The sequence below is a fragment of the Pan paniscus genome, chromosome Y (assembly GCF_029289425.2).
Source record: "Pan paniscus chromosome Y, NHGRI_mPanPan1-v2.0_pri, whole genome shotgun sequence".
Lineage (NCBI taxonomy): Eukaryota > Metazoa > Chordata > Mammalia > Primates > Hominidae > Pan > Pan paniscus.
In genome coordinates this window covers 20816669-20880363 of record NC_073273.2, presented here as the reverse complement: position 1 = coordinate 20880363, position 63695 = coordinate 20816669, and the positions used below count along the sequence as shown (strand labels likewise).

The window sequence follows — 63695 nt, the reverse complement described above, 5'->3', positions numbered from 1 at the left end:
TCCAAATGAAAAATGTAAGTTGGCGTAAAGAACACTTTAAAAGTTCTGATTCTTTCTGGTGAGAGCAAGGAGCTCAGAAACCATGAGAAAGTCCTTCAAAGCTGCATGTTGGATTTGCAGGTCAGGATGGAAAGCCTGGGTCTGGGGGAGGGTGCTACGGTCCTGGTCTGGTTGAGGTCCTTCTGGGGCTCAGGTGTGTCTCAGCGGGAAAGCTGGGAAGGGGAAACGCATGCTTCACCCCGGCTAGAATGCCACCTCAGCCCACCTAGATGAAATTGCCCCGTCACAGCCCTGTTTCTCCTTCTTGGACAGGCAGGTGGAGGAACTCGGCCACCCTGAATACAAGTGGTAGGAAGAAGTTTGCCTTTCATCACAACATTTACTTCGGAAACAAAGTGATGACTAAGGAGTATTGCATTGGCATCCTCCATGAGGAGTAGAGGGGGTAGTACCTCGGAAGCTGGGCCTGGCGTGAGCCTTCCTGACTCGTCTCCCTCCAGGATACAGGGCGACTGGCTCCACTGCAGTCCAGTGGTTCCAGGGTCATGCAAGTGAAAGCCCGAGTTTCCCGCAGGTCACTGCCTGAGCTTCTTCAGCTGGTTGTCTGACTGTGACGGCCCAGGTTATGGCACGATTGCTGAGGTGGGGCAGCTATGGGGCATCATCGCAAAGGACCTTCTTCGACATTCCTTGGCATCGGAGGAATTGGCTTTGAACCAGAACCTGACCTGTCACGGCCAATTTGCCCAGTCCACCAGATCATCAGCCAGGGCCTGTGGCTCTATATTCTGCAGCACTACCCAAGGGAGTTAGGCCCTCAGAGAGGGAACAGAGAAGAGGCTAGGGAAGCAGCCCAGGGCTGGGGGTTGAGAGGCCTGTGGGTCCTGGAGGTAGGACACACATAGAGAAGCCAAGGCTCAGGGAGGAGACTGCAGTAAGGAAACTCAGGCCATCATGGGCTGGTGGAGAAATGCCCATCAGGGAACTGTGGTACCCACATTTCACGATGGGGGAACCGTAATCTGCTTAATAGGCATAAGCAGCTAAGGTCAATGGGTGGGAAGCCAGGATCAAGGGATAGCTGCCTCATCATCCCTTGCTAGCTACTTCCCTGTCCTGAGGCTTGCTTCTACCTGGGGTTCAGTTTGGGCTCAACCAGGGATCTCTCACCCTCCACACAGATGCCCACCTGAGGCCTGTCTAGGTCTGCGTCCTCCCAGAATGACTCTCCCAGGCCTGCTAAGTACCGTTTGGATGACACCACGCTCCACTGACATGCTTGCTTCCCTCCGCCATCCTCATTCACCCACCAACTCCCCACCCCAAAAAAGGCAGGCCACCGCACAGGGAATCTGGAGGACCACACAGGGCTCACAGGGGAGGAAATGTGAAGAGACGGCAAAACAGAACAGGACATTCTGTGTGTTTCCAGAAGGCAATCTGCCTGGATATTAAGGCCCACCTCAGTATTGGTGAGGACACCCAGTGTCTCTTGGCCCTGAGCATGTGCACACAAACACGCACATTGTCTAAACGGCATTGACATCACTACTACCTGAGGCATCCTCAGATTCTATACAACCCCTGTAAAAATATCAATGACACAATCTTCTTAGAAAAACAATCTGGGAATCCCAAATTTGCTATGAAATGGCAGAAGATCCTGAAAACCCAGAGCAATCCAGTAAAAAGCACAAAGCTGGAGCCACCACACTACCTAACTTCATGATATACTACTACAAAACTTTTTGTACCAAAATACAATAGCACTGGCAGAAAAGCAGAGACTAGAGCTCAGGAAAAACAACAGGAGCCCAGAACTAAGTCACTGCATTTGCATCTCACCGCCTTTACCCAAAGAAGCAAGAACGCCCAATGCAAAATCAAGTATCTTCTATAAACTAGGTTGGGGAAATGTGAATAGCCACACAAAGGATTTTACAAGTGGATTATTTATCACCAAACTCCAGTGTCAGATCTGAAACGATAAAAATAGCAGAAGAGATCACAAGGAAGAAGCTCCATGGCGTCCGTGTGTGCAATGATGGTCTCAAAGTGACTGCCAGAACACAGTAAACACCATCAAAAACAGAGAATGGAATCATAGCAAACTAAAGTGCTTCACCACACCATAGAAAACTCAACATACAGAAGGGACATCCTACAGGATGGGAGCAATGATTGAATAGTCACAGTACAGAAGGAACTCCCAACAACTCAATAGCATGAAAACAAATGGGCGAAGGCTGCGAAGACTCATTTGTGAAACTGAGACATACAGTTGCCCAGAAGACACACTAAAAGGTCCTCAGTATCCCCAATCCATCACGAAAATGCAAATCAAAAACACAATGAGATTTCTTCTCACTTCAGTCAGAATGCATATTATCCGAAAGTCAAACAAAAAAGAAAGAAAAGAAAACCCTAATCTCTGGTGAGGATGCAGAGAAAACGAATTCCCTGCTCACTTTTGGGGAGAATGTAAATTAGTGCTGGCATTAAAGAAGCTTTATGGCTCTTATTTAAGTATAAACAGTCTTCAGAAATCTACAAGTAGAACCACCCACTATATGATCCAGCAAATCAGAATACCCGGGCACGCCCACTAGTACACAGATCAGTATGTTGAAGTGGTGCGTGCACCCATGCAATTATTGCTGCACTCATTACGTTTTTGCTGTAGCCAAAATACGGAAGCAATCTGAGTGTCCCTCCATTGATAAATGGATTAAAAAATGCAGCAAAAACACGTATGCGCAATGGAAATATGTTGAATATGGGAATCTGTTGAATGTGTGCATGCCATTCTGTTAAGTGACATAAGCCAGGTATCAGAAAGGAAAATAGCACGTGATCTCATTCTTATATGAAATCAAAAAAGCGGACTTCAGAGAAGTAAGACTCCAAAGACTGCGGTGAAGAGGGTGCACTGACGAGATGCTGGATGAAGAACTCATACTTCTAGTTATAAAGGAGGAATAGGTTAAAAATATTTTCTTCAGCATGCTCACTATAACTAGTGGTAACATATTCTTTCTCTAAAAATATTTGAATACAGTGCATGCCATGTTTGTTCACCACAAAAATGACAACTATGTGAGGACACACATATGTTGATTGGCTGGATGTATCCAATGCAGAATGTATATGACCTGTTGAACATCACGCCTTAAGTGGTAAATATGTATCATTTCATATGACATTTTTTAATTAAACCTACAATTTTTAAAATGCCTTAACAAAATAAATGCAAATAAAATATTGTATTATAAAGCAGTGCTTTTCTTTTCTAGCAAAGTCTTTTTCATGACACAGGAAAGAATGCAAGCCTTTTGGTAACTTGAGAAATAAATACATTTGTGTACATGTATATATATAATATATACATGTATATACGTATATAAATGTGCATATATACGTATATACATGTATATACGTATATATGTGCGTATATATGTATTTTTATATATGTGTATATATATATGAAAATCCCTATGAATGCTGATGATGAGTTGAAAGATAGAAATTCCAGGCACAGAGACTATAGTCCATGAATTGAAACCTTCAGTGCATGTTTCAAAACAAGACGTGAGGAGGAGGAAGAAAAAAGTAAAAAACACAAAGCCATGGCAGGTCCATGGGTTACACCTGTCATCCCAGCACTTTGGTAAGCTGAGGTGGGAGGATTGCCTGCACTCAGGAGTTCCAGATGAGCCTGGGGCAACATGGACCCACATTCAAAAAGTAAGTATTTAGTTAATTGATACATAGCTTGGAGGGGTGGCATGCATCTGTACTGCCAGGTGTGTGAGAGTCTGAGTTGAGAGGATCACATGGGTGTGTGGTGCCTGGGCTGCAGTGGGCTGAGATCGTGGGGCTGCTGTCCAACCTAGAAGACAGAGTAAGACCCATTCTCGGAAAACAAACAAAAAAACAGTCACATTAGGTAAATTAAAACTACGTAGTGTGAGGAGAATCAAAATAAACGAAACATCATCAGAGCCTATGCGATCTGATGAAGGAAACCAGCTTTCACATAATAACAGCCCCAGCTGGGGAGAACAATGAGAAAGGGCAGAGAGAACACTGTAAATAATAACACGCCAAATTCCCCAAATGAGTTAAAAGACATAAAAGTACAAAGAGTGCTTCTTTTCAATTCAATGCCCTTGAATTCAGAATTAGAAAGTAAACCCAGATAGAGAATAGAAAGACAGACGATACAGATGGAGAGCGTGTGTTGGGGAAGTAAGGGAAGGATGAAAGGAGGGGTGTAGAGGAAGGAAAGGAAAAAAGGAAGGGAGAGAGACTGATAGATGTTCAAAGACACAGATACAAAGTCTACAATGGTTGTAGAGATAGGCATGTGCAAATTGCCGCAGGGAGTGTGGAAAAATATCGGAACCACGGAGACCTAGGTGGAGTCAGAGAAAATATACAAACTCGCACAGAGAAATAAACATACACAACCACAAACACACACGTGGTAGTTTAAACATGAAAAGACACCAAGTCCCTGTCGGTACAAATCACAGATGTGCTTCCGAGTTACTGAGGCACAATGCAAATTTGTCAGTGCCCTTAGCATCTGTGGCCCACGTGCACGGATATTCAGTGGAAGAAGTGTTACACAGCCTTTATAATTCAGCACGATCTGTGATAATACCAGAAGAAGGGATCTCATGTGAAATCACTAGACTGAATTGCACGTAGGATTCAAGGAAGAAGCCCAGTCTGCTGCATTCACTCGGTGGGGTGGCAATATGGCTGAGCCACCAACCCATGGCACGCCCATCCATTGTAGACAGTTCCTGGTTTGCTGCCTGCCTTGGAAAAAGCTCCTCCCCTACCACCACTTTAAAACAGGCTAGCTCCAAAACTAGTCCTGGCATCCATTTACGGTCATTTTCTTATCTATTTACCTCCTAGAAAAATCATTGCAAGACCCTTTCCTCAACATTTTCCTATGCATTAAATTTGGGGAAACGCATTTTAAGACGACCTCGTTATAGGCAAGTCCCCAGACGTTTCCTAATCTGAGTTGCGCAGAGTGCACACACCAATCTGTTGCCCCATTGCCACTATACGGATACCGTACTGGACCACAGTGTCTTTGACATGCACACAGTAGGATAGAGGGCAGCTTGAGGGGGCCAAAGAGTTCCGACTGTTTTCAGAATAATTTGCTTAGAAAACGTGTTTCTCCTGTGTTTGTGGGTCAGGGGGACGGTAGTCAGGGAGGACAAGACTCCCGCTCCACAGCTTCAGCTGTCTGCATAGGAGCAGGGACAAAACCGGGCGATAGATTTTCAAAGCTCAACTGCTTTGATACCGAGCAGAAGGGGTAGAAAGCATACTGAAGGCCCCACAACAGATTCAGGAACTTTGACTGTCAAACCCTCTTCCCTGAAACAACATAGCTCTTCTCACAGAAGCTGTGCTGACCAGAGTCTATACGGGACAGGAATGTTAGCACTCTATTAGCGTGTGGTCAACATGGATGCTCATGTTGGAACTCTTTCATCTGGGAACAGGAAAGAAAGTTCTGCCTCCGACACTGAAATCCTCCTGCCCCATCCTTGACAGAGGCAACCCCTTGTCTTGTGCATAGACACAGGTGTTCCTGGGAAGCAGCCTCCCACTCGCGAATGAAAGCTGTATGTTTTGTCCTCCTGTGTGAGGCTTGCAACACATACTCTACAACTATATTCGCTTTACATTCTAAACCTTAGGCAAAGTATGCTGAAGAGGCCACAGAAAATTAAAGGGCCCTGGGCTCCAGAAACAATCTGCAGTGCCAATCACGAGGGAGAATATAGAGACTCACTAGACTTTGCAAGAGCACAAAATGCAATCGTAGTGTTGTTAGCTACATACGTTATGGGCTCCTCACCTAACATAGAATCTTGGAGAAAAGCTTAACCCAACTAAAGATGTAAACATCCACAAGAGTGTCCATATCCAGGGTCATCAAGTGACAAGAGAGTCCCTGGATGGATTCTCCAACAATCTTACATTCCACTAATCCACGCCCTTTCCCCTCACTTCTGTAAGTTTGTCTTTTCCCGTAGTCATCTATGCCAAAAGTGTATCCTGAATGCCTTCCCACATGCCTCTGTCACCTTTCCCACAGTCCCTCCATACACCTTACATGCCCATTTCTTCTCACGTTGATGTTTCAGAAGTCCTGAGAGGCTGATTGTCCCAGAAAAGGATTATGCATTCACCTTTAAAAGAACATGTGGATTCAACACGAAAGCCAACTTTAAGATTTCCATCATCCTGTGCTTATCTATTGTGTATGATGATACTCAAAATGAAGGATTTTGGAGGTCCCAGCAAACTGGGACCTGGAAACCCAGTAACCCCATTCCTTGAACTATCTCTGCTTCCATAGGATGAAGTCAGCCTCCAACTAAGCTGTCTTTTGCTTTTACCTCCCCCACTCTGTCCTGTAGGAAGAATCCCAACACATCCCACACCCATTCACTCTACAACTTTAGAGGCCCAGCTCCAACGCAGACTGGTAATTTCCATGAAGAGAATAAAGCACGTGGATGGATCAATTCATTAGCACACCCGAATAAAGTGGATAAACATACACACACACACAAACACAAAGACACACTCACACACACACACAGACACAGAGTCACACATCCTTGAGAATGTTTATTTTTCATTCCATACAATCCAAATTTACCCCCTCTTCCTGATTTCTGGTGACTCGATCTCTTTTTCCTTTAGTTCCTGTGCATAAGACCATGCTGAGTACTGCCGTCCTGCATACTGTTGTAACTTTTTAGGAGTTCTGCTGTATTAGGTAAAATCTGATGCTCCATCATATTCAACTCAACAACTGGGAGTCCCCTAGAGAAACACAAACTCACGTTAAAACGCATTTTCTCTGAGCCATACTTGGAAATGTTTCAATTGTGGGGCCCGCTGAGAAAAGGATATCCCTTCCCCATTTGTGATCCCTTAAACTTCCTCCTACCACGTGTTACAAACTGTTCTGCGCAATCCCTGCCCCATTCCCAGTATTGTCTGTGAGGGGAGTCAGCTAACAAGATGCACTGTACCCTAAAAGCACACAGAAGTCTGATGGGGCAACAGCTTAAGGAAATCCATCAATCTAAACAGTCCTTTGTGGTTTGGGGCAAGGATGATCAGGACGCACATTCAGGGAGCCCAATCTTATGGGGTTGGTAGGATGACTGCCGGAGGGGTTCACAGCCATGGAATCAAGTGCCACAGACTGAACTGAATGATTTTCAGCTTTACTCCTCATTGATTCTGGAAATGGACGATTCTTCACTGGGCTTAAGACTCCACAGCTATCACCTGCTTTGCGTGAAGTCTCTAATGTGCCTTTTCAGCCCAATGCCATGAACGTCCTGGATTCTGTCACTCTCTGTCTTCCTCTCAAGGAATTTCTACATGTACCAAAGGAGCCTCAATTTCTACATTTCTGAAATGAGCACCCAGGCTCCCTGAATAGGCAGGTGCATCAACCCCCTTATACTAGGCATCAAACAGCTCCAGTCCCAACTAACGGCTCACCTGACGTCTCTGTTCCCTCTTCAGGTGGCTTCATCCTCTTGTAGTATTGCAGGGGATTGCGCCACAGGTCCTTACATAGGATCTGTCAGGGGACTCAATCGGGAAAGGCCTCATCAGGGCTCAGAAAGGTGACCCAAGCAGCTGGGAACACACGGGGTCATTTCTCATGTTTCCCAGTGAGGACTCACCTCAGCAATCTTGTTAGATCCTGCGAAGTTGTGGTCAGAGAACCAGTTGAAGAAGTTAAGGCTGCTGCTGTGGTGTCTGCGGCGATAGGCCTCCACTTCATAATACGGATACCACTCAATTGGAGTGGAACGAGAAGCCCTGTATTCTACAGAGACAGGAGTTTTTGTGGGAAGGGGGCTGGATCACGTCGGCAATGATCCACCCGCCATCTTCCTTCCACTACCCATCCTGGGAGCCACCTGTCACCTGTGATGTTCACCAGATATTCCTTGGTAATCACTTCATTCTGGAAGTAGGGGTTACTCCGAAAGAACAACATGATCTTGCAGAGATGAACAGGATGCTTATCTTCTTCCACCTGTCAGGACAAGGTGGAGAAAGCTTAAATACGTTTTCGGGTGAGGTGCTCACTCTTGCTTACAGGAATGAATTATTTCCCTTACCCTCCCCCGCTAAACCCTCTCGCCTCAGTCTTCCTGGCCTCACCTCCAGGCTGACCATGTAGCTCAGCATGTCTTCATCTTCGTCAGTGATCAGGGCTGACATCTGGGGGTGGTTTGCAATCTGATTTAGGTCAAAGAGACTTTATACACGATGGAAGGGAAAGCGACGAGCAACAGGGAAGAAGGCCTAAGAGCACCCAGAGGCTGGGGTAGGGGATTTCTCAGATCTGCTTCCATGTATGATCTCCTTTCACCTCCCCCTCCCCGTAAACTAAGGCCTCCTGTGTTCACAGAGGGTGTATGATTCTGAGGCTGACTGCACTGACATGGGGAGGCGCGATTTGCAGAGACTTGCTGGTGTCTGAGGAGTGGCAGAATCTGCTTAGAGCCGAAGACGCCCAGTCCCAGATCGGACTAGCGAGGGGCAGCAATCACACTCCCTTAAAAATAGCTTGCTTCACCGAAAAACCTCTTCTGGTCTGAACTCGCTTCTGCTCTTCAAAAAGATGCCCCAAACGTCTGCTGCTCGGCATCACCAAGGGTTTCTCTGCCGCTTGCAGGACAATAGTACCCACGCCTGCTGTGGCTTTCCGCAGCCACATTTGTCCGTGGCAACTCCCCTTTGTTCCCCAAAGAGTCACATCGACGCCGAGCTGCCCATCGGTCACTTACACTTCCCCGAGAGCACCTCTCCACTAGAAAGGCCGAAGAAACACTGAGAAGGATACAACATTGGCCCAGAAGCCAGGGACGCTCTGGATGACGGCGCCTCTGCGGTCTAGGTGGGGCTTGCGCCTCCGCTCCATCTTTTCCCGCTGCCGAGAAAAGGCCTTCCTGGCTTGGGCATTAACCGGCTCCAGCTCCACCTGAACGGCCAGCAGCTCCTCCAGTGCAGACTCTGGGGTCATGGGCCCAGGGCCAGGCTGTGCCCGCTGGGCCTCCTCCTGCCGCTCCACGAGGCCCTCCTCCTCCGCCACCACCTCCACCTCCGCCATTATGTCATCCAACGGCAGCACCGCCTCCTCCCCCAAAGCCGCCTGCTCACTCTCCACCCCGGCCGCCCCCTCCTGTACAGCCTCCATCCTGAAGGCGGTGCCCTCCTCGGCACTCGCACGCACCAAGGCCTGTGCTGCCCGACCCACGCCACAGGAACCCTGCCGCAGCCTCTATGGCACCCGGTAGCTCAGCGAGCCCTCAGGGCGCATGCGCCGGGCTTCCAGGCGCCCCCTAAGGGACTGCGCGCGAAGGGCCGAGGGGCCGCACCCAGGCCGACTTCCTCCCGTCGTGGCCAATCAATGGGAGGGCGGTGGGCGTCTCCCTGGGCGGCACAGCCACTGGCGGGCCTGCATCTCCAGCCCCCCACCCCCCGCCTTCCCTGCCCAAGCCTCCTCCGAGAAGCCCTTGGAGCTTGTGCCGGGTAGCTAGGCATCCAGGCACACGCGGGCTGCGTGGCCTTTGGAATTGTGGGCATGGCAGCCCTGTGCCCTGACATCCTCAGGGTGGCAAGCCATGAACATCTCTATGTGTCACGAACACAGGAAACGTCTCTCTTCGTTAGGCAGGCCAGGTAGATGGTACGGAAGTAATACTGCAGATCCAGAGAAAACTCTCTGGTTCCTGGGGCTAGGGCGGCAGGGGTGTCCTGGGGGAAGTGATCGGGGCGGGCACGTGGGAGGAAAGTCGCCTGCCTTATAAAAGATTAATTGTGAGGAGAAAGTTATGCTTCCCATTACTACAAATACACAAGTATGATTTCATCCAAAGCTGAAAGCAGTCAATATAATTTGTTTTTAATGTTTTATTTAAAATCCTTAATTCCAACAGGATTACTCAAGAAAAATAACGTTATTCGTATTAAATAATGTTGATGTATTCCCTTTAATTGTTGATTATTTCAAATGTACGTAAAATAGTAAATGGCACTGTACAATGTAGTTTCATGAAGCATTCTTTATAGTTTTCATAAAATTGACAGTCTCCATGGAATATTTTAAGACTGAGGAAGTTCCATATATCATTTTATTGTACTTTCACTTTATTACTTCTTGCATGTCATAACTGATGGATATAAAACTATGTATATTTACAAACATGAAAAACATGGATTTTTGTTTACGTTTTCTAGTGAGACAAAGTTACCAATACTTATATCTATTTAGGAAAATTTTTACAAACCCAAAGTTCTAATCTGTCTTTTCTTTGAAGTTTCATATTTCAGTCTAGGTATGTAATGGAATTGGCTGGGATCATTCTTTGATTTCACTGTTATTTGTGAGTTTCTGATATGCTTTTAGGAATGTATAGAGTTTCAAGCTTGCTTTCTTCTTCTTCATCTACCTTTGGACCTGTATATGCGATGTCTGCAGTAATGTGCAGTGCTATCTGACATACGGCTGCTGAAAGATACAAGCATATATACAATTCTTTGTTTCAGTGAATCTTTAGGAACAGACAAGTAACCTGAGACATAATTATGGTATGAATGTAAGCAAGCAGTTTATCATAGAGGTACAATAAGGGTGAAAATAAATGTAAAAATACATGCCTCATCCAAAACATGAGGTAGTCCAAATGAAAAATGTAAGTTGGCGTAAAGAACACTTTAAAAGTTCTGATTCTTTCTGGTGAGAGCAAGGAGCTCAGAAACCATGAGAAAGTCCTTCAAAGCTGCATGTTGGATTTGCAGGTCAGGATGGAAAGCCTGGGTCTGGGGGAGGGTGCTACGGTCCTGGTCTGGTTGAGGTCCTTCTGGGGCTCAGGTGTGTCTCAGCGGGAAAGCTGGGAAGGGGAAACGCATGCTTCACCCCGGCTAGAATGCCACCTCAGCCCACCTAGATGAAATTGCCCCGTCACAGCCCTGTTTCTCCTTCTTGGACAGGCAGGTGGAGGAACTCGGCCACCCTGAATACAAGTGGTAGGAAGAAGTTTGCCTTTCATCACAACATTTACTTCGGAAACAAAGTGATGACTAAGGAGTATTGCATTGGCATCCTCCATGAGGAGTAGAGGGGGTAGTACCTCGGAAGCTGGGCCTGGCGTGAGCCTTCCTGACTCGTCTCCCTCCAGGATACAGGGCGACTGGCTCCACTGCAGTCCAGTGGTTCCAGGGTCATGCAAGTGAAAGCCCGAGTTTCCCGCAGGTCACTGCCTGAGCTTCTTCAGCTGGTTGTCTGACTGTGACGGCCCAGGTTATGGCACGATTGCTGAGGTGGGGCAGCTATGGGGCATCATCGCAAAGGACCTTCTTCGACATTCCTTGGCATCGGAGGAATTGGCTTTGAACCAGAACCTGACCTGTCACGGCCAATTTGCCCAGTCCACCAGATCATCAGCCAGGGCCTGTGGCTCTATATTCTGCAGCACTACCCAAGGGAGTTAGGCCCTCAGAGAGGGAACAGAGAAGAGGCTAGGGAAGCAGCCCAGGGCTGGGGGTTGAGAGGCCTGTGGGTCCTGGAGGTAGGACACACATAGAGAAGCCAAGGCTCAGGGAGGAGACTGCAGTAAGGAAACTCAGGCCATCATGGGCTGGTGGAGAAATGCCCATCAGGGAACTGTGGTACCCACATTTCACGATGGGGGAACCGTAATCTGCTTAATAGGCATAAGCAGCTAAGGTCAATGGGTGGGAAGCCAGGATCAAGGGATAGCTGCCTCATCATCCCTTGCTAGCTACTTCCCTGTCCTGAGGCTTGCTTCTACCTGGGGTTCAGTTTGGGCTCAACCAGGGATCTCTCACCCTCCACACAGATGCCCACCTGAGGCCTGTCTAGGTCTGCGTCCTCCCAGAATGACTCTCCCAGGCCTGCTAAGTACCGTTTGGATGACACCACGCTCCACTGACATGCTTGCTTCCCTCCGCCATCCTCATTCACCCACCAACTCCCCACCCCAAAAAAGGCAGGCCACCGCACAGGGAATCTGGAGGACCACACAGGGCTCACAGGGGAGGAAATGTGAAGAGACGGCAAAACAGAACAGGACATTCTGTGTGTTTCCAGAAGGCAATCTGCCTGGATATTAAGGCCCACCTCAGTATTGGTGAGGACACCCAGTGTCTCTTGGCCCTGAGCATGTGCACACAAACACGCACATTGTCTAAACGGCATTGACATCACTACTACCTGAGGCATCCTCAGATTCTATACAACCCCTGTAAAAATATCAATGACACAATCTTCTTAGAAAAACAATCTGGGAATCCCAAATTTGCTATGAAATGGCAGAAGATCCTGAAAACCCAGAGCAATCCAGTAAAAAGCACAAAGCTGGAGCCACCACACTACCTAACTTCATGATATACTACTACAAAACTTTTTGTACCAAAATACAATAGCACTGGCAGAAAAGCAGAGACTAGAGCTCAGGAAAAACAACAGGAGCCCAGAACTAAGTCACTGCATTTGCATCTCACCGCCTTTACCCAAAGAAGCAAGAACGCCCAATGCAAAATCAAGTATCTTCTATAAACTAGGTTGGGGAAATGTGAATAGCCACACAAAGGATTTTACAAGTGGATTATTTATCACCAAACTCCAGTGTCAGATCTGAAACGATAAAAATAGCAGAAGAGATCACAAGGAAGAAGCTCCATGGCGTCCGTGTGTGCAATGATGGTCTCAAAGTGACTGCCAGAACACAGTAAACACCATCAAAAACAGAGAATGGAATCATAGCAAACTAAAGTGCTTCACCACACCATAGAAAACTCAACATACAGAAGGGACATCCTACAGGATGGGAGCAATGATTGAATAGTCACAGTACAGAAGGAACTCCCAACAACTCAATAGCATGAAAACAAATGGGCGAAGGCTGCGAAGACTCATTTGTGAAACTGAGACATACAGTTGCCCAGAAGACACACTAAAAGGTCCTCAGTATCCCCAATCCATCACGAAAATGCAAATCAAAAACACAATGAGATTTCTTCTCACTTCAGTCAGAATGCATATTATCCGAAAGTCAAACAAAAAAGAAAGAAAAGAAAACCCTAATCTCTGGTGAGGATGCAGAGAAAACGAATTCCCTGCTCACTTTTGGGGAGAATGTAAATTAGTGCTGGCATTAAAGAAGCTTTATGGCTCTTATTTAAGTATAAACAGTCTTCAGAAATCTACAAGTAGAACCACCCACTATATGATCCAGCAAATCAGAATACCCGGGCACGCCCACTAGTACACAGATCAGTATGTTGAAGTGGTGCGTGCACCCATGCAATTATTGCTGCACTCATTACGTTTTTGCTGTAGCCAAAATACGGAAGCAATCTGAGTGTCCCTCCATTGATAAATGGATTAAAAAATGCAGCAAAAACACGTATGCGCAATGGAAATATGTTGAATATGGGAATCTGTTGAATGTGTGCATGCCATTCTGTTAAGTGACATAAGCCAGGTATCAGAAAGGAAAATAGCACGTGATCTCATTCTTATATGAAATCAAAAAAGCGGACTTCAGAGAAGTAAGACTCCAAAGACTGCGGTGAAGAGGGTGCACTGACGAGATGCTGGATGAAGAACTCATACTTCTAGTTATAAAGGAGGAATAGGTTAAAAATATTTTCTTCAGCATGCTCACTATAACTAGTGGTAACATATTCTTTCTCTAAAAATATTTGAATACAGTGCATGCCATGTTTGTTCACCACAAAAATGACAACTATGTGAGGACACACATATGTTGATTGGCTGGATGTATCCAATGCAGAATGTATATGACCTGTTGAACATCACGCCTTAAGTGGTAAATATGTATCATTTCATATGACATTTTTTAATTAAACCTACAATTTTTAAAATGCCTTAACAAAATAAATGCAAATAAAATATTGTATTATAAAGCAGTGCTTTTCTTTTCTAGCAAAGTCTTTTTCATGACACAGGAAAGAATGCAAGCCTTTTGGTAACTTGAGAAATAAATACATTTGTGTACATGTATATATATAATATATACATGTATATACGTATATAAATGTGCATATATACGTATATACATGTATATACGTATATATGTGCGTATATATGTATTTTTATATATGTGTATATATATATGAAAATCCCTATGAATGCTGATGATGAGTTGAAAGATAGAAATTCCAGGCACAGAGACTATAGTCCATGAATTGAAACCTTCAGTGCATGTTTCAAAACAAGACGTGAGGAGGAGGAAGAAAAAAGTAAAAAACACAAAGCCATGGCAGGTCCATGGGTTACACCTGTCATCCCAGCACTTTGGTAAGCTGAGGTGGGAGGATTGCCTGCACTCAGGAGTTCCAGATGAGCCTGGGGCAACATGGACCCACATTCAAAAAGTAAGTATTTAGTTAATTGATACATAGCTTGGAGGGGTGGCATGCATCTGTACTGCCAGGTGTGTGAGAGTCTGAGTTGAGAGGATCACATGGGTGTGTGGTGCCTGGGCTGCAGTGGGCTGAGATCGTGGGGCTGCTGTCCAACCTAGAAGACAGAGTAAGACCCATTCTCGGAAAACAAACAAAAAAACAGTCACATTAGGTAAATTAAAACTATGTAGTGTGAGGAGAATCAAAATAAACGAAACATCATCAGAGCCTATGCGATCTGATGAAGGAAACCAGCTTTCACATAATAACAGCCCCAGCTGGGGAGAACAATGAGAAAGGGCAGAGAGAACACTGTAAATAATAACACGCCAAATTCCCCAAATGAGTTAAAAGACATAAAAGTACAAAGAGTGCTTCTTTTCAATTCAATGCCCTTGAATTCAGAATTAGAAAGTAAACCCAGATAGAGAATAGAAAGACAGACGATACAGATGGAGAGCGTGTGTTGGGGAAGTAAGGGAAGGATGAAAGGAGGGGTGTAGAGGAAGGAAAGGAAAAAAGGAAGGGAGAGAGACTGATAGATGTTCAAAGACACAGATACAAAGTCTACAATGGTTGTAGAGATAGGCATGTGCAAATTGCCGCAGGGAGTGTGGAAAAATATCGGAACCACGGAGACCTAGGTGGAGTCAGAGAAAATATACAAACTCGCACAGAGAAATAAACATACACAACCACAAACACACACGTGGTAGTTTAAACATGAAAAGACACCAAGTCCCTGTCGGTACAAATCACAGATGTGCTTCCGAGTTACTGAGGCACAATGCAAATTTGTCAGTGCCCTTAGCATCTGTGGCCCACGTGCACGGATATTCAGTGGAAGAAGTGTTACACAGCCTTTATAATTCAGCACGATCTGTGATAATACCAGAAGAAGGGATCTCATGTGAAATCACTAGACTGAATTGCACGTAGGATTCAAGGAAGAAGCCCAGTCTGCTGCATTCACTCGGTGGGGTGGCAATATGGCTGAGCCACCAACCCATGGCACGCCCATCCATTGTAGACAGTTCCTGGTTTGCTGCCTGCCTTGGAAAAAGCTCCTCCCCTACCACCACTTTAAAACAGGCTAGCTCCAAAACTAGTCCTGGCATCCATTTACGGTCATTTTCTTATCTATTTACCTCCTAGAAAAATCATTGCAAGACCCTTTCCTCAACATTTTCCTATGCATTAAATTTGGGGAAACGCATTTTAAGACGACCTCGTTATAGGCAAGTCCCCAGACGTTTCCTAATCTGAGTTGCGCAGAGTGCACACACCAATCTGTTGCCCCATTGCCACTATACGGATACCGTACTGGACCACAGTGTCTTTGACATGCACACAGTAGGATAGAGGGCAGCTTGAGGGGGCCAAAGAGTTCCGACTGTTTTCAGAATAATTTGCTTAGAAAACGTGTTTCTCCTGTGTTTGTGGGTCAGGGGGACGGTAGTCAGGGAGGACAAGACTCCCGCTCCACAGCTTCAGCTGTCTGCATAGGAGCAGGGACAAAACCGGGCGATAGATTTTCAAAGCTCAACTGCTTTGATACCGAGCAGAAGGGGTAGAAAGCATACTGAAGGCCCCACAACAGATTCAGGAACTTTGACTGTCAAACCCTCTTCCCTGAAACAACATAGCTCTTCTCACAGAAGCTGTGCTGACCAGAGTCTATACGGGACAGGAATGTTAGCACTCTATTAGCGTGTGGTCAACATGGATGCTCATGTTGGAACTCTTTTCATCTGGGAACAGGAAAGAAAGTTCTGCCTCCGACACTGAAATCCTCCTGCCCCATCCTTGACAGAGGCAACCCCTTGTCTTGTGCATAGACACAGGTGTTCCTGGGAAGCAGCCTCCCACTCGCGAATGAAAGCTGTATGTTTTGTCCTCCTGTGTGAGGCTTGCAACACATACTCTACAACTATATTCGCTTTACATTCTAAACCTTAGGCAAAGTATGCTGAAGAGGCCACAGAAAATTAAAGGGCCCTGGGCTCCAGAAACAATCTGCAGTGCCAATCACGAGGGAGAATATAGAGACTCACTAGACTTTGCAAGAGCACAAAATGCAATCGTAGTGTTGTTAGCTACATACGTTATGGGCTCCTCACCTAACATAGAATCTTGGAGAAAAGCTTAACCCAACTAAAGATGTAAACATCCACAAGAGTGTCCATATCCAGGGTCATCAAGTGACAAGAGAGTCCCTGGATGGATTCTCCAACAATCTTACATTCCACTAATCCACGCCCTTTCCCCTCACTTCTGTAAGTTTGTCTTTTCCCGTAGTCATCTATGCCAAAAGTGTATCCTGAATGCCTTCCCACATGCCTCTGTCACCTTTCCCACAGTCCCTCCATACACCTTACATGCCCATTTCTTCTCACGTTGATGTTTCAGAAGTCCTGAGAGGCTGATTGTCCCAGAAAAGGATTATGCATTCACCTTTAAAAGAACATGTGGATTCAACACGAAAGCCAACTTTAAGATTTCCATCATCCTGTGCTTATCTATTGTGTATGATGATACTCAAAATGAAGGATTTTGGAGGTCCCAGCAAACTGGGACCTGGAAACCCAGTAACCCCATTCCTTGAACTATCTCTGCTTCCATAGGATGAAGTCAGCCTCCAACTAAGCTGTCTTTTGCTTTTACCTCCCCCACTCTGTCCTGTAGGAAGAATCCCAACACATCCCACACCCATTCACTCTACAACTTTAGAGGCCCAGCTCCAACGCAGACTGGTAATTTCCATGAAGAGAATAAAGCACGTGGATGGATCAATTCATTAGCACACCCGAATAAAGTGGATAAACATACACACACACACAAACACAAAGACACACTCACACACACACACAGACACAGAGTCACACATCCTTGAGAATGTTTATTTTTCATTCCATACAATCCAAATTTACCCCCTCTTCCTGATTTCTGGTGACTCGATCTCTTTTTCCTTTAGTTCCTGTGCATAAGACCATGCTGAGTACTGCCGTCCTGCATACTGTTGTAACTTTTTAGGAGTTCTGCTGTATTAGGTAAAATCTGATGCTCCATCATATTCAACTCAACAACTGGGAGTCCCCTAGAGAAACACAAACTCACGTTAAAACGCATTTTCTCTGAGCCATACTTGGAAATGTTTCAATTGTGGGGCCCGCTGAGAAAAGGATATCCCTTCCCCATTTGTGATCCCTTAAACTTCCTCCTACCACGTGTTACAAACTGTTCTGCGCAATCCCTGCCCCATTCCCAGTATTGTCTGTGAGGGGAGTCAGCTAACAAGATGCACTGTACCCTAAAAGCACACAGAAGTCTGATGGGGCAACAGCTTAAGGAAATCCATCAATCTAAACAGTCCTTTGTGGTTTGGGGCAAGGATGATCAGGACGCACATTCAGGGAGCCCAATCTTATGGGGTTGGTAGGATGACTGCCGGAGGGGTTCACAGCCATGGAATCAAGTGCCACAGACTGAACTGAATGATTTTCAGCTTTACTCCTCATTGATTCTGGAAATGGACGATTCTTCACTGGGCTTAAGACTCCACAGCTATCACCTGCTTTGCGTGAAGTCTCTAATGTGCCTTTTCAGCCCAATGCCATGAACGTCCTGGATTCTGTCACTCTCTGTCTTCCTCTCAAGGAATTTCTACATGTACCAAAGGAGCCTCAATTTCTACATTTCTGAAATGAGCACCCAGGCTCCCTGAATAGGCAGGTGCATCAACCCCCTTATACTAGGCATCAAACAGCTCCAGTCCCAACTAACGGCTCACCTGACGTCTCTGTTCCCTCTTCAGGTGGCTTCATCCTCTTGTAGTATTGCAGGGGATTGCGCCACAGGTCCTTACATAGGATCTGTCAGGGGACTCAATCGGGAAAGGCCTCATCAGGGCTCAGAAAGGTGACCCAAGCAGCTGGGAACACACGGGGTCATTTCTCATGTTTCCCAGTGAGGACTCACCTCAGCAATCTTGTTAGATCCTGCGAAGTTGTGGTCAGAGAACCAGTTGAAGAAGTTAAGGCTGCTGCTGTGGTGTCTGCGGCGATAGGCCTCCACTTCATAATACGGATACCACTCAATTGGAGTGGAACGAGAAGCCCTGTATTCTACAGAGACAGGAGTTTTTGTGGGAAGGGGGCTGGATCACGTCGGCAATGATCCACCCGCCATCTTCCTTCCACTACCCATCCTGGGAGCCACCTGTCACCTGTGATGTTCACCAGATATTCCTTGGTAATCACTTCATTCTGGAAGTAGGGGTTACTCCGAAAGAACAACATGATCTTGCAGAGATGAACAGGATGCTTATCTTCTTCCACCTGTCAGGACAAGGTGGAGAAAGCTTAAATACGTTTTCGGGTGAGGTGCTCACTCTTGCTTACAGGAATGAATTATTTCCCTTACCCTCCCCCGCTAAACCCTCTCGCCTCAGTCTTCCTGGCCTCACCTCCAGGCTGACCATGTAGCTCAGCATGTCTTCATCTTCGTCAGTGATCAGGGCTGACATCTGGGGGTGGTTTGCAATCTGATTTAGGTCAAAGAGACTTTATACACGATGGAAGGGAAAGCGACGAGCAACAGGGAAGAAGGCCTAAGAGCACCCAGAGGCTGGGGTAGGGGATTTCTCAGATCTGCTTCCATGTATGATCTCCTTTCACCTCCCCCTCCCCGTAAACTAAGGCCTCCTGTGTTCACAGAGGGTGTATGATTCTGAGGCTGACTGCACTGACATGGGGAGGCGCGATTTGCAGAGACTTGCTGGTGTCTGAGGAGTGGCAGAATCTGCTTAGAGCCGAAGACGCCCAGTCCCAGATCGGACTAGCGAGGGGCAGCAATCACACTCCCTTAAAAATAGCTTGCTTCACCGAAAAACCTCTTCTGGTCTGAACTCGCTTCTGCTCTTCAAAAAGATGCCCCAAACGTCTGCTGCTCGGCATCACCAAGGGTTTCTCTGCCGCTTGCAGGACAATAGTACCCACGCCTGCTGTGGCTTTCCGCAGCCACATTTGTCCGTGGCAACTCCCCTTTGTTCCCCAAAGAGTCACATCGACGCCGAGCTGCCCATCGGTCACTTACACTTCCCCGAGAGCACCTCTCCACTAGAAAGGCCGAAGAAACACTGAGAAGGATACAACATTGGCCCAGAAGCCAGGGACGCTCTGGATGACGGCGCCTCTGCGGTCTAGGTGGGGCTTGCGCCTCCGCTCCATCTTTTCCCGCTGCCGAGAAAAGGCCTTCCTGGCTTGGGCATTAACCGGCTCCAGCTCCACCTGAACGGCCAGCAGCTCCTCCAGTGCAGACTCTGGGGTCATGGGCCCAGGGCCAGGCTGTGCCCGCTGGGCCTCCTCCTGCCGCTCCACGAGGCCCTCCTCCTCCGCCACCACCTCCACCTCCGCCATTATGTCATCCAACGGCAGCACCGCCTCCTCCCCCAAAGCCGCCTGCTCACTCTCCACCCCGGCCGCCCCCTCCTGTACAGCCTCCATCCTGAAGGCGGTGCCCTCCTCGGCACTCGCACGCACCAAGGCCTGTGCTGCCCGACCCACGCCACAGGAACCCTGCCGCAGCCTCTATGGCACCCGGTAGCTCAGCGAGCCCTCAGGGCGCATGCGCCGGGCTTCCAGGCGCCCCCTAAGGGACTGCGCGCGAAGGGCCGAGGGGCCGCACCCAGGCCGACTTCCTCCCGTCGTGGCCAATCAATGGGAGGGCGGTGGGCGTCTCCCTGGGCGGCACAGCCACTGGCGGGCCTGCATCTCCAGCCCCCCACCCCCCGCCTTCCCTGCCCAAGCCTCCTCCGAGAAGCCCTTGGAGCTTGTGCCGGGTAGCTAGGCATCCAGGCACACGCGGGCTGCGTGGCCTTTGGAATTGTGGGCATGGCAGCCCTGTGCCCTGACATCCTCAGGGTGGCAAGCCATGAACATCTCTATGTGTCACGAACACAGGAAACGTCTCTCTTCGTTAGGCAGGCCAGGTAGATGGTACGGAAGTAATACTGCAGATCCAGAGAAAACTCTCTGGTTCCTGGGGCTAGGGCGGCAGGGGTGTCCTGGGGGAAGTGATCGGGGCGGGCACGTGGGAGGAAAGTCGCCTGCCTTATAAAAGATTAATTGTGAGGAGAAAGTTATGCTTCCCATTACTACAAATACACAAGTATGATTTCATCCAAAGCTGAAAGCAGTCAATATAATTTGTTTTTAATGTTTTATTTAAAATCCTTAATTCCAACAGGATTACTCAAGAAAAATAACGTTATTCGTATTAAATAATGTTGATGTATTCCCTTTAATTGTTGATTATTTCAAATGTACGTAAAATAGTAAATGGCACTGTACAATGTAGTTTCATGAAGCATTCTTTATAGTTTTCATAAAATTGACAGTCTCCATGGAATATTTTAAGACTGAGGAAGTTCCATATATCATTTTATTGTACTTTCACTTTATTACTTCTTGCATGTCATAACTGATGGATATAAAACTATGTATATTTACAAACATGAAAAACATGGATTTTTGTTTACGTTTTCTAGTGAGACAAAGTTACCAATACTTATATCTATTTAGGAAAATTTTTACAAACCCAAAGTTCTAATCTGTCTTTTCTTTGAAGTTTCATATTTCAGTCTAGGTATGTAATGGAATTGGCTGGGATCATTCTTTGATTTCACTGTTATTTGTGAGTTTCTGATATGCTTTTAGGAATGTATAGAGTTTCAAGCTTGCTTTCTTCTTCTTCATCTACCTTTGGACCTGTATATGCGATGTCTGCAGTAATGTGCAGTGCTATCTGACATACGGCTGCTGAAAGATACAAGCATATATACAATTCTTTGTTTCAGTGAATCTTTAGGAACAGACAAGTAACCTGAGACATAATTATGGTATGAATGTAAGCAAGCAGTTTATCATAGAGGTACAATAAGGGTGAAAATAAATGTAAAAATACATGCCTCATCCAAAACATGAGGTAGTCCAAATGAAAAATGTAAGTTGGCGTAAAGAACACTTTAAAAGTTCTGATTCTTTCTGGTGAGAGCAAGGAGCTCAGAAACCATGAGAAAGTCCTTCAAAGCTGCATGTTGGATTTGCAGGTCAGGATGGAAAGCCTGGGTCTGGGGGAGGGTGCTACGGTCCTGGTCTGGTTGAGGTCCTTCTGGGGCTCAGGTGTGTCTCAGCGGGAAAGCTGGGAAGGGGAAACGCATGCTTCACCCCGGCTAGAATGCCACCTCAGCCCACCTAGATGAAATTGCCCCTTCACAGCCCTGTTTCTCCTTCTTGGACAGGCAGGTGGAGGAACTCGGCCACCCTGAATACAAGTGGTAGGAAGAAGTTTGCCTTTCATCACAACATTTACTTCGGAAACAAAGTGATGACTAAGGAGTATTGCATTGGCATCCTCCATGAGGAGTAGAGGGGGTAGTACCTCGGAAGCTGGGCCTGGCGTGAGCCTTCCTGACTCGTCTCCCTCCAGGATACAGGGCGACTGGCTCCACTGCAGTCCAGTGGTTCCAGGGTCATGCAAGTGAAAGCCCGAGTTTCCCGCAGGTCACTGCCTGAGCTTCTTCAGCTGGTTGTCTGACTGTGACGGCCCAGGTTATGGCACGATTGCTGAGGTGGGGCAGCTATGGGGCATCATCGCAAAGGACCTTCTTCGACATTCCTTGGCATCGGAGGAATTGGCTTTGAACCAGAACCTGACCTGTCACGGCCAATTTGCCCAGTCCACCAGATCATCAGCCAGGGCCTGTGGCTCTATATTCTGCAGCACTACCCAAGGGAGTTAGGCCCTCAGAGAGGGAACAGAGAAGAGGCTAGGGAAGCAGCCCAGGGCTGGGGGTTGAGAGGCCTGTGGGTCCTGGAGGTAGGACACACATAGAGAAGCCAAGGCTCAGGGAGGAGACTGCAGTAAGGAAACTCAGGCCATCATGGGCTGGTGGAGAAATGCCCATCAGGGAACTGTGGTACCCACATTTCACGATGGGGGAACCGTAATCTGCTTAATAGGCATAAGCAGCTAAGGTCAATGGGTGGGAAGCCAGGATCAAGGGATAGCTGCCTCATCATCCCTTGCTAGCTACTTCCCTGTCCTGAGGCTTGCTTCTACCTGGGGTTCAGTTTGGGCTCAACCAGGGATCTCTCACCCTCCACACAGATGCCCACCTGAGGCCTGTCTAGGTCTGCATCCTCCCAGAATGACTCTCCCAGGCCTGCTAAGTACCGTTTGGATGACACCACGCTCCACTGACATGCTTGCTTCCCTCCGCCATCCTCATTCACCCACCAACTCCCCACCCCAAAAAAGGCAGGCCACCGCACAGGGAATCTGGAGGACCACACAGGGCTCACAGGGGAGGAAATGTGAAGAGACGGCAAAACAGAACAGGACATTCTGTGTGTTTCCAGAAGGCAATCTGCCTGGATATTAAGGCCCACCTCAGTATTGGTGAGGACACCCAGTGTCTCTTGGCCCTGAGCATGTGCACACAAACACGCACATTGTCTAAACGGCATTGACATCACTACTACCTGAGGCATCCTCAGATTCTATACAACCCCTGTAAAAATATCAATGACACAATCTTCTTAGAAAAACAATCTGGGAATCCCAAATTTGCTATGAAATGGCAGAAGATCCTGAAAACCCAGAGCAATCCAGTAAAAAGCACAAAGCTGGAGCCACCACACTACCTAACTTCATGATATACTACTACAAAACTTTTTGTACCAAAATACAATAGCACTGGCAGAAAAGCAGAGACTAGAGCTCAGGAAAAACAACAGGAGCCCAGAACTAAGTCACTGCATTTGCATCTCACCGCCTTTACCCAAAGAAGCAAGAACGCCCAATGCAAAATCAAGTATCTTCTATAAACTAGGTTGGGGAAATGTGAATAGCCACACAAAGGATTTTACAAGTGGATTATTTATCACCAAACTCCAGTGTCAGATCTGAAACGATAAAAATAGCAGAAGAGATCACAAGGAAGAAGCTCCATGGCGTCCGTGTGTGCAATGATGGTCTCAAAGTGACTGCCAGAACACAGTAAACACCATCAAAAACAGAGAATGGAATCATAGCAAACTAAAGTGCTTCACCACACCATAGAAAACTCAACATACAGAAGGGACATCCTACAGGATGGGAGCAATGATTGAATAGTCACAGTACAGAAGGAACTCCCAACAACTCAATAGCATGAAAACAAATGGGCGAAGGCTGCGAAGACTCATTTGTGAAACTGAGACATACAGTTGCCCAGAAGACACACTAAAAGGTCCTCAGTATCCCCAATCCATCACGAAAATGCAAATCAAAAACACAATGAGATTTCTTCTCACTTCAGTCAGAATGCATATTATCCGAAAGTCAAACAAAAAAGAAAGAAAAGAAAACCCTAATCTCTGGTGAGGATGCAGAGAAAACGAATTCCCTGCTCACTTTTGGGGAGAATGTAAATTAGTGCTGGCATTAAAGAAGCTTTATGGCTCTTATTTAAGTATAAACAGTCTTCAGAAATCTACAAGTAGAACCACCCACTATATGATCCAGCAAATCAGAATACCCGGGCACGCCCACTAGTACACAGATCAGTATGTTGAAGTGGTGCGTGCACCCATGCAATTATTGCTGCACTCATTACGTTTTTGCTGTAGCCAAAATACGGAAGCAATCTGAGTGTCCCTCCATTGATAAATGGATTAAAAAATGCAGCAAAAACACGTATGCGCAATGGAAATATGTTGAATATGGGAATCTGTTGAATGTGTGCATGCCATTCTGTTAAGTGACATAAGCCAGGTATCAGAAAGGAAAATAGCACGTGATCTCATTCTTATATGAAATCAAAAAAGCGGACTTCAGAGAAGTAAGACTCCAAAGACTGCGGTGAAGAGGGTGCACTGACGAGATGCTGGATGAAGAACTCATACTTCTAGTTATAAAGGAGGAATAGGTTAAAAATATTTTCTTCAGCATGCTCACTATAACTAGTGGTAACATATTCTTTCTCTAAAAATATTTGAATACAGTGCATGCCATGTTTGTTCACCACAAAAATGACAACTATGTGAGGACACACATATGTTGATTGGCTGGATGTATCCAATGCAGAATGTATATGACCTGTTGAACATCACGCCTTAAGTGGTAAATATGTATCATTTCATATGACATTTTTTAATTAAACCTACAATTTTTAAAATGCCTTAACAAAATAAATGCAAATAAAATATTGTATTATAAAGCAGTGCTTTTCTTTTCTAGCAAAGTCTTTTTCATGACACAGGAAAGAATGCAAGCCTTTTGGTAACTTGAGAAATAAATACATTTGTGTACATGTATATATATAATATATACATGTATATACGTATATAAATGTGCATATATACGTATATACATGTATATACGTATATATGTGCGTATATATGTATTTTTATATATGTGTATATATATATGAAAATCCCTATGAATGCTGATGATGAGTTGAAAGATAGAAATTCCAGGCACAGAGACTATAGTCCATGAATTTAAACCTTCAGTGCATGTTTCAAAACAAGACGTGAGGAGGAGGAAGAAAAAAGTAAAAAACACAAAGCCATGGCAGGTCCATGGGTTACACCTGTCATCCCAGCACTTTGGTAAGCTGAGGTGGGAGGATTGCCTGCACTCAGGAGTTCCAGATGAGCCTGGGGCAACATGGACCCACATTCAAAAAGTAAGTATTTAGTTAATTGATACATAGCTTGGAGGGGTGGCATGCATCTGTACTGCCAGGTGTGTGAGAGTCTGAGTTGAGAGGATCACATGGGTGTGTGGTGCCTGGGCTGCAGTGGGCTGAGATCGTGGGGCTGCTGTCCAACCTAGAAGACAGAGTAAGACCCATTCTCGGAAAACAAACAAAAAACAGTCACATTAGGTAAATTAAAACTATGTAGTGTGAGGAGAATCAAAATAAACGAAACATCATCAGAGCCTATGCGATCTGATGAAGGAAACCAGCTTTCACATAATAACAGCCCCAGCTGGGGAGAACAATGAGAAAGGGCAGAGAGAACACTGTAAATAATAACACGCCAAATTCCCCAAATGAGTTAAAAGACATAAAAGTACAAAGAGTGCTTCTTTTCAATTCAATGCCCTTGAATTCAGAATTAGAAAGTAAACCCAGATAGAGAATAGAAAGACAGACGATACAGATGGAGAGCGTGTGTTGGGGAAGTAAGGGAAGGATGAAAGGAGGGGTGTAGAGGAAGGAAAGGAAAAAAGGAAGGGAGAGAGACTGATAGATGTTCAAAGACACAGATACAAAGTCTACAATGGTTGTAGAGATAGGCATGTGCAAATTGCCGCAGGGAGTGTGGAAAAATATCGGAACCACGGAGACCTAGGTGGAGTCAGAGAAAATATACAAACTCGCACAGAGAAATAAACATACACAACCACAAACACACACGTGGTAGTTTAAACATGAAAAGACACCAAGTCCCTGTCGGTACAAATCACAGATGTGCTTCCGAGTTACTGAGGCACAATGCAAATTTGTCAGTGCCCTTAGCATCTGTGGCCCACGTGCACGGATATTCAGTGGAAGAAGTGTTACACAGCCTTTATAATTCAGCACGATCTGTGATAATACCAGAAGAAGGGATCTCATGTGAAATCACTAGACTGAATTGCACGTAGGATTCAAGGAAGAAGCCCAGTCTGCTGCATTCACTCGGTGGGGTGGCAATATGGCTGAGCCACCAACCCATGGCACGCCCATCCATTGTAGACAGTTCCTGGTTTGCTGCCTGCCTTGGAAAAAGCTCCTCCCCTACCACCACTTTAAAACAGGCTAGCTCCAAAACTAGTCCTGGCATCCATTTACGGTCATTTTCTTATCTATTTACCTCCTAGAAAAATCATTGCAAGACCCTTTCCTCAACATTTTCCTATGCATTAAATTTGGGGAAACGCATTTTAAGACGACCTCGTTATAGGCAAGTCCCCAGACGTTTCCTAATCTGAGTTGCGCAGAGTGCACACACCAATCTGTTGCCCCATTGCCACTATACGGATACCGTACTGGACCACAGTGTCTTTGACATGCACACAGTAGGATAGAGGGCAGCTTGAGGGGGCCAAAGAGTTCCGACTGTTTTCAGAATAATTTGCTTAGAAAACGTGTTTCTCCTGTGTTTGTGGGTCAGGGGGACGGTAGTCAGGGAGGACAAGACTCCCGCTCCACAGCTTCAGCTGTCTGCATAGGAGCAGGGACAAAACCGGGCGATAGATTTTCAAAGCTCAACTGCTTTGATACCGAGCAGAAGGGGTAGAAAGCATACTGAAGGCCCCACAACAGATTCAGGAACTTTGACTGTCAAACCCTCTTCCCTGAAACAACATAGCTCTTCTCACAGAAGCTGTGCTGACCAGAGTCTATACGGGACAGGAATGTTAGCACTCTATTAGCGTGTGGTCAACATGGATGCTCATGTTGGAACTCTTTTCATCTGGGAACAGGAAAGAAAGTTCTGCCTCCGACACTGAAATCCTCCTGCCCCATCCTTGACAGAGGCAACCCCTTGTCTTGTGCATAGACACAGGTGTTCCTGGGAAGCAGCCTCCCACTCGCGAATGAAAGCTGTATGTTTTGTCCTCCTGTGTGAGGCTTGCAACACATACTCTACAACTATATTCGCTTTACATTCTAAACCTTAGGCAAAGTATGCTGAAGAGGCCACAGAAAATTAAAGGGCCCTGGGCTCCAGAAACAATCTGCAGTGCCAATCACGAGGGAGAATATAGAGACTCACTAGACTTTGCAAGAGCACAAAATGCAATCGTAGTGTTGTTAGCTACATACGTTATGGGCTCCTCACCTAACATAGAATCTTGGAGAAAAGCTTAACCCAACTAAAGATGTAAACATCCACAAGAGTGTCCATATCCAGGGTCATCAAGTGACAAGAGAGTCCCTGGATGGATTCTCCAACAATCTTACATTCCACTAATCCACGCCCTTTCCCCTCACTTCTGTAAGTTTGTCTTTTCCCGTAGTCATCTATGCCAAAAGTGTATCCTGAATGCCTTCCCACATGCCTCTGTCACCTTTCCCACAGTCCCTCCATACACCTTACATGCCCATTTCTTCTCACGTTGATGTTTCAGAAGTCCTGAGAGGCTGATTGTCCCAGAAAAGGATTATGCATTCACCTTTAAAAGAACATGTGGATTCAACATGAAAGCCAACTTTAAGATTTCCATCATCCTGTGCTTATCTATTGTGTATGATGATACTCAAAATGAAGGATTTTGGAGGTCCCAGCAAACTGGGACCTGGAAACCCAGTAACCCCATTCCTTGAACTATCTCTGCTTCCATAGGATGAAGTCAGCCTCCAACTAAGCTGTCTTTTGCTTTTACCTCCCCCACTCTGTCCTGTAGGAAGAATCCCAACACATCCCACACCCATTCACTCTACAACTTTAGAGGCCCAGCTCCAACGCAGACTGGTAATTTCCATGAAGAGAATAAAGCACGTGGATGGATCAATTCATTAGCACACCCGAATAAAGTGGATAAACATACACACACACACAAACACAAAGACACACTCACACACACACACAGACACAGAGTCACACATCCTTGAGAATGTTTATTTTTCATTCCATACAATCCAAATTTACCCCCTCTTCCTGATTTCTGGTGACTCGATCTCTTTTTCCTTTAGTTCCTGTGCATAAGACCATGCTGAGTACTGCCGTCCTGCATACTGTTGTAACTTTTTAGGAGTTCTGCTGTATTAGGTAAAATCTGATGCTCCATCATATTCAACTCAACAACTGGGAGTCCCCTAGAGAAACACAAACTCACGTTAAAACGCATTTTCTCTGAGCCATACTTGGAAATGTTTCAATTGTGGGGCCCGCTGAGAAAAGGATATCCCTTCCCCATTTGTGATCCCTTAAACTTCCTCCTACCACGTGTTACAAACTGTTCTGCGCAATCCCTGCCCCATTCCCAGTATTGTCTGTGAGGGGAGTCAGCTAACAAGATGCACTGTACCCTAAAAGCACACAGAAGTCTGATGGGGCAACAGCTTAAGGAAATCCATCAATCTAAACAGTCCTTTGTGGTTTGGGGCAAGGATGATCAGGACGCACATTCAGGGAGCCCAATCTTATGGGGTTGGTAGGATGACTGCCGGAGGGGTTCACAGCCATGGAATCAAGTGCCACAGACTGAACTGAATGATTTTCAGCTTTACTCCTCATTGATTCTGGAAATGGACGATTCTTCACTGGGCTTAAGACTCCACAGCTATCACCTGCTTTGCGTGAAGTCTCTAATGTGCCTTTTCAGCCCAATGCCATGAACGTCCTGGATTCTGTCACTCTCTGTCTTCCTCTCAAGGAATTTCTACATGTACCAAAGGAGCCTCAATTTCTACATTTCTGAAATGAGCACCCAGGCTCCCTGAATAGGCAGGTGCATCAACCCCCTTATACTAGGCATCAAACAGCTCCAGTCCCAACTAACGGCTCACCTGACGTCTCTGTTCCCTCTTCAGGTGGCTTCATCCTCTTGTAGTATTGCAGGGGATTGCGCCACAGGTCCTTACATAGGATCTGTCAGGGGACTCAATCGGGAAAGGCCTCATCAGGGCTCAGAAAGGTGACCCAAGCAGCTGGGAACACACGGGGTCATTTCTCATGTTTCCCAGTGAGGACTCACCTCAGCAATCTTGTTAGATCCTGCGAAGTTGTGGTCAGAGAACCAGTTGAAGAAGTTAAGGCTGCTGCTGTGGTGTCTGCGGCGATAGGCCTCCACTTCATAATACGGATACCACTCAATTGGAGTGGAACGAGAAGCCCTGTATTCTACAGAGACAGGAGTTTTTGTGGGAAGGGGGCTGGATCACGTCGGCAATGATCCACCCGCCATCTTCCTTCCACTACCCATCCTGGGAGCCACCTGTCACCTGTGATGTTCACCAGATATTCCTTGGTAATCACTTCATTCTGGAAGTAGGGGTTACTCCGAAAGAACAACATGATCTTGCAGAGATGAACAGGATGCTTCTCTTCTTCCACCTGTCAGGACAAGGTGGAGAAAGCTTAAATACGTTTTCGGGTGAGGTGCTCACTCTTGCTTACAGGAATGAATTATTTCCCTTACCCTCCCCCGCTAAACCCTCTCGCCTCAGTCTTCCTGGCCTCACCTCCAGGCTGACCATGTAGCTCAGCATGTCTTCATCTTCGTCAGTGATCAGGGCTGACATCTGGGGGTGGTTTGCAATCTGATTTAGGTCAAAGAGACTTTATACACGATGGAAGGGAAAGCGACGAGCAACAGGGAAGAAGGCCTAAGAGCACCCAGAGGCTGGGGTAGGGGATTTCTCAGATCTGCTTCCATGTATGATCTCCTTTCACCTCCCCCTCCCCGTAAACTAAGGCCTCCTGTGTTCACAGAGGGTGTATGATTCTGAGGCTGACTGCACTGACATGGGGAGGCGCGATTTGCAGAGACTTGCTGGTGTCTGAGGAGTGGCAGAATCTGCTTAGAGCCGAAGACGCCCAGTCCCAGATCGGACTAGCGAGGGGCAGCAATCACACTCCCTTAAAAATAGCTTGCTTCACCGAAAAACCTCTTCTGGTCTGAACTCGCTTCTGCTCTTCAAAAAGATGCCCCAAACGTCTGCTGCTCGGCATCACCAAGGGTTTCTCTGCCGCTTGCAGGACAATAGTACCCACGCCTGCTGTGGCTTTCCGCAGCCACATTTGTCCGTGGCAACTCCCCTTTGTTCCCCAAAGAGTCACATCGACGCCGAGCTGCCCATCGGTCACTTACACTTCCCCGAGAGCACCTCTCCACTAGAAAGGCCGAAGAAACACTGAGAAGGATACAACATTGGCCCAGAAGCCAGGGACGCTCTGGATGACGGCGCCTCTGCGGTCTAGGTGGGGCTTGCGCCTCCGCTCCATCTTTTCCCGCTGCCGAGAAAAGGCCTTCCTGGCTTGGGCATTAACCGGCTCCAGCTCCACCTGAACGGCCAGCAGCTCCTCCAGTGCAGACTCTGGGGTCATGGGCCCAGGGCCAGGCTGTGCCCGCTGGGCCTCCTCCTGCCGCTCCACGAGGCCCTCCTCCTCCGCCACCACCTCCACCTCCGCCATTATGTCATCCAACGGCAGCACCGCCTCCTCCCCCAAAGCCGCCTGCTCACTCTCCACCCCGGCCGCCCCCTCCTGTACAGCCTCCATCCTGAAGGCGGTGCCCTCCTCGGCACTCGCACGCACCAAGGCCTGTGCTGCCCGACCCACGCCACAGGAACCCTGCCGCAGCCTCTATGGCACCCGGTAGCTCAGCGAGCCCTCAGGGCGCATGCGCCGGGCTTCCAGGCGCCCCCTAAGGGACTGCGCGCGAAGGGCCGAGGGGCCGCACCCAGGCCGACTTCCTCCCGTCGTGGCCAATCAATGGGAGGGCGGTGGGCGTCTCCCTGGGCGGCACAGCCACTGGCGGGCCTGCATCTCCAGCCCCCCACCCCCCGCCTTCCCTGCCCAAGCCTCCTCCGAGAAGCCCTTGGAGCTTGTGCCGGGTAGCTAGGCATCCAGGCACACGCGGGCTGCGTGGCCTTTGGAATTGTGGGCATGGCAGCCCTGTGCCCTGACATCCTCAGGGTGGCAAGCCATGAACATCTCTATGTGTCACGAACACAGGAAACGTCTCTCTTCGTTAGGCAGGCCAGGTAGATGGTACGGAAGTAATACTGCAGATCCAGAGAAAACTCTCTGGTTCCTGGGGCTAGGGCGGCAGGGGTGTCCTGGGGGAAGTGATCGGGGCGGGCACGTGGGAGGAAAGTCGCCTGCCTTATAAAAGATTAATTGTGAGGAGAAAGTTATGCTTCCCATTACTACAAATACACAAGTATGATTTCATCCAAAGCTGAAAGCAGTCAATATAATTTGTTTTTAATGTTTTATTTAAAATCCTTAATTTCAACAGGATTACTCAAGAAAAATAACGTTATTCGTATTAAATAATGTTGATGTATTCCCTTTAATTGTTGATTATTTCAAATGTACGTAAAATAGTAAATGGCACTGTACAATGTAGATTCATGAAGCATTCTTTATAGTTTTCATAAAATTGACAGTCTCCATGGAATATTTTAAGACTGAGGAAGTTCCATATATCATTTTATTGTACTTTCACTTTATTACTTCTTGCATGTCATAACTGATGGATATAAAACTATGTATATTTACAAACATGAAAAACATGGATTTTTGTTTACGTTTTCTAGTGAGACAAAGTTACCAATACTTATACCTATTTAGGAAAATTTTTACAAACCCAAAGTTCTAATCTGTCTTTTCTTTGAAGTTTCATATTTCAGTCTAGGTATGTAATGGAATTGGCTGGGATCATTCTTTGATTTCACTGTTATTTGTGAGTTTCTGATATGCTTTTAGGAAAGTATAGAGTTTCAAGCTTGCTTTCTTCTTCTTCATCTACCTTTGGATGTGATCAGGGCGGGCACGTGGGAGGAAAGTCGCCTGCGTGTGCTGAGGTGGAATTGATCTGCTGTAGAGGCCAGAGCCCCGGCACACACTCTCACAGGTCGAGGCAAACAGAGGCTCCGAGTACCATGCTTCCTCTCTGAGGATGCTGTACTCCAAGGAGCATTCCAAAGGGCCTCTTGTCCTATGTCCCGGGCACACCAGAGGCCAGCCGCCAGGGTTGGCCATTGTCGGCCTGCGCGCCCGCTGTTGTGCACTGCCTTGACGACCCAGAGGCTTCCGCACCCGCAGCAGCGGCTGCGGTGCCTGTTGGTGGGGCTCTGCAAGCCCAGGGCCGGGGCCTCTCGCTCCCGAGCTCCTGTGCGCCGTTGAGCCTGCTGGGGACCGGAGCCCTTTGGCCAGTGCGGGATCTGCGGGTCCAGCGGAGCTCCTCAGGAAACCTGGGTCCACATAGGTGTGGGACTAGGTTCTCAGCAGGGCGACGCCCGTGAGTCTTTCAGGGAGCGGGTCTGCTGGGGAGCGGGCCCCCAGAGCCTGTGGGTGCGGGGCATGGGCTGGGCTGGGCTGCACAGGCCCGGGGTCTGTGGGAGCACCCAGGAAAAAACCGTGTTGAAGCTGGAGGCAATGCTGGAGAGGACGGCCGGGGTACAGAGCAAGGAGGCGGCCTTGGAAGAGAAGGCGGTGCTGAAGGGGGAAAACATCATGGCTGAGGTGGAGGTGGTGGTTGAGGTGGAGCCCGACGTGGGGTGGCAGAAGGAGGGCCAGCGGGCACAGCCTGGCCCTGGACCGAGCACACCGGGGCCGTCAATGGACTCGCTGGAGGTCCTTCACTTGGAGCTGGGCTCCGTGAATGCCCCAGGCCACAGAGCATCGCCGCCTTGTGGGCCAGAGCAATATGCTTGCGGCTGCCGATTGGGGATGGCTGGCAACAGGGGATAGTCATCGGGCTTCGGGGCTATGGGGGCTGTTTGGGGGGAGGAGCCAGGTGGGAGGCACGTGGGGGTCAGCCAGGAGGCAGGGGATGGGGGACAGCGTGGGAGCCGAAGCCACATTCCTGCAGCTGTGAGGGCAGCTCGCTTGTAGCAGCCCTGGGAGCACGTGGTAGGGAAGGGGAGCCAAGGCCAGCACTGACGAGGGAGAATCGCGGCGCCAAGGTCCCTTTGCGCACAGCCCAAATTTTAAGGACACGTTTCCCTGGGAACTTGCCTGGAGGACGAGGAATCTGTATGCCATTACCAGCCATTGAACCACCCCTGCTCTCGGTGCCTGTTTCCAGCAGGCTCACCCCAGAAACACAAGGTGCTTAAGAGGGGTTCGCGGCACATGGGGCTGCCGACCTCCTCACGGCAGGAACCAGCTCCGCAGATACGCATTCTTCCACCTGCAGGCTCTGCACTCGAAGGTGTGTAGGCCCTGAGCCTATATAACTTCCTTTGGACCCACGCAATTCTCTTGGAGAGCGCCAGGCACAACCCTGCTGTCGCTTCTAAGTACAAGGCTTCCCTCAAGTGGACATGCCCACCCCTCAGGGAGACTAGGATAAGAGGACACCACACACCCGGACATCAGCGGAGCATGTCCAGCACTCAGCACACAAAAGCCTCCTGCATCTCAGAAACCCAGAGAAGCAGCCGCCTCACACCACCCCCCGTCCCTCCCGTCCCTCAGCTGCAACCACCTGCCCACTTTTTCTGCCTCCCGTCTCTAGTCAGCCCAGGCCTTCTTGTCCGGGTTCCACCCACTCCAAAAACCACCACAGTTGTGGCGTTGCCTCCTCGCCAGACAGAGATAGAGGGCCAACAATGAAGGGTGACTGGCCAAATGTCTGGGAGATGGCGCTGTTCCACATTGTCTGTGTTCTTGCGAAATTGCAAGGCGTCACGAGGCTTGCCCACCCAACCCTCTGGAGAGTTCTTGGGCAGAGGTAGATTGTTTGGCGCAGGAGATGTTGGCGTGGTTCAGAAAGCATGCGGAAGTCCTACTTTGCTACATGATGGATTTGCAGGTCAGGCTGGGGAGCCTGGGTCTGTGGGAGGAGTCAAGTGTCTGAGTCAGTTTGAGGTCCCCCTGGGGACCAGCGTTGTCTCAGTGGGAGAGCTGGGAAGGGAAACTCATGGTTCACTACAGCTAATAGGCCATCTCAGCCCAGCTAGTTGACATGGTCCCATTGAATCCATCCTCTTGCTCCTTGATCCGGCAGGTGGAGGAACTCAGCCATCCCGTTTACCGGTGGCAGAATGATTTCCTTTCATCCCAACCTTTATTTCCACAGTGAAATCATCATGAAGGAGCACTTTGTTGGCATCCTCGGTAAGGAATGCCTCCCAGCATGGTAGGGGAGCTGGTGTGTGGGAGGCTGGGACTGGCATGAACCTTCCTGACTCCTCTCCCTGCAGGCTGCAGGGTGTCTCATTCCACTGCAGTCCAGCGGTTCTGGGATCACGAAGGTCAAGCCTCCAGCTGCAGGCAGTACACCTCCTACCTGAGCTTATTCAGCTGTTTGGCTGAACATGACTGCCCGGGTTTTGGCAGGATTGCTGAGGTGGTGTTCAAGGTGAGGCATCATGGGAAAGGACCTAGCTGGTCATTCCTTGGTCTCTGGGGAATTGGCTTTAAACTGTCACCTGAACTGTCCTGGACCCACGTCTGCAGTCCCCTAGATCATCAGCCAGGGCCTATGGCTCAATCTATTGCAGTTCTATCCCATGGAGAGAGGGTAAGCCTTAGAGGCGGAACAGAGAGGAGGCCAGGCGAGCAGCCTAGGGCTGGGAAGGACTGGGAACTGAGAGGCCTTTTGACCTGGATCTGGGCCCCACATGGAGAACCCAAGGATCCTGGAGGAGACTGCAGTGAGCAATCCCAGGCAATCCATGGGTTGGGGGAGAGAGACCCATCAGGGACATGTAACACCCGCATTTCAGGATTGGGGCACCTTAAGCCACTATGATGCATATATGGCTAAAGTCAGCGGGTGACAAGCAGGGCTAAAGGGATAGCTGTCTCATCATCACTCGCCAGCTCCCTGCCCTGCGGTAAGACCTGCTGCCACCTGGGGCTCATTTTGAGATCAACCAGGGCTCCCGTTTTCTCCAGGAGGATGTCCACCTGAGGCCCACCTAGGTCTATGTCCTTTCACAGTGTTTCTCCCAGGCCAGTCATGTTTTGTTTCCATGAACCCGGCTGCCGTGACATGTGTTATCCTCTCTGCCATCCTCACTCCCACTGCCCTGCCTTCCCATATAAGTTAGTCCACCTCCCACGGAATCTGGAGGACCACACTGGGCTCCAGTGTGACGCAACGTTTTATTTTCTTCACGTACATGTATTTTAGGGCTACCTCCCGGGCTGGGAATGTGAAGAGATTGCCAAATGGCTGGGGACCTTCAGTGTGTGTCCAGGGAGGGAACCTCGCTGGGAATAAAGGCCCACCTGAGTAATGGTGTGGACATGCAGTGCCAGTTGTCTTGATAAAGACCTGCTTTCTTACATCACCTACTATTAACATAAAAGTTAATTCCTTAGAATATTGAAAAAACAAATTTAAATATGAAGAAATATAATTAGTTCATAATTGTATGGAAAACACTGCCGACTGATCCATTTTCCATTACAATTCTTATGGGAGACTTGATGTTTTTAGCAAGTTTTAAGATGCATTTTTATTCTTCTACTCCTGCCAGTTTTTATGATCATTTTTGTAATACAAGGACATGGCCTCTGGAAAGTTTTGAGGGACTTTCAGCTTCTTTTAGGGTAGATAGTTGTAAATTTTGAATTGTTTTCCCCTGGGGTTCTTTTCAGGTTACTCTTTGTACTTTCTATGGGGGGTGTTAAATTTGTTTTCTTGTTTCGCCCTTGTGGAACTTTCGTTTTAAAGGAATTGTGTGTGTGTGTGTGTGTGTGTGCGTGTGTTAGAAATGGGAGTTAGCCTGTTAGCATGTTTTCGAGTATGGATTTTTTTTTTTTATCAATTTTTTGGGTGTATGTGTGTGTGTGTGTCTGTTTGTTTGTTTTTTTTCAGTTGGAGTCTCACTGTGTCATCTAGGCTGCAGTGAAGGGGCAAACTCTCAGATCATTGCAACCTCTCCCTCCAGCTTCAAAGGATTCCCGTGCCGGCTGGTGCTGTTTTTCCCCCACATGAGGAGAACATGCAGACAGTTATAACAAATTCTGTGCCTGGGTAGGTAGGAAAACAAATTTCAATGAATGGTAAATTTCACAAATACAGTTTCACATTTGTATTTTGCATCATTTTGAAAATTTTAATTGCTGACATATGAAATTCTGTATTGACTTTCATGTTAAATGTACACTTTTCCATCAATTTCAACAATGAAAACTAGCGAAGGCGAAGCATTAGTTCAGGAAGTTGAAAGCAGTCGTTCTGTAAAAAAAAGAACATATTTATTGAAGATATATTTACAGAGATTTTAGAAGGCTTCAGTCAATATTTTTGTTTCTGTTGCTCTGGTGTTTTATCATACAGGGACCAGACTGTAGCATCAGTAGCTATAGTTACAAGGCTAGCAAAGACTCAGTGCTATAGAAATTATTATTGTGAAAATTGGCAGCCTGGTTGTCCGTTTGAGGAGACTAGAGGACTTAGGAGTTTCCGCCCAAAGTACAAGGGCCTGGTTTAGTGGGTGGCCTTCTTTTGCTGAAGTAGATAAGACCCAGGAGAAGGGTGGATTCACTGTAGTAGCCAGGGCTTTGAGACTGGTAAAGCTTATTTGTCCCCTAGTGCCATTCCCAGATATTGGTCTGTGCATAAAGGCACTTCCTGGACTCACTGACTCCTGTAAATTCAAATGTAGAATTTAGATGTAAATCCCTATTTCAACTTCTTAAACTGAGATCTAATAAGTGGGTAATAAAATATGTGTTCAGAGGAAAGGGAGACGTCAGACAGGTATATAACCAAATCATCCTGGTCAAATACCTTCAAAAATATTACTGCAAAAAATTAGTGAAAATTAAACCTTAAAAAAGTTATTTTAATTGGAGAAACAGAAAAAAGTTGGAGTCATTTTAAACCCCAAGGTGTAAAAGTACTGTTATTAGATTACAGGAATTATGTACAATGAATAATTTGTTGGAAGAGCAGCATACTATGTCTTGAGTGTGGATAGAGGTTCATAAGCCATGTAAGAAAACTCAGAGATTGAGAAGAAAATGTTTTCAGGGATTTTTTTCTGTTGTGAAAGACTTTTAAAATGGTTTCCTACTGATCAATGATTCACTTATATTTATCATCGAGGTATATGCTGTATACCCTTTTATATAGGGATGAAGTTATAGTTTCTATCATGTAGATAAAAAAAATGTGACTCTGTACCACATTTGCATCAGAGCCTTTGGCGTGATTAATGAAGCAAACAGTGAAACTGTCTATGTCAGGATACAGGTGGGCACAGCTGGAAGCTTCCGGCACTTGCACTTTAACATTTCTGCATTCTCATCTGTCTCTCCTGGAAAGAAAATGGTCGATAACTATCCTAAAGGACGTATGTTACATGAAGACACTAAGTATTGAGATAAGACCATGAGTTGTCTTATCACTGTCTTGTCATTACATTTATATGTATAATTTATACAAAAAATCCAGTTTATTTTATCACGATTACATATTACATCCCACATTTATGTATTTTATTATCTTTCCAGTGACTGTTTTGTTTTGTTTTGTTTTGTTTTGAAATCTCGTTCCACTCTGTCACTGCCTGCAGCTGGAGGCTTGACCTTCCTGATCCCACAACCACTAGACTGCAGTGGAATGAGACATCCCGTATCCTGCAAAGAGAGGAGTCAGGAAGGTTCATGCCAGACCTACCCTCCCACACACCAGCTCCCCTACCATGCTGGGAGGCGCTCCTTACCGAGGATGCCAAGGCAGTACTCCCGAATGATCACTTCATTGTGGAAGTAAAGACTGTGATAAAAGGAAAACTTCATCCTGCCGCCGGTACCCGGAAGAGTTGCTTTCCTCCCCTTACCTGGCCAAGAAGGAGAAAGAGGACGTACTCAAAGCAGCATTTCATGTAGCTGGGGTGAGGTGACCTGTTAGCTGGGGTGAAGCGTGTGTTTCTCCTTCCCAACTCTCTCATTGAGACACCCCCGGGTCCCAGGGGTACCTCAACCTGACCCAGACACCAGACCCCTCCCGAAGACTCAGGCTCCTTAGCCTGACCTGCAAATCCATCACGTACGTAGCTTAGCAGGACTTCATCATCATTTGTGATCCCGGCCAACATCTGGGTGTGCCGCACAAGCTGCCTCTGGTCAAGGAGCCGCCAGATGATTGGGTGGGCGTGCAAGGAAACACCCTGCAACTTTGCAAGAGCACGGAGAGTGTGGGGCAGGGCACCTTCCCTTCCAGGCCCTCTGTCTCTGTCTGGCGTGGAGGGCACCATCAGAGCTGTGGTGGTCTTGGTGGTGGGTGGAGGCAGGCCCAGACAACCTGCTCTGACCAGGGACTGGCACTGAAGAAGTGGGCAGGGGGTTGGGGGCGGGGTGTTGTTGTGTGAGGCGACTACTTGCTCGGCGTTTCTGAGCTGCAGGAGGCCCTCCTGTGCTGGGTGCTAGACAGGCTCTGCTGCTGTCTGAGTGTGTGGTCTCTCCTACTCCTGGTCTCCCTGAGGGGTGCACGTGTCCACCCCAGGCAACCGCTGTGGGTAGAAGTAGCTACGGGGCTGTGCCTGGCTCTCCCCATGGAGCTCGAGTGGTTTCAAGGGAGCTTATATATACTCAGGGCCTAAACATCTTTGGGTGCAGTGCTGGCACAGGGAAGAAATTGTGTCTGGGGAGACAGTGCCTGCCTTGCATAGGACAGCAGCCCCGTGCACAGTGACATCGAGTCTTGAGCACCTTGTGTTTCTGGGGTAAGCTTGCTGGACACAGGCAAGGGGAGCAGGGAAGTTCCATGGCTGGCATGGGCATGCAGACTCCCCTTCCTCCAGGGACTTTCCCAGTGAATCGTATCCTTCAACTTTCTGCTGTTATGATGGGTCCTTGGCGCTGCTGTTCTCCCTGGTGAGTGCTGTGCTTGGCTTCCTGTCCCTACCACATGCCCTCAGGGCACATGCAATTCAGCTGCCCTCCTATGTGCATGAGCCTGTTCTCGGTTCCCCTTGTTGTCCCCCATGCCCTGAATCCTGGCTGACCGCCAGTGCCTACCACCTTGTTTCCCCCCACCTCCGCTCCCGGGAGCTCGGCGCCCATCCCCTGCTGCCAACCATCCCGAATTGGAAGCTGCAAGGATATGGCTCTGGCCCAGAAGCCGGGGATGCCATGTGGCCTGGGACATTCACGTAGCGGAGCTCCAAGTGAAGGACGTCCAGCGAGTCTCTTGCTGGCTGGGGCGTACTGGGGCCAGGGCCAGGCTGTGCCTGCAGGTCCTCCTGCTGTGGCTCCACATTGGCCTCCTCCTTGGCCACCACCTCCATCTCTGCAATGATGTCATCCCCCACTAGCATGCCTCTTCCCCCAGGGTTGTCTTCCTGCTCTGTGCACAGACCATCCTCTCCTGCACAGCCTCCAGCCTTAACATGGTGCCCTCCTTGAGGCTCCAACAGAGCAAAGCCTGTGCCTCCCACCCCCCACCCCCTCCCCCGGCACCCCTCGACTCTGGGGGCAACTCCAGGAGAGGCCTGCGGGCCTTGCCCTGCTGAGAACCACATCCTACACCTATGTGGAACAGGGTTCCTGGGGAGCCCCACAGGGCCCTTAGCCTGTCACTCTCACACTGCGGCTCAGATACCCAGCAGGGTTAGCTGCGCACAGCAGCCCTGGAGTCGGATGCCAAGGCCCTGGCTTCCAGAGCCCCGCTAGCAGGCACCACGGCCACCACTGCATTTGTGAGAGCCTCTGCACCAGCAAAGCAGTGCACACGGATCACTGCATTGGCGACCATGGCGGTAGGCCTCCCGTGTGCCCAGGACACAGGATGAGAAGTCCTTTGGAATGCCCCTGTGAGTACAGCATCCTCAGGGAGGAACCATGGAACTCGGAGTATGTATTTGCCTAGACCTGACAGAATCCTTGCAGGGTTTCAGCTTCTGGTGCAGAGGAATTCCACCTCAGCAACGTACCAGTCAACTTGAGTCCCACGCACCCGCCCTGCCCCAATCCCCCCAAGCCACCGCCGCTGCCCTCGCCCCAGCGGGCAGCGCTTGTCCCTCTCTCTCCCCTCTGGATCTGCAATATTCGGTACCATCAGCCTAGCCTGCCTAATGAAGTGAGATGTTTCATGTGTTCCCTGTGGGTTAATTAATGTCTTGCCACACTCAGGATGCCAGTTAGGGTGTAGGTCTTCCATGCCCACAATTGCAAAGGGCTCACAGTTCGCGTGTGCCTTATTCCACCGCCGCCCGCCACATGGCACAAGCGTGGTCTCGGAAGAGTTACCGCGAGATGATGGAGCTGCAGGCCAGCTGGGGCGGAGGGGCCTCAGGACACGCCCACAGCCTTCGCAGGAACTGGCTGACGCCCACCGCCTTCGCAATGATTGGCCGCTGGAGGTAGGCGGGATTTCCGGGCACGGCTTCTGGCGTCCTTCCCTCTCGGGGTAGCTGCCGCTGTCCTTCCCGCAGTTGGCCCTGTGGTGTTCCGAAGCCGGTTCCGTACGGCCTGAGGGCCAGGCGAACCTCAGGCTCTTTGTCCTACTAAAAAGCGCAGGTATTTTCTGTTTCTCTGGACAGCTGGGTCTCTCGGCAAGAATAGAAAGCAAAGGTTTGGGATTTTGTCTACAAAAGGGGATGGGTTTTCTATGTGTGGTTGTTGAATTACGGGAGGAGTCAGTGGGGGAAAGAACTCCTCAGTGCTATTAAGAGACTCACTTTCGTTAAACTCATTGATTTTTGCTGAGGATTCTACCTTTAAGTGCCTAATATGTCCGACTAGTTGTGGGAGATGGTGCTAAGCCGCCATTTGTTTTCATGTGCACTTTTTATTAAAGCGGGTTTTCTCTGTGAATGTGGTCATAATTCAGAATACAGGCAATACACTTAACCACTGCGATTAAAAAGTCACACTTTTAGTTAGCACATGTCGCGTGTCTGATTTGCTTGGAAGAAATTATCAAATTTTGACATAAATTGTGTTACTTTAGTGTATGTAGAAATATGGGGCCACAAATAATCTGAGTTTCAGTTTGCCTCTGTAAAGCCTGTGATTGTCTCCTTCGTTGTATGACAGTATTTGAAAGATGTTTCATGTATCTTTGGCACCGTAAATAATTTAAACCGAATAAGTGGGTGTAACCGAGATAAATGGAGTTAGATAGCCGAAAACTGGAACAAAATAGATGCGCTTAAGTTATTCTGTTAACCTGGCACACTGCCTTACTCCTGTAATCCTAGCATTTTGGGAAGTGGAGGTCGGAGGATGGCTTGAAGTCAGGAGTTTGAGACCAGCCTGGGTAACGTAATGGACTCTTTCATTGCTATTTTCGCATCAGGGACTGGTTTAGTAGAAGTCAGTTTTTCCTCAGACAAGGGTTGCGCAGGGGAAGAAGGCGGCGAGGTGGACACGTTTGGGAGTGGGGGCTGGCGGCAGGGCTCCGAGGGGCACGTGGTGGGGCGGGTCTTCCGGTAGGAGCAATGTGACAGAGGCCAGGTGGGGCAGTGAGGCTGTCACGGGGACAGGGAGGGCCAGCGAGGGAGTAGGGAGGATGGTTTCCGGATAAAAGTGTACCACCTCAGGTCATCCTCAGGCGTTACATTCTCCACAGACAGGTATTACATGTCATCCTCCGGCATCACATTCAGGCCACAGATAGGTACGGGTTGAAGGCTAGGGTTTGGGGATCTTTGACCTATTGTATATTTCAAATCACTAAAAGATGGTAAAATATTTAAAATATTCTCCTCCTAGAACATTTTAAGTAGCTCGATTTAATCTCTTATCCAAATATCATGCTGAGTGTGGTGAGTCACCCTTGAAATCCCATCACTTTGGTAGTCCCAAGCCGGCAGAACACTTGAGCCGAAGATTTGGAGACTAGCTTGGGCACTATGGGGAAACCCTTGTCTATTTTTAAAAATACAAAAAATTGCCCAGCTGTGGTAGAAAGCGCCTGTAGTACTAGCTACTTGGGAAGCTGAGATGTAGGAAGATCAGTTGAGGCTGGGTGGAAGAGCCTGCGGTGAGCAGTTCACTTTGGCAACAGGAGACATACATCTCAAGAAAGAAAATATGCAAAACATCACACTGTACCTCATAAATAGATTCTTTTCAAATAAAATTATTTAAATGGGGACATTCTTCATATTGCAACTGAGGAAAATTACAATAGCTTTTCTTATCTAATTTTTAGAAGTGAGATTTTGTCAGGTACATACTAAAATGCAGCATTTGTCCATGAAGTTAGTGCCCCTCTGCTCTGAGTGTTACAAATTTTACATATATAAAGTAAGAAATATTAAAAAGATGTCAGCCTCGGGAAGGGAATTTTACTTGGGTTTTCAGCACAGTACGTAATAAAATTTTCTCTTTTTAGCTTATTTATATCTAAATATAGATAATTTTTTACCATTTACAGCACAATGGTAGAAGCAGATCATCCTGGCAAGCTTTTCATTGGTGGCCTCAATAGAGAAACCAATGAGAAGATGCTTAAAGCAGTATTTGGGAAACATGGTCCCATATCAGAAGGTAAGTCTTAAAACCGTGTCTCTCTCTCTGTGTGTGTGTGTGTGTGTGTGTATTTTCACATGTATATTTCAATATGTATGTTTAAAATATGTATGTTATATATATATATGTTTTGAAAAAATATATTTTTTCGAAGTTCATTGTATACCTACGTTAAAATGCCTTATGCATTTTAAACTCTTATTTTGTAGTATCCGTTTGATATTTGGAAAATTCTCATAGTAGTAGGTTAAGGTTCTGTGGAAAGGATAACCTACTACTTAGAAAGGAAAATGAGGGAAAGTAAATGTGCTGTGGAGTTCCGAAACAAACTGGAATAAACTAGACTGACTGTAGGGGTGACTGAGTACTGAGAACCATAATAGTGATGTGAAATGCAATTATTTTTTAGTTTGATGTAACCTTTAGATGGTGAGTACCTTGATGAGTCCATTATATGAATGTAAAATGTTTTCATATATTTTAGTTCTTTTGATAAAGGATCGAACCAGCAAATCCAGAGGCTTTGCATTTATTACTTTTGAGAACCCTGCAGATGCTAAGAATGCTGCCAAAGATATGAATGGAAAGGTAAGAGTCCCTTATTACTAATATTCTAACTCTGTTCTTCAATTAACAATATTTCTAGGTCTTTTTAATATTACTAAACTTTTGAAGATAGTAGAATGACATATGAAGCCATCCTCTTTTTTGTGCCATATACGTGCAAGTGTAGTTGGAAGGGTATTGGAATTAACATTCTATAAATTAATATTTGGTAACCTTTTTCTATGTTTGTATTTCGATATGAGTGCAAATAGATTTTAAAAGGTTTTGAAGAGCTTTAAAACTTAAAAGGAACCCTCATGTAAATGAAAGTAATAAGTCAATATTTATTAAATGCTATTAATAACAGATGCACAAGAAGGAAAGACTCTTTCCTTCTTGAAGAATGTATTTTATGAAAATATATTCTTGCAAAAGTGTATTTAAATAAGACCCTTACATTTACGGAAAGGTTAAGTAGTTGAAAATAGAAAATAATATGAGAACATTGAAGTCAGATAACAGAAGAAGTAACTGGCATTCTTGGCTCCGTGCTTGCTTTTTCTCCTAAGGACATTTCTTTCCTGTCACCAGAGTAATTTATGTAACATGAATAGCTAATTACTCATTTCCCCAGTGTGTTTGAGGACTTGTTTTGATTGAACCAATGGTCTCTTGTCCTGTTGAGTCTTAAATCTAGAGATTGTGTGTTTACTTAAGCTTTAGACTTCTATGTAATTATATTAATTATTGAATTCCTTTACATTGTAGTCAAGAGCATTCCATTCTGTGCTCTTTAGTGTTTTTTGCTTTATAGCATTATCCCAATCATGCCGGGCATGGTGGCTCATGCATGTAATCCCAACACTTTGGGTGGCCAAGGCGGGCAGATCACAAGGTCAGGAGAAAGAAACCATAATGGCCAACATGGTGAAACCCTGTCGCTACTAAAATACAAAAAAAAAAAAAAAGAAATTAGCTGCATCTGGTTGTGTGTGCCTGTAGTTCCGGCTAGTCAGTAAGCTGAGGCAGGGGAATCGGTTAAACCCAAGGAGGCAGAGGTTGCAGTGAGCCGAGACCACGCCGATGCACTCCAGCCTGGCAACAGAGCAAGAATCCGTCTCAAAAAAACAAAAAATAAATAAAATAAATAAATAACATTATCCCAATCTGTTTTTAGGTCCTGTTAGTCTTCACGCTATTCCCAAAGTGCTTTTTTAGACTTCTTGAGAATTATCCTTCCCTGTGTATGGCTCATAAATAAAATTTATGCTTCAAAAACCACTTAGATTTCATATTTTCTTCCTCATTGCGTATTGTAGGTATTTTCTACTCGCTGTACTATGTATTAATCTATTGATCGTGAAATTGTATATAGTGCATATTTAAGTCTTGCTAGTTGCTTTTCTTTCTGTTACATCTAGCACACTTCCTGTCACATAGCAGAAAGTACATTTTTATTCACCCTTATAAATTAGTATTTCAAGCTGTGGTAGAAACCGAGAGTTGCTTTTGGTTCATGGCTTTGTGGTAGGTATGGAGATAATTTTGACTTCTGTATAGGAATCTATGATAATTTCTTTTTTCCCTCTAGTTTTCAAGCAAAAGGGCAGATAATTTGTGTAAAGTTTTTGTTCGTTTGTTTGTTTTTTAAGATGGAGACTCGCTGCGTGCCCTAGGCTGGATTGCAGTGGGGCCATCTTGGCTTACTGCAACCTTCGCCTCCCGGGTTCAAGCGATTCTCCTGCCTCAGCCTCCCAGTACCAGGGGCTACAGAGGCGTGCCACCACGCCCAGCTAATTTTGTACTTTGAGTAGGGATGGGGTTTCACCCTGTTAGCCAGGATGAGCTGTATCTCTTCACCTCATGATCCACCTGCCTCAGCCTCCCAAAGTATTGGGATTACAGGTGTGAGCCACCGCGCCCAGCCAACGTTATTTCTAAATTACTTCATCTCACATGTTTTATTGTGTTAAAATAACTATGAATGTTGTATGCACATTAATGTTAAGATGGCCAATAAAGGAGGTTCTTCGAGTTTTCAGGGGGAATTAACAGTTAAGGAATTTTGGCTGACTTCAGAACACTGGGAAGGAAGCAGCCGTGGGCAAATCTGGGGAAAATATTTTGAGCCCAGAAATAACAAAAGAAGTTTCAAGGTAGGAACAACGGGCGATGTGGCTGCAAGGGGTCTTGTTCAGGGATTTAAGTCCTTCCTCCAAATAACAAAAGCCATGTAATTTTAAAATCGCATTATTAGCTGAACTGTTTTCAAAAATTGCTGTGGCCTGTAGAAAAGATTACAGTGAAAAATGTTATTATGAAATTAATTAGGATAGTTAAGCATTTCTGAGAAATTACCTGAAGTACTATATTAAGATTTGTTTTTTAGGGGCACGTCTAAGGCAAGGTAAGAAATGAGTAAGGCAAGAAAACTTAATGAGATCAAACAAGGATCACATTTACAGAAACATTTTTAGAGTCAATATAGAATTGTAAATCATATGGGGACATTTTATGTAAGTGTTAGCAAATCCAACAAGAAACAACTCATAATGAGTAATGTGACTAATCACTCTGAAAAAGTAAGCTCATTTTTTTTTAAATGACACAAGTTTCGTTGGGACATTGCAACTTTCAAATCAGTGATGTGACTACAAAGATGAAGTGGATTATATATTGTAAAAAACAGATGTGCCACATTCTTCCATAGAATGTGTGATGGGTCAATCTTTTTTTTTATGTTTGAGTTTTTTTTTTTTTAATAATGGAGAAGTTTTCAAGGAATTTGAAAAATAGAATTTGTGTTTGATCCCTTAATGGAAGGCATGTGCTCAGTAACTGTCTCAAATTTGGCATTGCGAAAGATGTGTTCATTTTAGGAGAAAAAAAAGTTTCCTTTTGAGAGAAAATACCTCGAATTGAACTACAGTTGATGTAAAAATGTTTGTAAAATGTGCATACGTTAAATGTGCCAGTGTTATTGATAGTACCCTTAATACTTCTAGTCTTTGGATGGAAAAGCAATAAAAGTAGAACAAGCCAAGAAACCATCTTTTCAAAGTGATGGTAGGCGGAGACCACCAGCTTCTTCGAGAACCAGAAGCCCTTCAGGAAGTCTGAGATCTGCAAGAGGAAGCAGTGGAGGAACAAGAGGGTGGCTTCCCTCACATGAAGGACACCTGGGTAATGTTTTAAAATATAAAGATGGAACCATAGGACTGAAAGAAAATAAGTTTGACGATATCAAAATTTCTCAATTTTTTTATTTCCTGTATGAAGAGAAAATTAGCTTATTGATAATAAGCAAACTTATTTCTAAGTACTAAAGGCGTATTAGAAGAATGATTGAACTAATATCTAACATTTGTTTTAAAATTATAGTAAGTTTGCATTGAAGTAACACACATTTGAAACTGGGTTGTGTTTGTGAATGCTGATTGCCTGTACTCAACCGGTTTTCTGCAGAACCCATTTATATTCATTATACTTTAGAGTTTTCTACTTTAGGGCCCAGAACTTCGTGTCAGTTGTATTATCAAAGTACGATGTAATATTTAAAATTTTCCAACAGGAAAAAGTAACTGAATACTGAAGATTGATTTTGCAGTATTTGTTTTCTTGTGTCTACATGTGGAAACATCTATGCAAATGTATTGCTTTGTAATTTTGATACAGAGAGTTTGTACATTGGCCTGCCATAAAGCATTTTCAATTGAAGAAATGTAGAACTTTAATTTCTGAAAAGAGTGTGTGACTCTGGAAAGTTCTAAAAACCACGGTTTCACAGATATGTATGAATCTTTCTTTGCTGGAGGCTGAGTCACTGAAAATGATATTTATGAGTGATTTACTTAATAGAAATGAGGGGTCCATCTTTACATCCAAAAGAAAAACAAACCATATATTTAAAAAAAAAGGAAAAAAAAAACTGTTGGATGGGCTGGGCGAGGTGGCTCACGCCTGTCACCTCAGCACCTGGGGAGTACAGGGCAGGTGGACCACGAGGTCAGGATTTCCAGACTAGCCTGGCCAACATGGTGAAACCCTGTCTCTCCTAAAGATACAAAAAAATTTGCCTGGGCGTGGTGGCGTGCACCTGTAATCCCAGCTACTCAGGAGGCTGAGGCAGGAGAATCACGGGAACCTGGGAGGCAAAAGCTGCAGTGAGCCAAGGTTATGCCATGGCACTCCAACCTGCGTGATAGGGCAAGAGTGCATCTGAATAAATAAATAAATAAACCTGTTGGTTAAGTTGTATTATCTATTAACCAACCTTCAAAACTCTAACAATTAACTTGGAGTTTTAATAACCAGACGTGTAATTAATTGGAGATTGTTTTCAAGTTGAAATTGCAGTGTTTGCTCCAGTTTAAGATGCATAGCTTCATGGCTATTTTGTCTCCACTGATCTTGAGGGTGAGGTTCAATTATACTCTGCCACGGACGAGAATGTATATATAAATTCTAACCTGTAACACCACCTGGCAATTGGCATATATCTACATTTTTGTAGACGTATAAAAATGTTTATATTACCGAATATGCAATTCTTAAAGACTGTTAAAATTCAGCATAGTCTCATCTGAAAATTAGTGTCTCATAAGGGAATTTTAAGAATTCTATATTGTGTTAACAAATTTTAGAGACAATGTATTTTCCTGATATGTGACTTCTTGGTATTGGAAATATTTGAGTTTCTTTGAATGGAAATTAGTTTATCTTTATGATGTGCTTTGAAAATTTTTCCTCATTACAGAAGGATATAAACAGTCAGTTATCATTTTTCTTTTAATATTTTTATGCCTATTATATTTAGATATTTTAGTGATAGGTTTCTGCCCTGTTCACGCCCCATTTTCCCACATCTCTCCCTCATACCGATATATTATGATACTTGAGTTCCTTTCTAGGTTTTCTAAATGAACTTTTATTGCTTGAAGTGTACTAATACCATGTAGGAATGCTAATTTTATTAGTTTAGACAAAATGTGAATTTGTTATAAAATGTAGAAAATATTTGTAAACAACTAAAACTTAGCCATTTAAGAAACAGTGATGTTAGTTAACTAAAAAGATTTTGTTTGAAATACAGATGATGGTGGATACACTCCTGATCTCAAGATGAGTTATTCTAGGGGACTCACTCCAGTTAAAAGAGGTCCATCTTCAAGAAGTGGAGGTCCTCCTCTGAAAAAATCTGCTCCTTCTGCTGTGGCAAGAAGCAGTAGTTGGATGGGAAGCCAAGGTAAATGCTACCTGACAGAAAGACCGTAGTTTTTGTATGACTGAAAATGAGCCGTTTTACCTGAATGCTTAGCTTTAAGTTCATTGAACAAAAGGGAAGTGACACATACGTGAGCATAATTGCTGATTGATAGCTTTTATTATAGTTTCTATCTCACTAGGTACCTTTCAGATTTATGTTGAAGAAATACTTGAGCTTCTCATTGCAGATCAAAGAAGTGATTAGAGTGAGGCCAACATTCCTTTTAATCCTGTGTTGGCTAGAAAATTCCCCTTAATTTTTCTAAAAGTTCCTAGCAGTATTCTTTGATGGTAGGCTTCTTGATGTAATTAATTCTTCCATTTCCTAAGTCCCCTGGTGTCCCATTCTAAAAATTGCTTGTTCGGTGACTTTGCCGGGTTGGAGTCTTGCTCTTACTACGTGAGAGTGCACTATGTGAGATGACGGCTTACCATAGCCTCAAATTTGTGAGATGACGGCTTACTATAGCCTCAAATTCCTGGGCTCAAGCAATTCTGCTGTTTCAGCCTCCCGAGTTTCTGCAACTACAGGCATGCAGCAGCACACCTAGCTACATTTTTTTCCTATGTTTTTGTAGAGAGAGGATCTGACTACATTGTCAAAACTGATGTTAAAGCCTGGGGCTCAAGCGGTCCAGCTGCCTCAGCCTTCCACACTCACTCACAGTGTGAGCCGCTAAGCCTGGCCATCCAGCTTCTGAGACCTCAGTAATGCGTATGTGCAAGGCATACTCTCTGCTTGCATGAAGATTCAAAAGAACTACAAGAGCATTTAGCAGACAAGGAGTCATTGGGCTTAAATATGATTTAAAAATAAATTTAAGGCTCGAGAGGTAGACACGTAGGAGTCCAAAATTCTTAAATTAAGTGGATATCACAGAAATGCAGAGTTGTGAAATATAGGTGTATGTAAATCAGTAATTGAGATTGTACCGGGATGTTTAAACATTAACACAAGGTCCTTAGTGTAAGATTTGAAATTATTTGAGGAGAGAATTTAGAACTAAGCAACATGAGGTGAGCAGTAGGGTTGAATGCAAGTAATACTTTTGAGAATTGTAAGACTGCAGACTGAGCAGAAGAAAATAAGACAATAAATAAAAGTTCTTAGCAAGGAAGTTTAAGCAGAGCAAATTAAAATTCTTTCTTAGTCCTCCATCCACATATGGAGGAAGTTAAAAACTGCCATTTTCAATTTTACATTTCATACGTAGAGTATCGGTGAAAGGAGGTATTTATTGGCTTCAGGATACCCAAGCCAACACATTTCCATTGGAAAATTAGCCAGTGAAGGTATCATATGTGAAACACTGACCTCTAAGGAATAGCAAGTGAAGAATATATTAAAGGAGAAACTTTCTATTTTGAAATAGCAACAATGTTGTAATGACCCCTTGCATAGCATTGCTTTCTTTGCAGTAAAAGCAAATCCTGACCATCATTAGAAAATCTTCACTAATACATTTAAATTTGTCAACATTTAAGATAGAGCCAACCAGTTAGACATAAAGAACTTTTATGTAAACATTTAGCATAGAGTCATTTAAAGGTAGCTGTATTTATGTGTGTGTGAGATGGACTGAATGATATTGGAAAATCTACCTTCTTTGGCTGAGAAAGGACAATGTATGTAAACTTTAAAATCAGTGAAGAGTTTGATGGTTTTACGTGTTTTCCCTGTGTCACTCACAGTCATCAGTAATTTACATGAAAAAGAAAATAAGAACTAAGTAGTTATTAACCATTACAAATGAACTTTTACCTAAGCATTAATGTTTGCCTTCAGCTTCATTAGAAGAACTGGCCTTGTGGAAGCCATGGGATTATCCAAAGCCATGAGAAATATTCACAGTGTCATGTCTGTCTAGTAATTTAGGAAGCAAAGAATGGAGTCATAGAAGAAATAATTTTAAAAAGTTGTTTGAGAGAAGAGAAAATAGCGTTTCAGATTTGGTGTTCTTTACGTAATGCTCCATCATTTGAATGTTAAAGGTCCCATGTCACAAAGAAGAGAGAATTATGGAGTTCCTCCACGCAGAGGGACAATATCTTCCTGGAGAAATGATCGCATGTCACCAAGATATGATGGTTATGCAACTAACGATGGGTAAAGGAAAAATTAAAAAACACAGTTGATTTTTTTTTCTGTGGTGATGAAATTCACATAACAAAATTAAATATTATAAGGTGAACAGTTAAGTGGTGTTTAATACGTTCTGTGCCAGGCAACAACTACCTCCATCGACTTCCAGAACATTTTCATTACTCCAAATTAAAACTCCAACTACCAGTTAAGCAGTCCCTCCCAGTTTCTCCTTTTCCTCAGCTGCTAGATAACACCAGTCAGTGTTCTGCCTCTGAACTTAACCTGTTGTGGGTATTTAATGTTAATGTGCTCAAACACTACATGACTTTTTGTATTTGTCTCCTCTCCTTTTGCATGATGTCCTGAAGGTTCATTTACATCATAGCACTTCACTCCTTCCACAAGCTATTAACCCATTATTTTATCTGGGTTGTTTCCACCCGAGTATTTCTACGCACCAATATTTGTTTGAGTATGCCTATTCGGTTCTGGGTGTATATGAGTGGAATTGCATGGTCCTATGATAATGATGTTTGTTTTCTTGAGGAACCACCACATTTCTCCATAGTAGCTGCATCATGTTCCGTTCCAACCTAGCATTGTATCAGCATTCCAATTGATCTACATCCTCTCAAACACTTGTTATTTCCTGCTGTTTGAAGTTTATTGCCATTCCAATGTGTGTTTGAAATATGATATCCCATTTTGGATTTGAAATGCATTTTCTGCACCCATTAACTCATCATGCACTTGTGTCCTAGAACTTAAAGTATAATAAAACAAAAAGAAATGCATTTTCTGCATCACTGAATATGAGTATCTGTCCCATGTGCTTTTTGGGCATTTGCCGATTTTATTTGGGGAAAAACTGTTTAGAAGTTTGGCCTTTTAATTTTGTTTAAGTTGTAAGTTAGTCATGTATTGGATACTAGAAGTTGAAAATTTAAAATTTGTTGCTTAAACTTATGCACACAGAAATCATCCAAGTTGCCAAGAAACGAGGGATTATGCTCCACCATCTAGAGGCTATGCATACTGTGATAATGGTCATTCTAATCGGGATGAACATTCCTCTAGAGGATATAGGTACTGTACCTTTTTCTGGATTTGTCAAATAGATTTCTTAAATTGTTCATTCCAACTAACGTTCTATCAGGGCTCCAATTTATCTACATCCTCTCAAACACTTGTTATTTCCTGCTTTGGAAAATTTATTGCCCTTCCAGTGTGTGTGTGTGAAATATGATATCCCATTCTGGATTTGAAATGCATTTTCTGCACCCATTAATTCATCATGCACATGTACCCTAGAACTTAAAGTATAATAAAAAAAAATGCATTTTCTGAATCACTGAATATGAGTATCTGTCCCATGTGCATCTTGGGCATTTGCCCATTTTATTTGGAGAAATATCTATTTAGATGTTTGGCCTTTTAATTTTGTTTAAGTTGTAAGTTAGTCATATATCGGATACTAGAAGTTGAAAATTTAAAATTTGTTGCTTAAACTTATGCATACAGAAATCATCGAAGTTCCCGAGAAACTAGGGATTATGCTCCACCATCTAGAGGCCATGCATACCGTGACTGTGGTCATTCTCGTCGGCATGAAACTTATTCCAGAGGATATAGGTACTGTACCTTTTTCTGGATTTGTCAAATAGATTTCTCAAATTGTTTGTTCCAACTAACATTGTATCAGGGCTCCAATTTACCTACATCCTCTCAAACACTTGTTATTTCCTGCTTTTGAAAATGTATTGCCATTCATCTGTGTGTGTGAAATATGATATCTCATTTTGGATTTGAAATGCATTTTCTGCACCTATTAACCCATCATGCACATGTACCCTAGAACTTAAAGTATAATAAAAAAAAGAAATGCATTTTCTGAATCACTGAATATGAGTATCTGTCCCATGTGCTTTTTGGGCATTTGCCCATTTTATTTGGAGAAATATCTGTTTAGATGTTTGGCCTTTTAATTTTGTTTAAGTTGTAAGTTAGTCATATATCAGATACTAGAAGTAGAAAATTTAAATTTGTTGCTTAAACTTATGCATACAGAAATCATCGAGGTTCCCGAGAAACTAGGGATTATCCTCCACCATCTAGAGGCCATGCTTACCATGATTATGGTCATTCTCGTCGGCATGAAAGTTATTCTAGAGCATATAGGTACTGTACCTTTTCTGGATTTGTCAAATAGATTTCTTAAATTGTTCATTCCAACTAACATTGTATCAGGGCTCCAATTTATCTACATCCTCTCAAACACTTTTTATTTCCTGCTTTTGAAAATTTATTGCCATTCATCTGTGTGTGTGAAATATGATATCTCATTTTGGATTTGAAATGCATTTTCTGCACCCATTAACTCATCATGCACATGTATCCTAGAACTTAAAGTATAATAAAACAAAAAGAAATGCATTTTCTGAATCACTGAATATGAGTATCTGTCCCTTGTGCTTTTTGGCCATTTGCCTATTTTATTTGGAGAAATATCTATTTAGATGTTTGGCCTTTTAATTTAAAGTTGTAAGTTAGTCATGTGTTCGATACTAGAAGATGAAAAGTTAAAATTTGTTGCTTAAACTTATGCACAGAGAAATCATCTAAGTTCCCGAGAAACTAGGGATTATGCTCCACCATCTAGAGGCTAGGCATACTGAGACTATGGTCATTCTATGCAGGATGAACATTCCTCTAGAGGATATAGATACTGTAACTTTTTCTGGATTTATCAAATAGATTTCTTATATTGTTCATTCCAAATAACATTGTGTCAGGGCTCCAATTTATCTACATCCTCTCAAACACTTGTTATTTCCTGCTTTTGAAAATTTATTGCCCTTCCAGTGTGTGTGTGTGAAGTGTGGAAGCTCCTTTTTTATTTGAAATGCATTTCCTGCATCATTGATTATCAGTATCTGTTTCATGTGCTTTTTGGGCATTTGGGCATTTTGGGCATTTGGGATCTGTGGGTATTTTATTTAGATGGTTGGCAATTTAACTGTGTTTAAGTTGTAATGTAGTTCTATTTTGGATACTACAATTTGACAATTTAACATTCCTTGCTTAAACTTGTGCACGCAGAAATAGTCCAAGTTCCCGAGAAACCAGGGATTATACTCCACCACCTAGAGACTATGCATACCGTGATTATGGTCATTCTAGTTGGGATGAACATTCCTCTAGAGGATATAGGTACTGTCATGTTATCTGGATTTATCAAATGGATTTCTTAAATTGTTCATTCGGAAATTGAAAAGACTTTTTTTTTTTCAATTTAGTTATCACGATGGCTACGGTGAGGCCCTTGGTAGAGATCATTCTGAACATCTACGTGGAAGTTCTTATAGAGATGCATTTCAGGGATACGGTAAGGGTCCAGGATGGATTTGTAAATTACAGAATTTTATTTAATAGACCGGATTGTTATTTTAATGAAATTCTAAGGAAAATTGTAAAGGACATATGCAACATGTTTAAATATTGAGTATTCTTTTTTTTTTGATCATCCCAGAAACATATTTATTCATTTTCATCATTGTGCACAAATAATAAAATAAACAGTGCTTATCTGGTACTCATTATCAGTATAAAGCCTAGGGAATGATATGAAGGTGAGAACTTCAGTTAACGTTAAGAAAATGTGACTGAGCATTTACTTTAGAATTAAGTTTGTTAAGCTGCAAAATACTACTCTTACACTTCTCTTAAATAAAACCTTCTGACTATTGAAGACTTGATTAATATCCTGTCAACAAAGGCGGAGGAAAGCAGATATTTCCAAATAGTACTTTAACTAATTCATGCTTTAATGATAGCAGTAAAAATGTTTAAATGTAGTCCCACATATTATTTTATCAACCCTGCAGGGACGTCTCATGATGCACCACCTGCACGAGGGCCTCGGATGTCTTATGGTGGAAGCACCTGCCATGCATATAGTAATACACGAGATAGATATGGCAGAAGTTGGGAGAGTTACTCAAGGAGCTGTGGTGATTTTCATTATTGTGATCGTGAGCATGTTTGCAGAAAAGACCAAAGGAATCCGCCTTCTCTGGGTAGGGTGCTCCCTGATCCTCGTGAAGCATATGGTAGCTCAAGTTATGTGGCATCTATAGTAGATGGTGGGGAGAGTCGATCTGAAAAAGGAGACTCGAGCAGATATTAAAGCAAGCATTCAAAATAATAGTTATTGCATACCAAACCTTGTTTGCAAATCAAAAATTGAAATGTTATTTCTGCATCGTTACCTGCATATTACTGACAGAAACATGTTGGTTTTGTGGAGAGAGGTAGATACTGACTTCCTCCATGAATTTTTTGAGGTATTCAAAGGAAAAGGAATTGTTTTCAAAGTAATTTCATGCTTGTTGATGCTATTTGGAAAGTGTTTAGATGTAATATCTACCTTAAAATTTTCACAATAAAATTTTACATGTACTGCAAGATGCCTGGTGTTATTGGTTAGCCGCACATGCTTAAAGCAAATTCAATAGGAGAGTAAATTGTGTAGTTTGTTGTACGTTTTCCTTTGTTTCTTTGAACACAGATGCAAAATTAGGGATGTGTTATGTCGCCCTTGCAAGCTGCTCAAGTTTTCTAATTAGGCTGTTTCTCTTTAAAAACTAACAAGGTTAAAATGTTGGAGAAGTCTTCAGAAAGACTACAAAACTGTCTGCCTCACCATAAAATGTTTATTTTTTAGAGGAATAGTACAGGTCAAAGGAAATAATTAGATGTATTGATACTAAAGTTTAAGACATCCAGAACATTCTGTGTGAAGCATTCTGTGACTGAAGAGGATAACGGTAATGAAAACTTTTTTTTTAACCTAAATCAGAAGTGAACCAGCTAAGTTTCTCAGGTGCATACCATAATGAATTTAAATGTTCGTAGTTTAAATAGTGGAAAGTAAGTGTTTTGTCTTGTGAGGTACCCACGTTAATTTTTTCTTGAATATTTTGCCAATGGATGTTGTAAATAATGGTGTAGTAATATGTTCTTAGAGATAGGAATAATCTAGAGTGGTTGGGATAGTATCACATTTTTTTGAGATGAAGTGTAGCTTTGTCGCCGAAGCTGGGGTGCAGTGGCTCTGTCTTGGCTTATGGCAACCGCTGCCTTCTGGGTCCAAGCTATTCTCCTGCCTCAGCATCCTGAGTAACTGGTATTAGATATGTGTGCAGCACAGCTGGGCCAATTTTCGTATTTTTAGTGCAGACAGTGTTTCACCTTGTTTGCCAGGCTGTTCTTAAAATCCTGATCCAACCTCCTCAGACTCCCGAAGTGCTAAGATCATAGGCATGTGCCTCCACTGTCAGCCTATCGTATTTAATTGATAATATGAATGGAAACACTTTAAACCTCATACTTAGAGGAAAGTGAAGTGTATAAAACATAAACAACAGCATAAAGTTTCCGACGGGATTGCTTAAAGTTTTAAGACATCATTGAATGATAAAAATATTTAGACCGAAATAACTAAATGAATTAATTTTCCTGATTATACAAACTAAAGAAATGAAATACATCAAGTTCCAGAAGTTTTGCAGTCCATAATTCTTACAATTGACAGACTAATCTGCAAGGAGGAAGTATGTTCTTGAAAAATTTTGACACAATCATCAATTTTTATAGGGTAAGTTTACAAATAATTTTAAAGGGAGAAGTTACCAACTTTGATTTTCAGGTGAGTTATTCGTGTTATGAAGTGTTTTCATTCACCTGTAGCATTGTGAGGATGAAGTGAAAAGATAAATCCCCCGAGTCTTGTGTATCTTACTGTCCATGTGTGATGGCTCAGGTCTCTAATTCTAACACTTGGGGAGGCCGAGGCTTGCAGAGCACTTTAGGACAGGAGTTGAAGACCAGGCTGGCCAACACCATGAAACCCCATCTCTACCAAAAATACAAAAATTAGCCGGGCATGGTGGTGCCTGCCTGTAGTACGTTGCAGTTAATTGGGAGGCTCAGGCAGGACGATGGTTTGAACTTGGGAGCCTGATGCTGCAGTGAGCCGATATTGCACCATGCACTCTAGCCTGGGTGACAGAGTGCGACTCCAACACAAAAATAATTATATCAATCAACAAATATATCAATAATAAATAGGGTATCCTTCAGTTCAAGCAGTTATCGATTCTTTTTTTCTTTTTTAGAGACAAGGTCTCACACTGTTGTCCAGCCTAGACTGCAGTGGCACCATCATAGCTCACTGCAGCCTTGAACACGGGGTTCAAATGTGCAAGCCTTCCATTTCAGCCTCCCAAGTAGCTGGAATTACAGACACACACCAACCACCATGCCCAGCTTTTGTGTTTGTGTGTGTGTTGTAGGGACAATGTTTTGGATATGTTGTTCAGGCTGGTCTCAAATTCCCAGACCGAAATGATCCTCCTTTCCTGGCTTCCCAAAGTGTTGTGATTATAGCAGTGAGCCACTGAGTCTGGCATATCTTTTCTTATTATGAGCGACATTCCACCTCACTGAGTCTGGCGTATCTTTTCTTGGTATCAGCGACATTTCACCTTTGCTCTTTTAATTATTTTGAGATGTACAATAAATCATTATTAAGTGTAGTCATCCTGTGCCACTGAACACTAGATATGATTCCTTCTAAGCAAGTATAATTTAACCCACCCCCATCCCCTCTTTGATCCCTCCCTTACCAGTTCACATTACTTGTATCAAAATATCACATGTATGCCAAAAGTATTTACAACTGTTAGGTACAAATTTTCATTCCCTTCCTCCTTCCCTCCCTTCCTTTCTTCCTTCCTGTCTTTCTTTCTTTTTGTCTCTGTATCTTTCTCTCTCACTGATTTATTTTTTTTTTTCAGACAGAATCCTGCCCTGTCACCTAGGCTGGAGTGCAGTGGCGTGATCTCAGCTCACTGCTCCCTCCTTATCACGGGTTCAAGCAATCGTCCAGTCACACCCTCCTAAGCAGCTGCGACTGCAATCATATGACACCAATCCTGGCAAATTCTTTGTATTTTCAGTAGAGACCAGGTTTCACAATATTTGCTCAGGCTGGTCTTGAATTCCTTTCCTTTAGTGATCCACCCACATCAGCCTCTCAAAATGCTGGGATCCAGGCATGAGCCACAGTGCCCACCCAGCTGTATGCATTTCTCTCTCCCGTGATCTCTCCTATTTTATTATTTTATTCTCTTTTTATTTCTGAGACAGCGTCTCGCTCTGTTGCCCAGGCTGGAGCACAGTGGTGTGATCTCACTTTACTGCAAACTCCATCACCAGGGTTCAATGGATTCTCCTGCATCAGCCTTCCAAGTAGCTGGGATAACATCCATGGGCCACCAAGCTTGGCTAGCTTTGGTATGATACTAGATGTGGCATCTTGACATGTCTAATTGCGTATCTGTTTTAAAGCTGGATTGATCAGCAATATTGACTTCCTGGAATGTTTTATGTTTACAAAACAATTATAGTACTACTATTTAGCCTCCTCAGATAAAATATGGTAACACACAAAACATATACACGCAGACAAAGACACAGTCAGTGATCAAAAAAATCAGGGTAGGCCACGACCTAAATGAAAGGTGAGCTGCTGCAGTTGCCTAGAATTAAACCAGACCAGAGTCGACCCATACCAGTCTGAGAGATGTGAACAGAGGCTTTCAAACAACTCTATCAGATACATGTTAGATTATTCTCCAGCCATAGCGAACGGACATTAAAGATCTGTTGTGCTTAGAAGAGTCTGGATGATTTGACTTTTCCAGGGTATTAGCATTCATGATGTTTGCCTTTACAGCTCTCTGCAATGAAGTCAGTAGACAACTCAGTTTTTCTAGGAGTCTAAAGTGCTTTTCAGAATTATCTAAAACTTAGTGGCTTAAAACCATAATTATAATTTCCTAACGGTCAGTCTCTGCAATCGCCCTCAGTCTCTTAGCCAAATGAATGTGGTTCAGGGGCACTCAGGAGGATGCAATCTAGTGATGGCCAAAGATGGGGACATTGGCGGGTGTCTTCTCATCTCCCTGGTGCCATGGCTAGCGTGACTCAAATAGCAGGGGCTGGACTGCTGAGATGCTCAGACACCTTGTTCTGTTTCTTTGAGTCTCTCCATTGGATGTCCCTTCTGCATAGTGTTATCAGGGTGTTAGACTGCGTGATGTACTGGTCGGGGGCTCCTAAGGGGTTTGTCCCCATGAGAGCAGGAGACTTAGGCAGAGCCGTGTCACCGTCTCTAAACTAGGCCAGAGGTGGTCCAGTATCCAGAAACTGCGTGCAGTGTTTTCTATACATTAGAAGCAAGTACTGTGTTCAGCTCCATCAGGAATATTTTCAAATGGGTTTGAGAAGAATTTCAAAGTGTGTTTTAGACCACTACAGTGACCATGCCTAATAATTACTTATTTTTACAAGTGATGGTTAGGTTTTTTCCCAAAATAATAGCAGATACAGACTTTTAAACTTGAAATCTATGTAGCATAGCTCTGAACATTTGGCTATAAGTTGAAATAACTCTTGAGCAAAAATTGATTTTGAAATGAGAGTTGTAAATAAAATACATGAGATAAAGTTGCTTATAAAGAAATCAGCCTTAAAAATGTCAATAGGTCTAATGTGCCACTATTTTACTATTTCTATGGATATTACTTGGATAAGAGGACAAGGACTCAGGGGTGTGCTGCTCTATCTCTTTACCTTGAAACTGCAGCTGGGGCACCAGGAGTAGCAGTTCCAGCTAACACCATGTGGTGAGGACAAGGAGTCCATTCAGGTAAAGGAGGGTGTGAGCATATTGTGATCTGGAAGAGAGGTACACCTGGTATGGTAATGAGGATCAAGTTCCCTGGCACACAATGAAATCCCCCATGCCCAGCTGTGGCAGAGTGAATCCCTCAGCTGGTGCTGGGCTTCCAGTTATGTTCTGAAAGCAGCTGCCTGCGCTTAGAAGGATCCACTCATTCCCTTGTCATGTGGGAGGGTGAGGCTTGTGGCCCCCGCTCTGTCTGTTCCCGCTCTTTGCCTTCCCATTATTCCACTGCTGGGTAAGGTGGCAGGACCGCGGAATGTAGAAGGGCCCTGGGTTGTTGACAGTGCCTGTGGGTGGCCATGTACTAGGAGGAGAGTCCCCACTGAGCCTCCCGCAAGCTTGGAGGTGGGGAAGGAACAGTCCTGGGGCACTGGCTGTTCCAGAGTCCAGGCGTCTGTCCCAGAGAAGGCCAGGGGGAGGTTGTAAGCCTGTGGATCTGCAATCTAGGTGGAAGACCTGTATCTGCCATGGCTGACATCATCAGGGCAAGACACCCACTGGGTGGAGAGCTGGGCTTATGCATTTTACCCTTGTCCTGAAGAGACCCTGCATGCCTGGTTCTCCTGGGAACAGTGATCCTAGGGACCCCCCAGTCTGGGTCCACTCATGACCATAAGCTTAGGATCTTGTGTGCCTTGCTTCCTGTCTGCCCAGGTGAGGCATCCTGGAGAGGGTGCGTGGGGCAAAGCTGGTGTGCACACACCCGGCACTGGAACGGGGTGTCACCGGCCAGTTAGGTCGCTGCTCAGCAGGCCCTCTCCTGAGCTCCCACCTGGCTAAGTGGTAAGTGTCCCATCTACCTGAACCCACAGCCCAGGTTTCTCTTCCACCTACCGACCCATGACCTCTTGGGGAGAATGCCAGCCTCCCTGGAGACTCAGGTCCTGCCAGACCCACATGCTGTCCTCTCTCATGGGCCGGAGACTCTGGTGCACAGGGATTCCCGAATAGCGAATCCCAAAGCCCTGCAGGTTTCACTGATTCTTACCTGAATGCCCCGGCCGAACACACAGGTAAACACAGGCAGCTACTAGGTTTTATATCCCTCTGGGTGTCATTTCAGGTTTATGACATCTCCTCTAGGTAGCTCGTGCCAGCCACCCTTTTCCTCTTCCCTCTGCCATTTGTGAGAACCATGAGGACTCTTTGCTTCTCCCTAGCATGCAGACTTCACGGGTCCTGAAGTTGGATTGCCAAACCCAGCGGCACCCTGCTTGCCAGCTTAAGAGCTGAGTTTGAGGCACACCTGTGGGCAGGAGGGTCGGCCCTCCCAAAACCAAGGTACACAAAGCCACACAGGCACAGGTGTGCACATGCGTTCGTCAGCTTAGACACACAGGCTGGACACGCAAACTGGAACGTGCCCATACCCACACTGGTACGAGGGAAACTGGGTGTCTACACCAATACTCAGGTGAGGCTTACTGCTCAGCCACGTACCCTCCCTGGACACACACAGAAGATCCGCTGCCATTTAATTGATCATCTGCAGTAGGATTTATTTTTACTTTTATACTTTTTTAACTTACCAAAGTATGTTGCATTCTTTTCCCCATCATGAAAAAGACTTTGATACAAGTAAAGAGGAAAAGCACTTTTTATAATGAAATCTTTTATCTGCATCTATATTATTAAGGCATTTAAAAAACTTTATGTCTATTTTTTAATGTCATAGGAAATGTCTTGAGAGCCGGGGAAGCATGAATGAGGATGGCAGCGGGCATAAAGCATGTCAGGGGAGCCTGGGGTCATTGAAACAAAACATGACATGGCTGGGATAGCCATTCTAGAAGTACGTAGACCTAGGCATGCCCTGCGTGCACTCTAGTTGAGCCCAAACTGAGCCCCAGGTAGTAGCAGGCCTCAAGGCATAGAAGGGAGCCAGAGAAGGATGATGAGACAGCTATCCCTTGAGCCTTGCTTCTCACCCATTGACCTTTGCCACTTCTGCCTCTTAGGCACTTCAGGTTCCCCAATTCTGAAATATGAGTGTTACAGTTCCCTGATGGGCCTTTCTGCCCCAGTCCAGGGATGGCCTGGGATTTCTCACTGCAGGCTCCTCCCTGAGCCTTGAGTTCTCCATGTGTGTCACAGCTGCAGGACCCACAGGCCTTTGAGCGCCCAGCTGTGGGCTGCTTACCTGGCCTCCTCTCTGTTCCCTCTCTGAGGACCTAATCCTTAGGTAGTGCTGCAGGGGATTGAGTCGGAAGCCCTGACTGATGATCTGGAGGAGTGGGGAAAGTGGTCTGTGAAAGGTCAGGTCATAGTTCAAAGCCAGTTCCCAAGATGCCAAGGAAAGACCAGCAAGGTCCTTTCCCATGACGCCCCACAGCGGCCCCTGCCTCAGCAGTCCTGGCTGACCCTGAGTGGTCACAGTCAGCCAACTAGCTGAGGAAGCTCAGGTAGGCTGTGTCCTTACTGAAGGTGGGGCTTCTTCTGATGACTCTAGAACCACTGGACTACACTAGAGCCAGAAGCCCTGCATCCAGGAACAAGAGTCAGAAAGGCTCATGCCAGGCCTAGCGTCCCACACTCCACCCTCTCTACCACACCAGGAGGCACTCCTTACCAAGGATGCGAACACGATATTCCTTAATGATCACTTTATTGTGGAAATAAAGGTAGTGACGAAAGGAACACTTCATCCTGCTGCCTGTACCCCGGATGGCTGAGTTCCTCCACCTGCCATGCCAAGAAGAAGAGGACAGACTCAAAGGATCCATTTCATCTATCTGGGCTGAGGGCCTGCTGGCTGGGGTGCAGCATGTGTTGCCCCTTCCCAGCTCTACCACTCAGAACCCCTGTGCCCCAGGAAGACCTCAACCTGAACAGGACCCTGGACCCGTCCTGCAGACCCCGGCTCCTCAGCCTGAGCTTCAAATCCATCCTGTAGCTTACTTAGCAGGACTTCCTCATGGTTTCTGAACTCTGCCGACATGTAGGTGTGCTGCACAATCTGCCTCTGGTCAAGGAACCTCCAGATGACTGGGTGGGCATGCCAGGAAACACCCCACAACTTTGCAAGAGCTGGGAGAGTGTTTGGCAGGGCTATCCCAAAACCTTTGACCTGGTACCCTGCATTGGTGGTCCTGTCTCTGTCCAGTGTTGGGGGCATGGTAGTGGTTGTGGTGGTCTTGTGGGAGGGTGGAGGGAGGCCCAGAAAGCTCCTGCCAACAAGGAGCGGGCGGCACAAGTAGGCAGGGGATTGGGTGTGGGGTGCTGTTGTGTGAGGCGGCTGTATCTTCAGAGTTGCTGAGCTGCACATGGTCATTGTGTGCTGGATGCTGGACAGGCTTTGCTGAGGGTGTCCGGGTGTGCAGTCCCCTCTTCTGCTCTTCCTGAGGGGTGGGCGTGTTCACTTGAGGGAGCTGCTGTGGACAGAGGGGGCTGCAGGGCTGTGCCTGTCGCTCCCCATGGGGCTCCCATGTGTGTAATGGAGGTCTTTGTGCAACGGAGGTTGTATATGCTCAGGGCCTACAGCTCTTTGGGTGCAGTGCAGGCAGAAGGAAGAAAGCCTATCTGGGGAGTTTGTGCCTGCCTTGCAGAGGACCGCAGCCCAGTGCACCGTGAACCCGAGTCTTCAGCACCTTGTGTTTCTGGGGTAAGGCTGCTGGCCACAGACATGGGCAGCCAGGGTGGTTTCTATGGCTGGCGTGGGCTTGCAGACTCCCCTTCCTCCAAGGACTTTCTCATGGAAACATGCCCTTCAAGTTTCTGCTGTGAGTGAAGGGTCCATGGGACTGCTATTCTCCCTTGTGAGTGCTGAGCTTGGCTCCCAGTCCCTACCATGTGCTCTCAGGGCACCCCCAAGCAAGCTGCCCTCCTATCTGCAGGACCCTGGCCTCAGCTCCCTTCGCTATCCCCCATCCCCTGCCTCCTGGTTGTCCCCGTGTGCCCCTAGCTTGGCTCCCCTGCTCCCCACCCCAAGAAGCCAGATGCCCACCCCCTGTTGCCAGTCATTCCGAATGGGCAGCTGCAAAGATGTGCCTCTGGCCCAGAAGCTGGAGATGCCCTGGCTGATGGCCCCTGTGCTATCCAGGCCGGGAAGGCACCTCTGCCAAAGCTTACATCTCAGCTGTGGGCAGGCCATGTGGACTGGTTATTCATGGAACTCTGCTTCAAGTGAAGGGCCTCCAGCGAGTCTGTGGCTGGCTGGGGTGTGCTGGAGCCAGGGCCAGGCTGTCTGCTGGTCCTCCACCAGGCTCCATGTCAGGCTTCTCCTCAACCACCACCTGGACCATGCCATGATGTTGTCCACCACCAGCACCTTCTCCTCCCCCAAGAGTGCCTTCGAACT

The 63695-nt window shown here is 45.4% G+C and overlaps 3 protein-coding genes and 1 pseudogene across 8 annotated transcripts; 1 reads left to right on the top strand and 3 right to left on the bottom strand.

Moving 5' to 3' along the window:
• Positions 1-6847: 6847 nt before the first annotated feature.
• LOC129395766 (testis-specific Y-encoded protein 3-like) lies at positions 6848-9277 on the bottom strand. Its single transcript, XM_055107205.2, has 6 exons — positions 8924-9277; positions 8239-8316; positions 7999-8110; positions 7752-7897; positions 7564-7645; positions 6848-6870 (listed from the first exon to the last, which is right to left on the bottom strand). The coding sequence occupies exons 1-6, from the start codon at positions 9275-9277 to the stop codon at positions 6848-6850; spliced, it is 795 nt and encodes a 264-aa protein (XP_054963180.1).
• Positions 9278-18355: 9078 nt separating this feature from the next.
• On the bottom strand, positions 18356-20039 carry LOC129395767 (testis-specific Y-encoded protein 3-like). Its single transcript, XM_063602004.1, has 5 exons — positions 19686-20039; positions 19001-19078; positions 18761-18872; positions 18514-18659; positions 18356-18418 (listed from the first exon to the last, which is right to left on the bottom strand). Exons 1-5 carry the CDS (start codon positions 20037-20039, stop codon positions 18356-18358), a joined length of 753 nt encoding a protein of 250 aa, XP_063458074.1.
• Positions 20040-28370: 8331 nt separating this feature from the next.
• Positions 28371-30923, bottom strand: LOC129395769 (testis-specific Y-encoded protein 3-like; annotated as a pseudogene).
• A 9646-nt stretch (positions 30924-40569) lies between these two features.
• LOC129395770 (RNA-binding motif protein, Y chromosome, family 1 member F/J-like) lies at positions 40570-55052 on the top strand. Of its 6 annotated transcripts, XM_055107208.2 has the most exons (13): positions 40598-40733; positions 41417-41475; positions 42598-42710; positions 43177-43280; positions 46244-46421; positions 48331-48483; positions 50496-50610; positions 51565-51675; positions 52111-52221; positions 52657-52767; positions 53689-53799; positions 53886-53974; positions 54474-55052. In XM_055107208.2, exons 3-13 carry the CDS (start codon positions 42602-42604, stop codon positions 54773-54775), a joined length of 1494 nt encoding a protein of 497 aa, XP_054963183.1. In that variant the 5' UTR covers positions 40598-40733; positions 41417-41475; positions 42598-42601; the 3' UTR covers positions 54776-55052. The 6 variants fall into 6 exon arrangements, with proteins under 6 accessions (XP_054963182.1, XP_054963187.1, XP_054963183.1 ...); XM_055107207.2 differs by lacking the exon at positions 41417-41475 and having other exon boundaries at positions 40570-40733; XM_055107211.2 differs by lacking the exon at positions 53689-53799 and having other exon boundaries at positions 54474-55050.
• The last annotated feature ends 8643 nt before the right edge of the window (positions 55053-63695 follow it).

Bases quoted from the DNA above. Each gene is read 5' to 3' on its own strand.
- LOC129395766 (XM_055107205.2), bottom strand. From the start codon at position 9,277: ATGGAGGCTGTACAGGAGGGGGCGGCCGGGGTGGAGAGTGAGCAGGCG. The intron at 7,898-7,998 runs GTGACAGGTGGC...CTGTCTCTGTAG, and splicing joins ATATCTGGTGAACATCACAG to AATACAGGGCTTCTCGTTCC. The intron at 6,871-7,563 runs GTGAGCCGTTAG...GTGTTTCTCTAG, and splicing joins AGAGGGAACAGAGACGTCAG to GGGACTCCCAGTTGTTGAGT.
- LOC129395767 (XM_063602004.1), bottom strand. From the start codon at position 20,039: ATGGAGGCTGTACAGGAGGGGGCGGCCGGGGTGGAGAGTGAGCAGGCG. The intron at 18,873-19,000 runs GTGAGGCCAGGA...TTGTCCTGACAG, and splicing joins GCTACATGGTCAGCCTGGAG to GTGGAAGAAGATAAGCATCC. The intron at 18,419-18,513 runs GTGAGTCCTCAC...TTCCCGATTGAG, and splicing joins GATCTAACAAGATTGCTGAG to TCCCCTGACAGATCCTATGT.
- LOC129395770 (XM_055107207.2), top strand. From the start codon at position 42,602: ATGGTAGAAGCAGATCATCCTGGCAAGCTTTTCATTGGTGGCCTCAAT. The intron at 42,711-43,176 runs GTAAGTCTTAAA...CATATATTTTAG, and splicing joins ACATGGTCCCATATCAGAAG to TTCTTTTGATAAAGGATCGA. The intron at 52,222-52,656 runs GTACTGTACCTT...TTATGCATACAG, and splicing joins ACTTATTCCAGAGGATATAG to AAATCATCGAGGTTCCCGAG.